General features: G+C 34.2%; 1 protein-coding gene and 1 pseudogene across 3 annotated transcripts; one reads left to right on the forward strand and one right to left on the reverse strand.

The window, feature by feature from the left end:
- Positions 1 to 8792: 8792 nt before the first annotated feature.
- LOC127736540 (uncharacterized) lies at positions 8793 to 17405 on the forward strand. Of its 3 annotated transcripts, none has more exons than XM_052247110.1 (3): positions 8793 to 8893; positions 16033 to 16247; positions 17215 to 17405. In XM_052247110.1, exons 1-3 carry the CDS (start codon positions 8807 to 8809, stop codon positions 17381 to 17383), a joined length of 471 nt encoding a protein of 156 aa, XP_052103070.1. In that variant the 5' UTR covers positions 8793 to 8806; the 3' UTR covers positions 17384 to 17405. The 3 variants fall into 3 exon arrangements, with proteins under 3 accessions (XP_052103070.1, XP_052103069.1, XP_052103071.1); XM_052247109.1 differs by lacking the exon at positions 8793 to 8893 and adding an exon at positions 12025 to 12125; XM_052247111.1 differs by lacking the exon at positions 8793 to 8893 and adding an exon at positions 15258 to 15357.
- A 2535-nt stretch (positions 17406 to 19940) lies between these two features.
- On the reverse strand, positions 19941 to 23308 carry LOC127736528 (uncharacterized; annotated as a pseudogene).
- Positions 23309 to 53061: the final 29753 nt, after the last annotated feature.

The following is a 53061-nucleotide window of genomic DNA, read 5'->3' on the forward strand; positions in this document are numbered from 1 at the left end:
ATAACATCAGTTGATATATCCGAAAGATGGAATTTCAATTCATGATATTGCAAACCTGGAGCTATAATAACGGCTGATGCTGGGATGTCGAAGAAAGGAAAGAAAAAAAGATTCTCCTCCTCCTCCCTCTCCCGTTATCTCATAATAAAGTTGTGTACAGTTGATGCCAATTCTGGAGTTGCAATAACTAGTGATTCTGGGATGTCGAAAAAGTCTATTTCATTGGTTTACTAAAAGTCCACTTCCAGTGCAGTGTCTTTCTCTCGTAAAAACTCTTCTAAAATATTAATGGTAAGAGTAATAAAATATGATACAACATTAAAGAATACTCACCAAAGCATCAGCCCATTACTGCTCAAAATCTCCACTGTCGACATAACATATAGGACTAGCATTTAGATCATTCAACAACCTTTAGCTTTCCTCTTCTGACACTGGCAGTTTCTTGGCTTGAACGGCCATAACTCTATTTTGTAGCTTCTGTAATAAAAACTTTTCAATTTGATTTAAATTAACTAGTTGATATCTATGAGAGAAAAACAATAATTTTCTGCATGCAGTTATTCTACCTTTATGCAGTTGTTATCAAAACCATATTCCCTAAGGGTGACTGGGGAATAGAAATATGGTCACTTGGTCTTCTTCCGACCGGCAGTAAAACGCTTGCCAAAGTGGGGCGTCCGTTTGGCTGTGCGGGATGCATCAAGTTTGCAGCTACGTCCGGTCAGAATGGGGACGTTAAATCCGATGTCTTGTGTAAAGAGAAATGTTAACTTGTTCTCGTCCTGAACATGCATGAAATATTTGCCACTGGACGTGAAGCAACCAACAATCAATCAATCAAAATCATATGTACTATGCTCCCATTATGATTTTCCATTTGTAGAGGACCATAAAATTGGGTTCAAAACTCTTAATTTGGCATTGTAATTATAATTACCTCTCCTTTGAGCAAATACTATTTTGTAATCGGTTACATCCACATAGGAAATGATCGTCCTCCCCTATGTCTTCTACTTTGATTTGTAAACATATTATGTACCCACTGCCCGCATAGGTTACATTCAACCCATGAAGGGTTGTGCTGAGGATTTGCTTTGGATGTTTTTAAGCAACAGGACAACCCTTCAAAGGCACATTCTTCAATATTTGCAGCATATGGGCCAGCTGAGCAAACTGCTGGTACAACATGGCGTACAGTGCCATATCTGCAATATCAAAAACAAAACTTATACACATTTTAAGGAAAACCATGATACTTTTATTCAATAGAACATTTTAAGAGATTAGACATTAATAAAATTCTCCCCAAGGGTGACTGGGAAAGTGAAGTATGGTCACCATTGGTCTTCCTCCGACCGGCGGTAAAACCCTCGTCAAAGTGGGGCGTCCGCTTGGCTCTGCGGGATTTACAAATTTGCAGCCACGTCCGGTCAGAATGGGGACGTTAAATCCGATGCCTCGTTTAAAGAGAGTGCCACGCTCTTTGCACGTTAAGAACCCTTGCAACAACTCTTTGAGGGGTCCGTAGGTGACCTGTTGCAAGGCTAAATTTCTGTCCCTATCCAATATACCCTCATTTCCCGTGGCAGTCTAAATTTCTCCGACCTTAATCCCTTAATCTTTTACAGAACCTACCTATTGTATTTATTGTGAACTTGTTCTCGTCCTGAATATGCATGAAATATTTGCCACTGGACGTTAAGCAACCAACTATCAATAAATCAATTAATAAAATTGGTCAGCTACAGATGTTTTTTTATTGAATAACATAATGGGTAATTAGGCGACTTATTTGTGCATTTGCCCATATCTGTTTTTCAATATTTCATAATTTCAATCAGTCTAATGTGTAAAAATTTAAATACCCGGCACTCCCAGTTTCCTCAACAAAAAAAAGAGGCCACCGTGGAATAGCTAGTAGTGCATAAACTGGCGTGAAAGACCAAATAATCAATCAATCAATCAATCCGAATTAGAAATATGTATAATCAAACATTCCTTTGATATTTGGCATGGGCCCAAAAATCTAGGAAAGAAGGTCATAAAGATAGGTATCATAGAAACAATTTAATTCATATATTATTCATGTCTGTTTGTCCATCAACTTATTTATCTAATCTGAAACTCAGCCTTAACGAGTGAATGAATTTTGAAAAGAAACCTTGATGGAATCATTATTAATTGAATTCATGATGGATTGATGCCATTTCATTATTGATTGCGTTGGTTTTTTTTGTTTTCTACAAATACAATTCCACTTTTAGGTGGTATTAATTTTGTTATTTTGAATAACAGTTATAATAAGCTTTAAAAATACATTTTATCTTGAATGTTTACAATAATCTTTTGTTCTACAAGAATCTGCTCTTTGTTTTAATGTAACTTATTTTCAACAGGCTGGGCAGGAAAAGGAAATGAAATGTCTATTGGAATGGACTAGAGATATTGTAAATCACTTTTGGTATTCTGCAGATGTATCAAAGTCTATTCAAGAATTCATGGTATGTTATGATATGGTAGTACATGTTCTTGTCTATGGTTTTTGTTTGATCTGATTATATTTTATGATTAAATACCTCCTCGTCCAGTAAAATTCAGAAAAAGAAATCTTTTTAAAAAGCGACTAAAAATCAGTAATGAATGTTTTAAAGACATGTATCAAAAAAAGAAAATTATGTATGAATATTTTACTCCCGGCTTGAAAAAATATCATTGTCCCATAGGGGAAAATTAAATTGCATCGTGTGAGAAAAACAAAATAAGAATAATTATGTCCTATGGGAAAGATCCTGTCCGCTGCATATCTTGAGAACTGTTATGATTTGAAAGACTGTACTTGACATGTATATTAACCAACATGAACAACTTTGTAGGTCAAGGTCAAAAACAGGTTTCAAACATGAACAACTTTGTAGGTCAAAGGTCAAAAACAGGCTTCAAACATGAACAACTTTGTAGGTCAAAGGTCAAGGTCAAAAACCTAGGTTTCTAGTTTGGTACAATCATGATAATGTTGCAATTTATATGTAAGTTTAGGAATTTTAGCTAGCTTGGGATTTGCATGATGTCACATGTCATTTTTCTTGTCTCTATATTCTCATTTCCCTATTTCTTTGTAATTTGCAGTATAAAGTTGTATTTCTAATATGAATTTATCCCTCAATTGCTATTTTGAATTTACAGGGCGTGTGGTGTGGAATGATACACCATGTTGTTAATGAGCATGAATGGTCTATGTCGTACACTGACGATGGAACATATTCCTGTAAACATGGTCCGTTATGTGAAGAGAGGGAAAAGGGTTGGTTGAAAGCTGGTTCACCAGCTCATGATGCTGCCATTGGAATTGTGATGGACAAAAGATTCATTAAGAAAATTCCTTACTAATTAAACTGCAGGTATGATATAAGTTATCTACGTTCATATCCTATGTGCATTTATAACCCCACTAAAAGGGGTTGAGCTGTAACCTCTGTCTATCTGTCCCCATGATTTTTATGCCCCTGCCATAGCGGAGGGGGCATTAAGTTTTACCCTTGTCCGTCTGTACGTACGTACGTCCGTACGTCCCCAAAATTGGTTTCCGTTCTCTAACTTGAGTTTGCTTCAACCAAATGTTATGAAACTTATCCATAATGCTTATTACCACAAAACACAGATCAAGTTTGAATTTTGGTGGCGTCACTTTAACTGTTCTAGAGTTATGCCCCTTTATAAATGGAAAAATTGCAATATTTTTAGTTTTCGTTCTCTAACTTAAGTTTGCCTCAAACAATTGTTATGAAACTTACACACAATGCTTATTACCACTAAATACAGATCAAGTTTGAACTTTGGTAGCGTCACTCTAACCATTCTAGAGTTATGCCCCTTTACAAATGGAAAAATTGCAAAATTTTTAGTTTCTGTTCTCTAATTTAAGTTTGCCTCAACCAAATGTTATGAAACTTATACACAATGCTTATTACCACAAAACTCAGATCAAGTTTGAATTTTGGTGGCGTCTCGCAAACCGTTCTAGAGTAATGCCCCTTTATAAATGGAAAAAATGCAAAATTTTTAGTTTCCGTTCTCTAATTTAAGTTTGCCTCAGTTCCTCAGTTATGTCCCTTTATAACTATATGATATGCAAGCGGGGGCATCATCTGTGTCTACATGTGGACACAATCCACATTTATTTTGACTCATTTTCCACAAACTACACATTACGGCTTTTTGAAATATGGTATCAAGGTTTATATGAGCATGCTATACTGTGCAATATGTTTTCAACTTATTAACTTTCTGTTTACCTTATAATTTAAATGGGGGTATCATTAGTGAGCAGTAGCTTATAGATTCACTTGTTATTTACTTTTTTTTCAGGAGCACAGCTGAATTGGAAAATTTCCAAAACTTGATCCTTAAATATGCTTCCAAGCGCCATTCTTTTAATCCAGTTTCATACAGAGCTCGCAATCTGTTAGCAGCCCTGGATAATAATGCTCATTGCCAAAGGCAAATGATGGTCAACAAAGATGGGAGCACTAGGTAAACTATTATTTTTTTATGCCCCACCTACGATAGTTGTAGGGGCATTATGTTTTCTGGTCTGTGCGTCCGTTCGTTCGTCCGTTTGTCCGTCTGTCCTGCCTCAGGTTAAAGTTTTTGGTCAAGGTAGTTTTTGATGAAGTTGAAGTCGAATCAACCTGAAACTTAGTACACATGTTCCTCATGATAAGAACTTTCTAATTTAAATGCCAAATTAGATTTTTGACCCCAATTTCATGGTCCAGTGAACATAGAAAATGATAGTGCGAGTGGAGCATCCGTGTACTATGGACACATTCTTGTTTTTATTTGGAAAAAAATGTTTATGGAATAGTACAATACTGTCAGCCTCCATAATATGCAGACTACAATTCAAACTTTTTTGGGAAGTCCTCAAATATTTGATCTGTTAGGTCTATAAATCAATTAATAAAATTGGTCAGCTACAGATGTTTTTTTTATTGAATAACATAATGGGTAATTAGGCGACTTATTTGTGCATTTGCCCATATCTGTTTTTCAATATTTCATAATTTCAATCAGTCTAATGTGTAAAAATTTAAATACCCGGCACTCCCAGTTTCCTCAACAAAAAAAAGAGGCCACCGTGGAATAGCTAGTAGTGCATAAACTGGCGTGAAAGACCAAATAATCAATCAATCAATCAACCCGAATTAGAAATATGTATAATCAAACATTCCTTTGATATTTGGCATGGGCCCAAAAATCTAGGAAAGAAGGTCATAAAGATAGGTATCATAGAAACAATTTAATTCATATATTATTCATGTCTGTTTGTCCATCAACTTATTTATCTAATCTGAAACTCAGCCTTAACGAGTGAATGAATTTTGAAAAGAAACCTTGATGGAATCATTATTAATTGAATTCATGATGGATTGATGCCATTTCATTATTAACAGTTATAATAAGCTTTAAAAATACATTTTATCTTGAATGTTTACAATAATCTTTTGTTCTACAAGAATCTGCTCTTTGTTTTAATGTAACTTATTTTCAACAGGCTGGGCAGGAAAAGGAAATGAAATGTCTATTGGAATGGACTAGAGATATTGTAAATCACTTTTGGTATTCTGCAGATGTATCAAAGTCTATTCAAGAATTCATGGTATGTTATGATATGGTAGTACATGTTCTTGTCTATGGTTTTTGTTTGATCTGATTATATTTTATGATTAAATACCTCCTCGTCCAGTAAAATTCAGAAAAAGAAATCTTTTTAAAAAGCGACTAAAAATCAGTAATGAATGTTTTAAAGACATGTATCAAAAAAAGAAAATTATGTATGAATATTTTACTCCCGGCTTGAAAAAATATCATTGTCCCATAGGGGAAAATTAAATTGCATCGTGTGAGAAAAACAAAATAAGAATAATTATGTCCTATGGGAAAGATCCTGTCCGCTGCATATCTTGAGAACTGTTATGATTTGAAAGACTGTACTTGACATGTATATTAACCAACATGAACAACTTTGTAGGTCAAGGTCAAAAACAGGTTTCAAACATGAACAACTTTGTAGGTCAAAGGTCAAAAACAGGCTTCAAACATGAACAACTTTGTAGGTCAAAGGTCAAGGTCAAAAACCTAGGTTTCTAGTTTGGTACAATCATGATAATGTTGCAATTTATATGTAAGTTTAGGAATTTTAGCTAGCTTGGGATTTGCATGATGTCACATGTCATTTTTCTTGTCTCTATATTCTCATTTCCCTATTTCTTTGTAATTTGCAGTATAAAGTTGTATTTCTAATATGAATTTATCCCTCAATTGCTATTTTGAATTTACAGGGCGTGTGGTGTGGAATGATACACCATGTTGTTAATGAGCATGAATGGTCTATGTCGTACACTGACGATGGAACATATTCCTGTAAACATGGTCCGTTATGTGAAGAGAGGGAAAAGGGTTGGTTGAAAGCTGGTTCACCAGCTCATGATGCTGCCATTGGAATTGTGATGGACAAAAGATTCATTAAGAAAATTCCTTACTACTTAAACTGCAGGTATGATATAAGTTATCTACGTTCATATCCTAAGTGCATTTATAACCCCACTAAAAGGGGTTGAGCTGTAACCTCTGTCTATCTGTCCCCATGATTTTTATGCCCCTGCCATAGCGGAGGGGGCATTAAGTTTTACCCTTGTCCGTCTGTACGTACGTACGTCCGTACGTCCCCAAAATTGGTTTCCGTTCTCTAACTTGAGTTTGCTTCAACCAAATGTTATGAAACTTATCCATAATGCTTATTACCACAAAACACAGATCAAGTTTGAATTTTGGTGGCGTCACTTTAACTGTTCTAGAGTTATGCCCCTTTATAAATGGAAAAATTGCAATATTTTTAGTTTTCGTTCTCTAACTTAAGTTTGCCTCAAACAATTGTTATGAAACTTACACACAATGCTTATTACCACTAAATACAGATCAAGTTTGAACTTTGGTAGCGTCACTCTAACCATTCTAGAGTTATGCCCCTTTACAAATGGAAAAATTGCAAAATTTTTAGTTTCTGTTCTCTAATTTAAGTTTGCCTCAACCAAATGTTATGAAACTTATACACAATGCTTATTACCACAAAACTCAGATCAAGTTTGAATTTTGGTGGCGTCTCGCAAACCGTTCTAGAGTAATGCCCCTTTATAAATGGAAAAAATGCAAAATTTTTAGTTTCCGTTCTCTAATTTAAGTTTGCCTCAGTTCCTCAGTTATGTCCCTTTATAACTATATGATATGCAAGCGGGGGCATCATCTGTGTCTACATGTGGACACAATCCACATTTATTTTGACTCATTTTCCACAAACTACACATTACGGCTTTTTGAAATATGGTATCAAGGTTTATATGAGCATGCTATACTATGCAATATGTTTTCAACTTATTAACTTTCTGTTTACCTTATAATTTAAATGGGGGTATCATTAGTGAGCAGTAGCTTATAGATTCACTTGTTATTTACTTTTTTTTCAGGAGCACATCTGAATTGGAAAATTTCCAAAACTTGATCCTTAAATATGCTTCCAAGCGCCATTCTTTTAATCCAGTTTCATACAGAGCTCGCAATCTGTTAGCAGCCCTGGATAATAATGCTCATTGCCAAAGGCAAATGATGGTCAACAAAGATGGGAGCACTAGGTAAACTATTATTTTTTTATGCCCCACCTACGATAGTTGTAGGGGCATTATGTTTTCTGGTCTGTGCGTCCGTTCGTTCGTCCGTTTGTCCGTCTGTCCTGCCTCAGGTTAAAGTTTTTGGTCAAGGTAGTTTTTGATGAAGTTGAAGTCGAATCAACCTGAAACTTAGTACACATGTTCCTCATGATAAGAACTTTCTAATTTAAATGCCAAATTAGATTTTTGACCCCAATTTCATGGTCCAGTGAACATAGAAAATGATAGTGCGAGTGGAGCATCCGTGTACTATGGACACATTCTTGTTTTTATTTGGAAAAAAATGTTTATGGAATAGTACAATACTGTCAGCCTCCATAATATGCAGACTGCAATTCAAACTTTTTTGGGAAGTCCTCAAATATTTGATCTGTTGGGTCTATAAATCAATTAATAAAATTGGTCAGCTACAGATGTTTTTTTTATTGAATAACATAATGGGTAATTAGGCGACTTATTTGTGCATTTGCCCATATCTGTTTTTCAATATTTCATAATTTCAATCAGTCTAATGTGTAAAAATTTAAATACCCGGCACTCCCAGTTTCCTCAACAAAAAAAGAGGCCACCGTGGAATAGCTAGTAGTGCATAAACTGGCGTGAAAGACCAAATAATCAATCAATCAATCAACCCGAATTAGAAATATGTATAATCAAACATTCCTTTGATATTTGGCATGGGCCCAAAAATCTAGGAAAGAAGGTCATAAAGATAGGTATCATAGAAACAATTTAATTCATATATTATTCATGTCTGTTTGTCCATCAACTTATTTATCTAATCTGAAACTCAGCCTTAACGAGTGAATGAATTTTGAAAAGAAACCTTGATGGAATCATTATTAATTGAATTCATGATGGATTGATGCCATTTCATTATTGATTGCGTTGGTTTTTTTTGTTTTCTACAAATACAATTCCACTTTTAGGTGGTATTAATTTTGTTATTTTGAATAACAGTTATAATAAGCTTTAAAAATACATTTTATCTTGAATGTTTACAATAATCTTTTGTTCTACAAGAATCTGCTCTTTGTTTTAATGTAACTTATTTTCAACAGGCTGGGCAGGAAAAGGAAATGAAATGTCTATTGGAATGGACTAGAGATATTGTAAATCACTTTTGGTATTCTGCAGATGTATCAAAGTCTATTCAAGAATTCATGGTATGTTATGATATGGTAGTACATGTTCTTGTCTATGGTTTTTGTTTGATCTGATTATATTTTATGATTAAATACCTCCTCGTCCAGTAAAATTCAGAAAAAGAAATCTTTTTAAAAAGCGACTAAAAATCAGTAATGAATGTTTTAAAGACATGTATCAAAAAAAGAAAATTATGTATGAATATTTTACTCCCGGCTTGAAAAAATATCATTGTCCCATAGGGGAAAATTAAATTGCATCGTGTGAGAAAAACAAAATAAGAATAATTATGTCCTATGGGAAAGATCCTGTCCGCTGCATATCTTGAGAACTGTTATGATTTGAAAGACTGTACTTGACATGTATATTAACCAACATGAACAACTTTGTAGGTCAAGGTCAAAAACAGGTTTCAAACATGAACAACTTTGTAGGTCAAAGGTCAAAAACAGGCTTCAAACATGAACAACTTTGTAGGTCAAAGGTCAAGGTCAAAAACCTAGGTTTCTAGTTTGGTACAATCATGATAATGTTGCAATTTATATGTAAGTTTAGGAATTTTAGCTAGCTTGGGATTTGCATGATGTCACATGTCATTTTTCTTGTCTCTATATTCTCATTTCCCTATTTCTTTGTAATTTGCAGTATAAAGTTGTATTTCTAATATGAATTTATCCCTCAATTGCTATTTTGAATTTACAGGGCGTGTGGTGTGGAATGATACACCATGTTGTTAATGAGCATGAATGGTCTATGTCGTACACTGACGATGGAACATATTCCTGTAAACATGGTCCGTTATGTGAAGAGAGGGAAAAGGGTTGGTTGAAAGCTGGTTCACCAGCTCATGATGCTGCCATTGGAATTGTGATGGACAAAAGATTCATTAAGAAAATTCCTTACTACTTAAACTGCAGGTATGATATAAGTTATCTACGTTCATATCCTAAGTGCATTTATAACCCCACTAAAAGGGGTTGAGCTGTAACCTCTGTCTATCTGTCCCCATGATTTTTATGCCCCTGCCATAGCGGAGGGGGCATTAAGTTTTACCCTTGTCCGTCTGTACGTACGTACGTCCGTACGTCCCCAAAATTGGTTTCCGTTCTCTAACTTGAGTTTGCTTCAACCAAATGTTATGAAACTTATCCATAATGCTTATTACCACAAAACACAGATCAAGTTTGAATTTTGGTGGCGTCACTTTAACTGTTCTAGAGTTATGCCCCTTTATAAATGGAAAAATTGCAATATTTTTAGTTTTCGTTCTCTAACTTAAGTTTGCCTCAAACAATTGTTATGAAACTTACACACAATGCTTATTACCACTAAATACAGATCAAGTTTGAACTTTGGTAGCGTCACTCTAACCATTCTAGAGTTATGCCCCTTTACAAATGGAAAAATTGCAAAATTTTTAGTTTCTGTTCTCTAATTTAAGTTTGCCTCAACCAAATGTTATGAAACTTATACACAATGCTTATTACCACAAAACTCAGATCAAGTTTGAATTTTGGTGGCGTCTCGCAAACCGTTCTAGAGTAATGCCCCTTTATAAATGGAAAAAATGCAAAATTTTTAGTTTCCGTTCTCTAATTTAAGTTTGCCTCAGTTCCTCAGTTATGTCCCTTTATAACTATATGATATGCAAGCGGGGGCATCATCTGTGTCTACATGTGGACACAATCCACATTTATTTTGACTCATTTTCCACAAACTACACATTACGGCTTTTTGAAATATGGTATCAAGGTTTATATGAGCATGCTATACTATGCAATATGTTTTCAACTTATTAACTTTCTGTTTACCTTATAATTTAAATGGGGGTATCATTAGTGAGCAGTAGCTTATAGATTCACTTGTTATTTACTTTTTTTTCAGGAGCACATCTGAATTGGAAAATTTCCAAAACTTGATCCTTAAATATGCTTCCAAGCGCCATTCTTTTAATCCAGTTTCATACAGAGCTCGCAATCTGTTAGCAGCCCTGGATAATAATGCTCATTGCCAAAGGCAAATGATGGTCAACAAAGATGGGAGCACTAGGTAAACTATTATTTTTTTATGCCCCACCTACGATAGTTGTAGGGGCATTATGTTTTCTGGTCTGTGCGTCCGTTCGTTCGTCCGTTTGTCCGTCTGTCCTGCCTCAGGTTAAAGTTTTTGGTCAAGGTAGTTTTTGATGAAGTTGAAGTCGAATCAACCTGAAACTTAGTACACATGTTCCTCATGATAAGAACTTTCTAATTTAAATGCCAAATTAGATTTTTGACCCCAATTTCATGGTCCAGTGAACATAGAAAATGATAGTGCGAGTGGAGCATCCGTGTACTATGGACACATTCTTGTTTTTATTTGGAAAAAAATGTTTATGGAATAGTACAATACTGTCAGCCTCCATAATATGCAGACTGCAATTCAAACTTTTTTGGGAAGTCCTCAAATATTTGATCTGTTGGGTCTATAAATCAATTAATAAAATTGGTCAGCTACAGATGTTTTTTTTATTGAATAACATAATGGGTAATTAGGCGACTTATTTGTGCATTTGCCCATATCTGTTTTTCAATATTTCATAATTTCAATCAGTCTAATGTGTAAAAATTTAAATACCCGGCACTCCCAGTTTCCTCAACAAAAAAAAGAGGCCACCGTGGAATAGCTAGTAGTGCATAAACTGGCGTGAAAGACCAAATAATCAATCAATCAATCAACCCGAATTAGAAATATGTATAATCAAACATTCCTTTGATATTTGGCATGGGCCCAAAAATCTAGGAAAGAAGGTCATAAAGATAGGTATCATAGAAACAATTTAATTCATATATTATTCATGTCTGTTTGTCCATCAACTTATTTATCTAATCTGAAACTCAGCCTTAACGAGTGAATGAATTTTGAAAAGAAACCTTGATGGAATCATTATTAATTGAATTCATGATGGATTGATGCCATTTCATTATTGATTGCGTTGGTTTTTTTTGTTTTCTACAAATACAATTCCACTTTTAGGTGGTATTAATTTTGTTATTTTGAATAACAGTTATAATAAGCTTTAAAAATACATTTTATCTTGAATGTTTACAATAATCTTTTGTTCTACAAGAATCTGCTCTTTGTTTTAATGTAACTTATTTTCAACAGGCTGGGCAGGAAAAGGAAATGAAATGTCTATTGGAATGGACTAGAGATATTGTAAATCACTTTTGGTATTCTGCAGATGTATCAAAGTCTATTCAAGAATTCATGGTATGTTATGATATGGTAGTACATGTTCTTGTCTATGGTTTTTGTTTGATCTGATTATATTTTATGATTAAATACCTCCTCGTCCAGTAAAATTCAGAAAAAGAAATCTTTTTAAAAAGCGACTAAAAATCAGTAATGAATGTTTTAAAGACATGTATCAAAAAAAGAAAATTATGTATGAATATTTTACTCCCGGCTTGAAAAAATATCATTGTCCCATAGGGGAAAATTAAATTGCATCGTGTGAGAAAAACAAAATAAGAATAATTATGTCCTATGGGAAAGATCCTGTCCGCTGCATATCTTGAGAACTGTTATGATTTGAAAGACTGTACTTGACATGTATATTAACCAACATGAACAACTTTGTAGGTCAAGGTCAAAAACAGGTTTCAAACATGAACAACTTTGTAGGTCAAAGGTCAAAAACAGGCTTCAAACATGAACAACTTTGTAGGTCAAAGGTCAAGGTCAAAAACCTAGGTTTCTAGTTTGGTACAATCATGATAATGTTGCAATTTATATGTAAGTTTAGGAATTTTAGCTAGCTTGGGATTTGCATGATGTCACATGTCATTTTTCTTGTCTCTATATTCTCATTTCCCTATTTCTTTGTAATTTGCAGTATAAAGTTGTATTTCTAATATGAATTTATCCCTCAATTGCTATTTTGAATTTACAGGGCGTGTGGTGTGGAATGATACACCATGTTGTTAATGAGCATGAATGGTCTATGTCGTACACTGACGATGGAACATATTCCTGTAAACATGGTCCGTTATGTGAAGAGAGGGAAAAGGGTTGGTTGAAAGCTGGTTCACCAGCTCATGATGCTGCCATTGGAATTGTGATGGACAAAAGATTCATTAAGAAAATTCCTTACTACTTAAACTGCAGGTATGATATAAGTTATCTACGTTCATATCCTAAGTGCATTTATAACCCCACTAAAAGGGGTTGAGCTGTAACCTCTGTCTATCTGTCCCCATGATTTTTATGCCCCTGCCATAGCGGAGGGGGCATTAAGTTTTACCCTTGTCCGTCTGTACGTACGTACGTCCGTACGTCCCCAAAATTGGTTTCCGTTCTCTAACTTGAGTTTGCTTCAACCAAATGTTATGAAACTTATCCATAATGCTTATTACCACAAAACACAGATCAAGTTTGAATTTTGGTGGCGTCACTTTAACTGTTCTAGAGTTATGCCCCTTTATAAATGGAAAAATTGCAATATTTTTAGTTTTCGTTCTCTAACTTAAGTTTGCCTCAAACAATTGTTATGAAACTTACACACAATGCTTATTACCACTAAATACAGATCAAGTTTGAACTTTGGTAGCGTCACTCTAACCATTCTAGAGTTATGCCCCTTTACAAATGGAAAAATTGCAAAATTTTTAGTTTCTGTTCTCTAATTTAAGTTTGCCTCAACCAAATGTTATGAAACTTATACACAATGCTTATTACCACAAAACTCAGATCAAGTTTGAATTTTGGTGGCGTCTCGCAAACCGTTCTAGAGTAATGCCCCTTTATAAATGGAAAAAATGCAAAATTTTTAGTTTCCGTTCTCTAATTTAAGTTTGCCTCAGTTCCTCAGTTATGTCCCTTTATAACTATATGATATGCAAGCGGGGGCATCATCTGTGTCTACATGTGGACACAATCCACATTTATTTTGACTCATTTTCCACAAACTACACATTACGGCTTTTTGAAATATGGTATCAAGGTTTATATGAGCATGCTATACTATGCAATATGTTTTCAACTTATTAACTTTCTGTTTACCTTATAATTTAAATGGGGGTATCATTAGTGAGCAGTAGCTTATAGATTCACTTGTTATTTACTTTTTTTTCAGGAGCACATCTGAATTGGAAAATTTCCAAAACTTGATCCTTAAATATGCTTCCAAGCGCCATTCTTTTAATCCAGTTTCATACAGAGCTCGCAATCTGTTAGCAGCCCTGGATAATAATGCTCATTGCCAAAGGCAAATGATGGTCAACAAAGATGGGAGCACTAGGTAAACTATTAATTTTTTATGCCCCACCTACGATAGTTGTAGGGGCATTATGTTTTCTGGTCTGTGCGTCCGTTCGTTCGTCCGTTTGTCCGTCTGTCCTGCCTCAGGTTAAAGTTTTTGGTCAAGGTAGTTTTTGATGAAGTTGAAGTCGAATCAACCTGAAACTTAGTACACATGTTCCTCATGATAAGAACTTTCTAATTTAAATGCCAAATTAGATTTTTGACCCCAATTTCATGGTCCAGTGAACATAGAAAATGATAGTGCGAGTGGAGCATCCGTGTACTATGGACACATTCTTGTTTTTATTTGGAAAAAAATGTTTATGGAATAGTACAATACTGTCAGCCTCCATAATATGCAGACTGCAATTCAAACTTTTTTGGGAAGTCCTCAAATATTTGATCTGTTGGGTCTATAAATCAATTAATAAAATTGGTCAGCTACAGATGTTTTTTTTATTGAATAACATAATGGGTAATTAGGCGACTTATTTGTGCATTTGCCCATATCTGTTTTTCAATATTTTATAATTTCAATCAGTCTAAAGTGTAAAAATTTAAATACCCGGCACTCCAAGTTTCCTCAACAAAAAAAAGAGGCCACCGTGGAATAGCTAGTAGTGCATAAACTGGCGTGAAAGACCAAATAATCAATCAATCAATCAACCCGAATTAGAAATATGTATAATCAAACATTCCTTTGATATTTGGCATGGGCCCAAAAATCTAGGAAAGAAGGTCATAAAGATAGGTATCATAGAAACAATTTAATTCATATATTATTCATGTCTGTTTGTCCATCAACTTATTTATCTAATCTGAAACTCAGCCTTAACGAGTGAATGAATTTTGAAAAGAAACCTTGATGGAATCATTATTAATTGAATTCATGATGGATTGATGCCATTTCATTATTGATTGCGTTGGTTTTTTTTGTTTTCTACAAATACAATTCCACTTTTAGGTGGTATTAATTTTGTTATTTTGAATAACAGTTATAATAAGCTTTAAAAATACATTTTATCTTGAATGTTTACAATAATCTTTTGTTCTACAAGAATCTGCTCTTTGTTTTAATGTAACTTATTTTCAACAGGCTGGGCAGGAAAAGGAAATGAAATGTCTATTGGAATGGACTAGAGATATTGTAAATCACTTTTGGTATTCTGCAGATGTATCAAAGTCTATTCAAGAATTCATGGTATGTTATGATATGGTAGTACATGTTCTTGTCTATGGTTTTTGTTTGATCTGATTATATTTTATGATTAAATACCTCCTCGTCCAGTAAAATTCAGAAAAAGAAATCTTTTTAAAAAGCGACTAAAAATCAGTAATGAATGTTTTAAAGACATGTATCAAAAAAAGAAAATTATGTATGAATATTTTACTCCCGGCTTGAAAAAATATCATTGTCCCATAGGGGAAAATTAAATTGCATCGTGTGAGAAAAACAAAATAAGAATAATTATGTCCTATGGGAAAGATCCTGTCCGCTGCATATCTTGAGAACTGTTATGATTTGAAAGACTGTACTTGACATGTATATTAACCAACATGAACAACTTTGTAGGTCAAGGTCAAAAACAGGTTTCAAACATGAACAACTTTGTAGGTCAAAGGTCAAAAACAGGCTTCAAACATGAACAACTTTGTAGGTCAAGGTCAAAAACCTAGGTTTCTAGTTTGGTACAATCATGATAATGTTGCAATTTATATGTAAGTTTAGGAATTTTAGCTAGCTTGGGATTTGCATGATGTCACATGTCATTTTTCTTGTCTCTATATTCTCATTTCCCTATTTCTTTGTAATTTGCAGTATAAAGTTGTATTTCTAATATGAATTTATCCCTCAATTGCTATTTTGAATTTACAGGGCGTGTGGTGTGGAATGATACACCATGTTGTTAATGAGCATGAATGGTCTATGTCGTACACTGACGATGGAACATATTCCTGTAAACATGGTCCGTTATGTGAAGAGAGGGAAAAGGGTTGGTTGAAAGCTGGTTCACCAGCTCATGATGCTGCCATTGGAATTGTGATGGACAAAAGATTCATTAAGAAAATTCCTTACTACTTAAACTGCAGGTATGATATAAGTTATCTACGTTCATATCCTAAGTGCATTTATAACCCCACTAAAAGGGGTTGAGCTGTAACCTCTGTCTATCTGTCCCCATGATTTTTATGCCCCTGCCATAGCGGAGGGGGCATTAAGTTTTACCCTTGTCCGTCTGTACGTACGTACGTCCGTACGTCCCCAAAATTGGTTTCCGTTCTCTAACTTGAGTTTGCTTCAACCAAATGTTATGAAACTTATCCATAATGCTTATTACCACAAAACACAGATCAAGTTTGAATTTTGGTGGCGTCACTTTAACTGTTCTAGAGTTATGCCCCTTTATAAATGGAAAAATTGCAATATTTTTAGTTTTCGTTCTCTAACTTAAGTTTGCCTCAAACAATTGTTATGAAACTTACACACAATGCTTATTACCACTAAATACAGATCAAGTTTGAACTTTGGTAGCGTCACTCTAACCATTCTAGAGTTATGCCCCTTTACAAATGGAAAAATTGCAAAATTTTTAGTTTCTGTTCTCTAATTTAAGTTTGCCTCAACCAAATGTTATGAAACTTATACACAATGCTTATTACCACAAAACTCAGTTCAAGTTTGAATTTTGGTGGCGTCTCGCAAACCGTTCTAGAGTAATGCCCCTTTATAAATGGAAAAAATGCAAAATTTTTAGTTTCCGTTCTCTAATTTAAGTTTGCCTCAGTTCCTCAGTTATGTCCCTTTATAACTATATGATATGCAAGCGGGGGCATCATCTGTGTCTACATGTGGACACAATCCACATTTATTTTGACTCATTTTCCACAAACTACACATTACGGCTTTTTGAAATATGGTATCAAGGTTTATATGAGCATGCTATACTGTGCAATATGTTTTCAACTTATTAACTTTCTGTTTACCTTATAATTTAAATGGGGGTATCATTAGTGAGCAGTAGCTTATAGATTCACTTGTTATTTACTTTTTTTTCAGGAGCACAGCTGAATTGGAAAATTTCCAAAACTTGATCCTTAAATATGCTTCCAAGCGCCATTCTTTTAATCCAGTTTCATACAGAGCTCGCAATCTGTTAGCAGCCCTGGATAATAATGTTCATTGCCAAAGGCAAATGATGGTCAACAAAGATGGGAGCACTAGGTAAACTATTATTTTTTTATGCCCCACCTACGATAGTTGTAGGGGCATTATGTTTTCTGGTCTGTGCGTCCGTTCGTTCGTCCGTTTGTCCGTCTGTCCTGCCTCAGGTTAAAGTTTTTGGTCAAGGTAGTTTTTGATGAAGTTGAAGTCGAATCAACCTGAAACTTAGTACACATGTTCCTCATGATAAGAACTTTCTAATTTAAATGCCAAATTAGATTTTTGACCCCAATTTCATGGTCCAGTGAACATAGAAAATGATAGTGCGAGTGGAGCATCCGTGTACTATGGACACATTCTTGTTTTTATTTGGAAAAAAATGTTTATGGAATAGTACAATACTGTCAGCCTCCATAATATGCAGACTGCAATTCAAACTTTTTTGGGAAGTCCTCAAATATTTGATCTGTTGGGTCTGTCTATCACTTGGTACACTATTGAATACTTGTATTAAAAAAATATTTTAGGTATCAGAGATACTACAGCAAGACTGGTATTCAGTGGTCAGTGTATGCTAAAAGGGAGGACAAAGACTATCACCATGTTCCTACCATAATAAAAACCATAGTAGAAAACCGATTACAAGATCCTGTTGGGATGAACAGAAAAGTGCTGCTAGATGTCAATGACCCAAGGAGAGTGTCAGCAGTACTTGCACCAACCTTGCCACCATCAACAGCTGATCTTGTCGCACAAAAATATCAAGATTTAACAAGGAAGACCCAGAAAAAACTCTTGATTACAGTTGGACTGATGGATTGTTGTCCGTTTAACTACTAGTTGTTTATAATATTTCATGCATAATGAATTGTTGAAGCGTCTTAGAAAGTGTTTTATGGTCAGACAAAAATAAAATCGCCCAACATTTTATTCCAGATCAGCTCTTATTGATTGTGTACCTGTATTGTACGAATTAGAATAGACCTTGTATGTTAATGATACTAATTCATTGTAATTTAGTATTAAATAAGTCAAAATGTCTCAGGTTGTTTTACACAGGACTCTCTTGTCTTTTATTAAAAGATTAGCATTTCAGAAGGTATAAGACCAGGATGCTTCATATTTTGTATATAGATGCCATATGTTATGAACTTTTTGTCTGTTATTTGACCCTGACCTCATTTTCATGGTTGAATGACTGCTTCAAAAAAAGGGAATATTTTTTTGTTGTGTAAATTTCTGTCTTATTTATATTATGTCACCTGCACATGCAGAAGCGACTGATAGGGATCACCATATGTTGTCTTGCGTCCGTGTTGGCAACAATCTTGATATTTGGCTCAAAGTTTTATCCCAGGGTGCTATACCATGTAAAGTGATATTATTGTCATTGATCATGAACTTCCTGTTAAAACTTGTCATTTCTTGGCGACATATGTTTTCAATGGAAAACTCGCAAACATTTTTTATAAGTAACTATGTTTGGAATCTGCGTACCTTGCAAGATCCTCATGCCTGTCAGACAGTTTTCTCTTGACCATAATGAATGGGTGAACAATATTTGGTTTATGCAAGGTGTATATTTTCGTCTGGTTGGTATAATCTGACCTTGACCTTATAAAATTTCTCTGATTTATTCTGTTTTTCAGATTCTATAGGGATAGTAGAACTATATTTGGTGTATTGAATACTTGTAAATTGTGTATGTCTGTCTGGCAGATGTCCGTTGACCTAGACTTAATTTTCATGGTTCATTGGTCAGTGGCAATTTTTTTAACTTGTTTGCTCTGTTTTTCAAGTATCATTTGGAAAAGGTGAAATATATTTGGTTTATGCAAGGTGTACATTTTTGGTCTGGTCAGTAATATCTGACCTTTACATTATTTGCATAGTTCATGGTTCCGATTCTATAGGGATAGTAAAACTATATTTAATTTATTGAATAATTGAAAAGTGTGTGTGTCTGTCCGGCAGGTGTCAGTTGACCTTGACCTTATTTTCATGGTTCTTTGGTCAAAGTTCAATTATATTGATGTGTGTGTTAGAGCAATGAAATCTTGTATATAGATGCACCTTTGGTAGCACTACAAGACCCAATCAAAATAATAATTGCGAGTGCCATTTCACAGTTCAGCAACTTGCATCTATGGTAGTCAATCAGCATCAAGACAAAATATGATCAAAATATGATCATTGTAACCTATATTTCATGGTTCACTGACTTAAAATTTCATAAGAAGATATGGTATGAATGCCCATGAGACAACTCTACAGTCTTCAACACAGATCGTTGGCTTACACTTAACAGCAAGCTATAAAAGTCACAAAAAAGATCAGTGTAAAACAATTCGAACAGGAAAACTTAATTTATATACAAATTGAGAAACGAAAACAATAACAAACAACAACCAATGAACAATGGTAGTTCATCAGTATCCAGACTAAAATTTAATCACTGTGACCTATATTTCATAGTACTGACTGACTATGTTGTTTTCTTTGAGAACCTTTCCCATATGTAATTATTTGGTCTATGCTTTGTGCTATTGTTGATTCAGATCATTATTCTTCAGTTTGGTGCTCAGAAAATAAAACCTTTTTTTTCATATTACTATTTTTATTTAGCCAAGTCTGCCACCAACAAATCCAACATACTGGCCAGTTCCATCGGGATACTTATCCCTAATTCTCCAAACACAACAGCTCGGTATAACCCTCCTGTTGCCGGCCCCCAAATATCCATGTATCCATAGGATATACTGCCTGTAGGCAGCATGGCGATGACACCTGTTGTAATTGTCATCTTCAGGCTGTGCCAGAAAATCATTCCGGTACCGGATTGCCAGCTCCAAAACAAGTTCATCCAGAACACATTGCTGGAAATCCTAGAAATAAAGAATATTATTTATTATTAACTGTAGTTTTTAAAAAATACATATATTGTATCATAAATATTATACAATTCAGTGTCAAATAAGAAACGCCAAACCAACTACAATGAAGGCTTTACAGCAGAAGAAAAGAAAACAGGAAAAAAAAATTGTAAATCATATAATGCAGACAGATTCTGCAACAAGAACAGTATGACGACAGAGATGACGCAAACAAAAAGAAAATAGCATGAGCAACACAGACCCTAACAAGACATAGGTAACACCAAGGTGCAACAGAAAAGGAAGCAAGCTATATCTTTCTCTAATAATTCTATTTAAATCTTTTTAAAAAGGACATTTGTCTAAAGCAAATTGTAGGTATGTTACTGTAATCTTACCGGTAACCTTGAATGGCAATTCAATGGCTGTCTTTTGCAACACAGCCTTTACTGCTGTGTTGGCATCTCTCTACAATTAGAGCAGGAGCACCATGATGGCTGGTCTGGTTTTGGTGGTTCTGGTTCAGCTGGTCCAGCTGGCTGCCCATTGCCAACATTTGAATTGTCCAGGATGTTCAGAAGGAAACTGGGCTGTGCCTTTGATATGCGTTTTATTAGATCCCGCATGTCATCAACAGACAGCGAATTGACTCTATTCTGAAATAAAAAAAAAAAAACGATTAAAATTGAAAGTAGTACAGTCCAATGTAGCAAAAACATGCCAAAGCACAAATTATCGCTTGAACATGATGATGCAAGTAAGAAACCAAATTGTTAATGCAATAAAAACAATTGCTAAATGTAAATGTGTTTTGTTCCATTATTTGGTGTAAATAAGAAGAAACTAAGAGTATTGTTAAAAATTTCCATAATACACTTAGAAAATCACAACAAATATAATAATTATAGATCGTATGTTTCTGATCGCTTTGAAAATAACTTTGATATGACTTCTTTTTCTTACAATATACATAAGAAGATGTGCCAATGCACATCTCAAATTCAATTATCATAAGTAGGAGCTGAGAAACATACAGGACATTGGTAAGGCGGGCACAATAATTCAAAGATAATAATTTGGTATTATTTTCTGTTGCTAATCAATACCTCAAGTTCAGCTATTCTGCTTTCTCTGTTGACTTCTTGAAGCTGGGCTCTGTTTCTTTGTCCTCTTCCTCTGCCTCTTCTGCTGCCTCTCGCCTGACCTCTGCCTCGTCCGCGTCCACTGCCCCTTCCACGACCTCTCACCTGTTTTTGCTCCATAGGCTGACCAGGGTTGTTTCCATTGTCAGAGCTAAGGTCAGATGTTGGCGACCTGCTCCTTTCACTCGATGCATCTGAAAACTGTAAATAAGCTATTTATTCCATATGTACCTTATATATAAGGACAAACAATATCTGGTCAAGACAAAATTCAAGCCCCCCTTATTGGTTTTTTCGTAAATAAATATTTTGATTCTGAATTTTGAGAAAATGAATAATTTGACCAGCAAGAGGAGAAAAAAAATATTCTGACGGGATATTTACCATAAGGCATAAAAAATAATATTAAATTTAAAACAAAAATTTGTTGTGCCACTTTCCAAAAATAAATAAGTTTCTGACCAGAAAAAAAATCATGCCCCCCCCCCCCTTTTGCAAGTTAAATGGTCCTTCCCCAACTACTTTTAATGGGGATAATTTGTTTTTTAACACTAAACCGTTTCTTTTGCTTTGGGATTTTTGTCTATATTTCCAAAGCTAAAGAGCATAAAACTTTTAGAAAAATATGCTGAGCTGCCTTACCTAAAAAATATGTATAAGAAAAGAAAAAAGAAAAGAATAAAAAACATTAAAACATGTTACAGAAAAAGTTTCTATTGCTTTGCGATTTTTTTCTAAATAATTTCTAAATAAGCTAAAGAGCATAAAACTTGTAGAAAAATATGCTGAGCTGTCTAGCCAAACTCACATCTTCTTCAGAAAAAGATATGAAATAAAACTATTTACAACTAGAATTGCCATGATACATTGCATACATATGTTGCTTTACATTTTCCCTTTATATTTTTGACTATATTATGACCATTCTCATACAAAATATATATTGTGACCTTTTCCTATAATTATATATTTGACCATCTGAACATTTTCTTTTTAAAACATAGATAATGTGACTTTTTCCGATATAAGAGAGCTACCATTTGATATTAGGATCAAATTTGAAAAAAACAGGACAGGAGTTTTGAGTCAAAAAGGCAGAACAGGAGTTTTGATTAAAAAAATGCAGGATGTGGAACTGGGCCCCAAAAAAACAGGATAAACTTATAAAAAAAGGCAGGACCAAATATAGTGAAAAATAAAAATGCAGGACAGAGATTACAGCTAAAAAAATGCAGGAATTTTTTTCCAGAATATCTACCACAAAAACTTCGACCCCCCCTCCCCCCTCCCCAAATTGAATTGATTTTTCCTTCTATTAAACCTGGAGGTGGATATAATACAGCCCATGAAACATTAATGGCTTGTGTCAAACTTGAGTGTCGACTTGGGAGGGTTCAGTGGCCCTGATTAGTTGGAAAATACATTGCATTCCTGTCGCTTCTCGCAACGACCTTCAAGCCAGCAGTGACTGACACTACAAGGAGACCCATTCCATCATTCTAATTTTTTCAGCATAAGAGGGACCCATGCCCTCTTGCTTTAGGGTCCGCCACTGGCGTTTTTTCAAAAAGGCAATCTGAAATCTGTTTGTTTGCGTTCGTGTTGAAATTTTGTTTATCTGACACTTTTTGGCAACTCCTTTAACTATACATTCAAATATGATAAATTATAGATATTTTTTACATGTGACACCGTAGATCCGACGAGGAATTTAGATAAATTAATAGATTCTTTGTTCTGTTTTGTTTTCCCCAATTGGGGCCCCTAGCAATGATTCTTTACGGTTTTAACGTTTTCAGTCCAATTTTTGAATATATATCGAGGAAGTTAGAATGAAATTTATTTCAACTGATATTTTTTTAGAAAAACAGGTGAAAGAATTTCTTTGCAAGGCAATTTAACGCTAGAAATTTAACTTCTTTCTGAACCAGTATAACGTGGACTTACCTCAGCATCCATCGTTGACGTCATCATTGTGTACGCTGGTGAAGATCGGCAATCATCGGAACGGAGCATCCGAAATTTAATTAACCTCCATTGTTATGAAAAAACTCGTAGCAGATGGAATTGTTTTCTGGTTTGCATGCCATATGATCGCGATTTTCGTACTGAAACAGCCACGAATGGTTTAGATTTTAGGGAATGTAAACATAACAAGCTTATTTTTGAAGACATTTTTTTCACCCAAAACTCGTTTCATATTACTTTAAATCTGTCACATTCTTTATTGATAATTTTACTATATTTTACAATAAATTTCTACCACCTTTCATAGATAGTTGTATAAGATGTTACTTCAAACCGGCCACTGCTTTATTACAGGAAATTTGACTATTTTTGATAATTCTATCACATGTTACCTTAAATAGGAATCTTTATCTAGATAATTGTATTAGATATTCTCTAAAAAATAGAACATTATTGATAATTCTACTTCATTTTACAAGATTCTACCTCTTTTTATAGATATTTGTATTAGATGCAACTTTAAATCGACCACTATTTATAGATAATAATAATTGTATTAGATCTTACCTCAAACCGACCACTTTGTATCTACACATTTATTATAATTTAAATTAAATTGGCCACCTTTTCTATATAATTGTATTAGATGTTACCTTAAATCAGCCTCTTTCTTTATTGATAATTCTATTACATTTTACAAAATTCTACCATTTTTTTTAAGATAATTGTATAAGACATACCATAAAATCAGTCACTTTTTATACAGATTTGTATTTGTATAAGTTGTAACCTTAAATCAGTCACTTTCTTTATTGATTATTTATGAATTCGACATCTGTTAAAAGATATTTGTATAAGATATAACCTTAAATCTACCGCATCTAAAAGATAATGTATTAGAAGTAACCTTAAACCTTCCACTGCTTTATTGATAATTTTACATTAGATTTCACCATTTTTTTGATAATTGTATTTGATGTAATCTTTAATCAAACACTTTTTAATGATAATTGTTTTGTATGTAGCCTCAAATCTGCCACTTTTTATATTGATTTCTTTATTACATTTTACAAGATTCGACCACTTTTTATAGATAATTGTGTTTGATATTACCTTCAATCGAACACTTTTTTTTTTAGATAATTGTACTACATGTATCCTTGAATCGGCCATATTTTATTGATAATTATATGATTTCAATTTTTATCTCGTTATCTTGGGGTTGGATTTTATTTGTATATTAACAATTTGCTTAAGACTTGAATTTTAGTTTATTCAAGGACCTTTTGTCGTGAATATAGAAACATACTTGAAACATTCTAATTCCGGGAAAATTTGTTCGCGATCTAGAATTCTGAATGTTATGTGTGTTTAATTGAAATTATGAGAGAATTTGCGAGATTTAAAAGAACTGAGTGCAAAGTCATAAGGTACAAATCAGTATTCGATGTTAAGGGCCCCCGCCGCTTTACTGTTTACCTGTGGAGTCGTTGAGTGCTGGTGTTATTTTTTGTTATTTTTTTTTTAATGTTCAATAATTTAATAAAAACATATTGTGTATTGTTTCTAAATGAAGTGTTTGAAAATAAAGGGAGAATGTTGGGAAGAAACCTGAAACTTAACTTGCAGACAACCATAGCAAAATGTTTGATAAGAAGGAATGATTAATGTATTCCCTTACAGGTGCTTACACAAAACCACTGGATGCCAACATTCCATCCAAACAAAAATTGTTGTAGCATGCTGCTGACTTCACAACAGTTGCATAGACAAGTCTATTCCACATTTGAATGAACTACTAGAAGATGACTATGATGAGAATGACCATGAGCAGCAGGTCAAAACACTGTAAGGAAAAAGAACTTGGATATTCAAACTTTTCAACAATATTTAATTAATATCAACACAGAGTTCAGGGAAATTCACACTATGCAATCACATGAGTTGGATCAGTATCTTCAAGAAATTTTTTTTGGGATACGGACAGAAATTAAAGATAAAAACAAAAATGACATTCCAGATATTAATCGAGAATATCAACCTGGAAGTCTCGTTGGATTTCAGTCCATGATAAATAAACATTTAAGGATGAAGGATGATCAGTTCAACTTATTTTCCATAATAATGATGCTATTATTGAAATGGCTGAAATGGACAACTAGGAAAACTTTCTACATGTTAATTTTTTTTTAACCATGCTGGAATGAAAAAAGTGTCACCGGCGTGTTGGAATCGTGTGTGTTTTGCCCGAACAATGAAGAAGTATTTTCACATAAATGACATTGTGTTTTTATGAACAAATCTGAAAGTTCTATGAAATAGATCACGCCGACCTTCAATGTATGCATTATTATGTGTGCAGGTAAAAAACAATCTGCTAACTAGGAAATAAAACTGTTATTTTTCATTTTTCATTGAACGTTTTTTATTTTGGAATTTAATAATCGTATTTTATTTTAAACTTCTAGTGTGTGATGATTGTGGCAAAACCTTAAGATCAATGCCCGGGCTCTGGGTACACGGACATCACCGTTATACATGTGGGCAATGGAACCAAAACATTGAATTGTTCATTGATTCGACCTGGTATCTTGAAGCCATTCTCTTGATTAAATCTAAATCATATGGAACAACATCTTTGAAAATCAGTTCAATATGAATATTTTTTTTATTATATTTTTATAATTTCAGAAAAAAAAGTAAAAAAAGATTTTAAAAAAGAAAAAGGACCTTGATAATCATATTACAGCATAGCACCGGGAGAATGTGTTTTTCGTGTGAAAAATGCAGTCAAACATTTTCTTATCAAAAGTCCCTGAAAAGACACACTGATGTCGTGCACAGTCAAAAGAGAATCGTTTGTGAGCTATGCACTGTGTCTTTTAAATATAGAGCAAATTTCAATTGACACATGAAAACAAAACAGTAATGTGATAAATACAATAAAACTATCCAACTATATACTGGCTCTGTATTCCAGTATTGCCTCCTTTCAGGAGAGACTGAAGTGGAACTTTAGTGAAGTTGAATGAACTTGGCTACAAGAAAATCATAAAGCCGGATCAAACATGATTGCATTTAATCGTACTCATTAATTATTTTATTTCCTCAGTTTATTTATCCTTCATTATTTTGATTTGATATTGATTTAACATGTGGAACTCTAAAAGTTCATGTTGCAGTAAGAATCGTGCAAGTTCTTGATTGAGAATCGGTGGTGGAGTATAAAACGACAACGTCTAACTACACAGGCTTGAACTTAAAGTTTTGAAAAACAACATTTTGGCAGCAAACTTCACTTCTACAAGTTGGTATCAGCACTCATCAAGGAAGCCAATACTGTTTCGAGGCAAGTGCGTCTAGTAGAGAAGCCGAGTCTTGCCCGTTGCCAACGTACCAAGTAAAAGCGGTCACAGGAACGCCTTTCTTCATTCTGGGAATAGCTGCAAGATGATACCATCACAACCTTCTTCTTACTTTATGCCGTCTGGCACATGCAAGATATTCCTGTGCCAGAGCCAGACGAAAACACCGACATATTCATTGGACATCCAGTGAACTGTATTACTTGTATTGTGTTAGTACATGCGCGTCTTCATCCTAAATGTGTTCATCACTTTTATTTTTTAAATGTTGAATTTTAGTATTGTTTATATGTTAAGTATAAACTAGTGCGTTTGTTCCTGGTGAGCTTATCAAATTGAACAACTATAGTGCTGTAAGTTGTTTCTTATATTATATGTACTACGTATGATAGCTACGGCAACTATATGTTATAAAAGTGTTGTTAGTAGGACCCTTTTCATTAAATAAACATATTTATATATTTACGCAAATGATAGTGTAACTGTTGTAGTGAATGATTTAAGAGTTATATATATTGTTATGTGAGTGGCAGTGATAGTGCGTTTAAATAATATGCACATAATTACACATGGCTTTTATTTAAAAACAAATAAGGATTTCTTTTTTCTATTTATTAATTAAATAATGCCATACTCACATTCTCTTTACTTGTAGTCTTCCTGAAAATGTAAAACGAAACCACAAAGCAACACAAACCTTATAACACAAATCCATGCTAAAAGATTTTTTTTTAAAAACATAATAATTGTGCCCAATACATTTGATCCTTGAACATTTACAGGTGTTTAGAAATACTATTTATATACACAGTTATATAAGAAAATGTAGAACACAAGCTAGAACAGTCAAATTAATAAATCAAATAAATCAAATAAACATTTTGTTATATCAAATAGATAATCAGTTATATCAAATAAATAATTTGTTATATCAAATTGATAATCTGTTAGGACCTATTTCAAATTGATATGTTTTATTATATGACTATAAATTTTCTGTGATCTCATTGGCTAATAGCATGAGAAATCCTTTTCGATAAATATGGATTATATCATTTTTCATATCAGACCCTTTATCAGCCCTAGGTCATTATATCAGCCTGAGAGCCGACATCTTTCAGTGTTTTGTAATTTTCAGACCTTATGAGACACTTAAATACAGTGTCTACCACATTAAAAAGGACGTTCACTCAAGTTCAAGCTTACCCGAGTAGAGCCCGGGATTTAGAAGAATTGAGTGGGACGTTCAGAATGAACATCGACCTGTTCACCAGAGATAGATCCGGGAGAAATAAATGAACGTCGACCAGTTCAACACAGATAGATCCGGGAGAAATAGGCGTACAGAGGAAATAGACAGAAGACGGACCAATGATCTTGGTGTGCATTTATTTTATTTGCAAGATCCTGCTATTACCAGATCAATCACTGATCTGAAGATGGATTACCTGACATCAATTGGATTGAGTATTTTTCTGCTTGTACATTAATACAATAACATGTTTTATTCATGGCAACTCAATATTTTATTGCGATTTAAAACTCCAGGGTAACTTATCGACAACGGATTACGTAATTCAAACATTAAGGATGTACTAAGGCATACATTTGTATAAAAAAAGGGGGGATTTGTTTAAAATTTTCAGACTCCTTGTTTTTTTCCTTTCAATACAGGATAAAATATTTTTTCTCGTAACACCCTGTTTCTTTTTATACAAGACTTCAATAGCTCTCAAAAAATCATTTACCAAAATTTTAGCTGATTCTAGATTTCTTTTCTTTCGATTTGAAACCTAAATAATACCAATGCAAATATATATTAGGTGAAAGTCCTAGTCTATATTTCTAGCTTATTTTGTTCCAACTTATAGTATCAATTTTTAACTGTTGATTTTTTTTTTAATTTTACCTCAGAATATCCTTAAACTAGATATAGAAGATAGCACTATGGATCTGGATTTAAAACCTGAGGAGGAGTTGATAACACAAAATATGTATCCTCCTTTCTAAAATTTGTAGAAAATGATTAATATTATAAAGATGATTGCCAATGAGATATCTCTCCATCCAAATCACAATGTTTAACAATAATAGGTCAAAGTACGGCCTTCAACAGAGAGCCATGAGAATTTGAGAGCATACTAGTAACAATAACCGGGATGGGGCGTCACCCCGTCCCGACAAAAATAGACATACACACACCCTTCCCAACTTTATGGCAAAGTAGTTTCAAGGGATATTTCTAAAATTACTTACGACAACGAAGTGGGAAGAAACATTAACTCTATATCTCACTCGCAATGGTTGACTGCCGTAGCAAACCTCAAGTTCCCAATTGGAATGCGTTCTAAACAAGTCCATATTATTACTATACTATAAAGTGTTCATTGCTGAATGACTGATAAGGGTAAAACTATAGAACATGGCCTCGCCATAAAGATACATTTTAGTTATTATCAAACTAATATTGCGAAATGAAAATACATGTTGAAAAAATATTGTCAATATAATTAGGCGCATGATTTATGACTTCAGGGGTACCATTGGCAGAAAGAATCAACTGTAACAACGGTAAAAGGAGGCAAAAATCTAACCTTGCTTTAGCCTGGTCTCAAGGAGAGTTAAAAAAAATCATCGTTAGTCAATTCCCTGTATTAAGAGGACACACATATGAAATGCTGTACTCTGTGTCTGATGGTGTTTTAAAAAAATTTCCAGAGGAAATCAACACACCAGAATGTTTTCTAATATAAGGACACCAGGGACCCTATTTATCAATCTAGCTATCAATAGGTACCAGGCTTATAATTTAATTACTTATATACCTTTCTATGTTTTTAATTTGTGTATTATGAGTCTATCATTATTATCTCATTTGATTTCCTTTCATTCCAGGATGGAAGAGGGTTCGCGTTCAGACAAGGACGTGTTATCACCGAGTCCACACAGTGAATGGCTGGATACTACAGATATTGATGTGGCTAGAATGATGGTGCTTGACGAAATAGGTACAGAAAACCTTGAGATGTCTGCTGGTGTACTCCTGGGCCCTGTGGATGCAGATATTAGTGTTGGTTTATACCAAGGTGAGACAGATGAGGACCAAGTAGGAAGAAGCAGAGCGGTAATTGTCCCTTTCCAGTATACCCTCTTTTTCTACTGGCAGTCAAAATGTCCCCAACCATCATCCCGGATGGCCTCTATTAGAACAAGACCTACCTATTGTATTTAATGTTAACTTGTTCTCGTCCTGAACATGCAATATTTGCCAATGGACGTTAAGCAACAAACAATAAATCAATCTCTGATCCTAAGGTCGGTTGTACCCTTTTCACTGAAATAAAGTAAAAACTTCCAATATTCATTATAAATAATGGTTTTATCATAGAATTTCTGGTGTTTACACACCAACAATTATATGGACACTTGTTCATGCTATCAGCACTATAAAAATATATTTCTTTATCGCATCTCTTAACTGAGCTTAACTCAATGTCAAAGATGAAGAAACAACTCCGCAGGTTTGGGTTGCCTTTTGGCAGACATAGTTCAACTAGAAAGAGTTTAAGCTTGTTAAGTGGTCGTCATAAATGTGAATTCGAGTGCCAGCTAGATGTACAGGAGGATTTTCAAAATAAAATTGATAAGAAAGGTTAGGTCATCAAGGCTAAATAAACCGCAGAGAATAAATCTGTCGCACTAGTGTTCAAAAAAGAACTATTATATATATCGTAGTAAAGGAAAGTACAAAAAACATAAAATTTCAAACATTACTGCATCTGGATACCGATTAATTAATTTAAAATCATTGCAAGAGCATTTCACAGAAATTATTAGCCACACAATATTTTGCGAAACAGCAAGAACAATTGGCAGCACTATTAATTTGGAATCCCAACGTTCAAGCTTAGTCTGTGCTCTGTCAGCACGCTGAACAGGTTGTAAGAAGCAGTTTGTTTCGGAGACCAGTCCAAAATTAGAAACAGAGGGAAGCAAACATTATGACATTATTGTATGAGCTACATGGGGTTCCCTGACTAGTGTTAATGGAGTAGCACAACTCAATGAGTTAATGTCGACAATGGATAAACCATCTTTGACTCAAAAACCTGTCCAACGATTGACAATGAGATCAACCATTGGTGAGATGACGTGCTAGATGACGAACTGAAATGTGCAATCGAGGAAGAAAAACGCATAGCGATGGAAAATAATAAATTCCATAAAAGGTCGGTGTATATTATTTTTTATTTTTTTTTAACAAGCATCCCATTGTGCATGAGCTAACAAATTTGATTGCAACATGAAGTACACACCTCTTAATTTTGACTAGCCATACAAGGAAATTAAAAACAAAAACATTAAATTGTCATGAAATAAGCTGAAATACTGCTCACTGGACTGCAAAGAGGGAGTCCTGTGAAGCATCCGGCAGAACAGGATGACCATACTGACTGTCTTTTCAAGGAACCATATCACCAATGCCGGATTGCAAACTGGCAAAAGGTTGTGCTTCATGAGCCCTTGGTGTCTCATTGCTGTGTCGACAAAACATATGGTATGTAACAATTAGTTTTCTAGTACACTAGTATTGATTGTTTTGAATGCAGTTAGCAAACTGTTTATTTGCCTACCTATTTACGGATATAATATTCTATTATATACTAGTAACAGTGTGTGAAAAAGGAATATTATATATCTGATAGGGCTGATTAAACATTGTAACATGATATGCAAAGAAATGGTTCATATCCAAAATAATAATAATTAAAGTAACCAATTACAAGATCGATAATTACTAATATCCACTATTTATAAGGTATTGGCCCATTTCAATGAAAGTGACGGTGATTCTTGTTTAAAACATTTGTAAAATAAGTTACAGATATGCATTTCAATATCATCTATAGTTTTACTCATTAATTACTATTTCAACGTGAAAATTACTATTTTAGGTTGATCCTGATTCATGCTCTTCTGTATGGCTTCCCAATATCAGAATCTCAAGACTACCAAAGGAGGAGCTCTACAGCGCCAAATTTGCAACCCCTCAGGAATTTGTTTGATATTGCAGATTACATTTTGGGGTCCAACATTGGTCCAGCACTGTTGGCCTGGGCCTCATTTTATGGCCTACACCAATACCAATGGCTTAGTGCCAATACCAGGCACTTTAACATTCCAATACTATATGGAGAGCTAATGGTGGGGAAAACCTTCATTGCTATGTGTGCTGCCTAGCTTACTGGGTGTAAGGAGACTCACATAGCCTCCAGGTAAACATTTTTAAATTATTTACTTAAGTTGGGAATATAAATCAATGGGTATGCTAATGTATGTATTAAACCATTCAATTAATTTGGTCTTACACAAAAAGTTGGGATTCAAAAATCTGTTCTCTTATCAAAAACAAAGTTGTATATTTTCAAATCATATTCAGTGAAACCAATGTATAATGATATAGAAAAGATATGATGTGAGTGCCAAACAGACATATGAATTGACCATTATAGCTTTTTTATGATTCATTGATTGATTGTTGGTTGCTTAACGTCCAGTGGCAAATATGTCAAGCATATTCAGGACGAGAACAAGTTAACCATGAATACAATAGGTAGGTTCTGTAATAGGGGCTTCCGGGATTAAGGTCGGAGAAATTTAGACTGCCACGGGAAATGAGGGTATATTGGATAGGGACAGAAATTTAGCCTTGCAACAGGTCACCTACGGACCCCTCAAAGAGTTGTTGCAAGGGTTCTTAACGTGCAAAGAGCGTGCCACTCTCTTTACACGAGGCATCGGATTTAACGTCCCCATTTTGACCGGACGTGGCTGCAAATTTGTACATCCCGCACAGCCAAACGGACGCCCCACTTTAGCAAGGGTTTTACTGCCGGTCGGAGGAAGACCAATGGTGACCATACTTCTATTCCTCAGTCACCCTTTGGGGGGGGGGGGGGGGGGGGGGGGCTTTTTTATGAGATATGTAGAAATGAATATCTATTTGGTGGTATAATTCAATACTCCTTTCCTCACGGACAATGTTTGATTACCGAACGAAGGAATTGGTGAAAAAAGTAAGATTGAACAATAGTACATAAATCTTGTTGGTATTTTGTCATGCCTGTTAATTATGATATTAGAATACAACATTACCCGTGAAATTGATACAATAATACCATTATTTCTGAAGAAAAATAATGATATCAGAACTCCCATAATATGTGAAGTACTTCATTTAATTTCTTGTTTTGACAGGTGTACCTTAGCTTTTGTGAATTCTTGGTTGACTAAGTCAACACTTCCATTTATATGGGATGATCCAACAACAGCAGAAGATGTCAGTCAAGTAGCAGTGGACATTTACAATGGGTGTGTACGTTGCAAGTGAAAAATTGCTAAAAATTTTGTTTAGATATCAATTTCATTCACAATTCATATCATTTGGGGAAATTAATATTAAGGTTGGATCTGGTCAAAAGACTCCGTTATATACACAATCACATTACCGCTGTTAGATACAGCGCAAAACATTTCAGCGCTTTGACAGATGACTGCTGAACCTCTCACGGATTATCCCACATATGCCAACAGGAAACAAAAACTTGCCAGAAGTGAAAAAAAATACAAAGATTGAACTCCTTACACAATATAAAGATCTATTCAATTTCGATTGGGGGAGTGGCAGGACCCTTGCCGAAATTGCAGAAAGACTGACTGGACAATCTGTGAGAATATTACCAGATGAAGTGAATGTGTAATTAAAAATAATTTTCAATTAATAAATATTATATGGAGATTGTAGATTATGAAATGCGATTTGTTTGAATGATATCATGCACGACCTAAATCCAGAAGCGTGTTTTGTATATACAAGACTCGTCAGTGACACTCAAATCAAAATAATTGTCAAGCCAATTAAAGTAAAAATTAAAAATACATTGAGGACCCATAATGATATAGAAAACAATTCAAATTAATGATGACTTTCTTTGTATGATATTTCAGAGAGAAACCAGGACCATCCAAAACAGCAAATTAAAAATTAAAGACGTTACTTGAAAGGTAATGATAGAATAATTTTAAAATTAAACGAAATGTCAGCATCCTTTTTTTTTAGGTATGTTTTATGTATGGCCTGTATCATTTTTATGAATGGGAAATGCACTGTAAAGATGCTATCGTATATACGAAATTATTAAATATGACACTGATGGTTTTTTTTATTATTAGATGTACCATTGGAAGAGGAAACAGAAGGAAGAGGGGAACAGTTGGGAAAAGAGGTCGAGGTAAAAAGAGATAGCTTGAGAGGTACAAACACTGCCAACATAAATTAAAATATATATTGCATAACTTCATTAGAAAGCTTTCATTTGAAAAACAACTGAAGATAAAGAGAAAACTTGAATACCACACAAAAATAAAATGATGGATTTTCACTCCTGATGAAATAAATTTTCACAACACTGGTTGATATTGCTAGGGGATTGATAAAGGAACTTCATGAGTGAAAAATAACTTTTTTTGTAGGTTTGGTAGATAATGAAAAACTTGGCTGAAAAATATTCTCTCTAGATTTGTCATACGGTTGGGTGCAGACCAAGCATTGCATAAAGTAAACGCAAGTTAACGCCGCGTGCACATATTTCGTTAGTTAACTTCAAAATTCGCGTTTACTATAATTACGATAACGCGGTCAAAATGGAAATATCTAATGTCTACCCGAGTAAACGGGCGTTTACTCTGTGTCCGCTTAGTCAGTAGTAAACGGGCGTTTATGTGTTTCAAAAAAGAACAATTCAGAAACACTTAATTTTTTTTCGAAATATTAATTTTATTAAATTTCAAAAAATTAGTTCCAATAATTTTACTGATTAGCAGATTTTCTATATTTTCTTTTCAAAAGTTACATGTGCAAATATCGAGACGGATAGAAAGGTTAACAACACATCGGAAAAGTATTTTTATATGATCATTGTTTACGTTGCCTCGTTCCCCATTTTAAACTGTCTTTTCGAATTCCTAACTATACATTTAGCTCGATGCATTTAATACATTATTTTTAATCGTAGTTCACCTTGTTTGCCTTGGATTTACATGATTAAGCTTCTGTTTAGCCAAATGTTCAAACGAAAATTGTACAGTGTATTGCAAGGGATATCAATAAACTGTTGTATAAATATGTACATTTGTACCATCTCTTCAAATTAGACAGACTTATCCATAACGATTATAAATGATATTTAGGACGTATGAAAAATATACTCGATCTGAACATGAATGAAATAGTGCCACTTGACGTTATGCTACAAACAAAATCAACCAACTTACATAATATATTAACAGTATACTATTGAATGTATATTGATTGCAAAGGGGAAATGCCAATACGCAGATGGTTCTGTCAAGACAGAGGATGTGCTACAGATCATCACAGGCTGTAGCATTGTACCACCTGGTGGATTTGATACCAACTTTACTATTCATTTTACAAATGCTAAATGCTATCCAAGTGTGTCGACTTGTCCTTTGATCTCACCTTGCCATCACACTTAAGGGATTAAAACAAAATTTAAAGAGGTTATGATTGAGGCTATTATATCTGTACCTGGATTTGGGTTGATTTAATTTGTACAAAGTAATGAAGATACGAATGAAGTAGCCATCACATCAACTTAAAACTTAGTATTAATTTGCATTAAAACTTTACAATAATAAATTCTAAAATATGGTTGTGAATCCAAATTCATGGTTCACCGAGAATATAAATAGTTAACGGTGTTTATTATGAAGACTAAGTAACATTAACTTGAAACTTTGTATACATGTTCAGTCTGATACAAACGTTTTAAATATGGGTGCTTATGAGACAACTCTCCATCCAAAACAGTATGGTGTTAATAGAGGCGTCCGGGATTAAGGTCGGAGAAATTTAGACTGCCACGGGAAATGAGGGTATATTGCCTTAGGACAGAAATTTAGCCTTGCAACAGGTCACCTACGGACCCCTCAAAGAGTTGTTGCAAGGGTTCTTACCGTGCAAAGAGCGTGGCACTTTCTGTACACGAGGCATCGGATTTAACGTCCCCAATCTAACCGAACGTGGCTGCAAATTTGTACATCCCGCACAGCCAAACAGACGCCCCACTTTAGCAAGGGTTTTACTGCCGGTCGGAGGAAGACCAATGGTGACCATACATCTATTCCTCAGTCATCCTTGGGGGTGTTAAAATAAGAAATCATAGGAGTCGTGAAACTTGTATGTTGGCCTAGTTGGTTAAAAAAACCATTGAGACGTCTCAAGCCAGTCATATTGGGTCATTTCCTGAATTTGTTGTTTTCGCAAAACACATAACATTTAGCAAGAAAAAAATAGCTGATGGGCAAAACTATAATTGACATAAATTTGAAATCATTTAAGAAAACAAATTCAAACATTTCCTCATTGCGGCTAACATTGAAACCCTACTGAAAAGAGCGATAATGTTTACCAAACCGTCAACCTGCAAGTCAGGAATTGAACCTTATATGCAAAGTGATAACAGTATTTACTAGATTGATTGATTGATAGATTATTGGTTGCTTAACGTACAGTCGCAAATAATATTTCATGCAAGTTCAGGACGAGAACAAGTTAACAATAAATACAATAGGCAGGACTTGTAATAGAGGCCATATGGGATGATGGTTGGGGAAATTTGGACTGCTACTGGAAATTTTGGGTATATTGGATAGGGACAGACATTTTGCCTAGTAAAGGGCCACCTACGGACATCTTAATAGTTGTTGCAAGTGTTCTAAACGTGCAATGAGCGTGGCACTCTCTTTACATGAGACATCAGATTTAACGTCCCCATTCTGATCGGACGTGGCTCCAAACTTGATATATTCCACATTTTCAAACGGACGACCCACTTTGACAAGCGTTTTACTGACGGTGAGAAGAAAACCATGTGACCATATTTCTATTCCCCAGTTACCCTTAGGGGTTGCTATATACGAGTATAGACGGTCTTTACGCAAGATTGGTACACAAGTTTATTGTGTTTCAGTTCTTACAGCAACACTTTATGTACAGTATTAATATCACACAAAACAGAGAGAAAAAACCAGAACGTTTAAATTTAACATTTGGAAATATAAGGATTCTAATTTAGTATTGTTTTATTTTTAGGAGTAAGCCAAAGCAAATGACGATGGTGTGGAGAAAACTGCAATGGAAGAAAGGCAGAGAAGTAGTTATTCAAGCAAAACCCCGAGTTTCCATTGATCAAAGAAATGTTCTGTAATGAGTTCTTCATCTACGTCACCCGTGATTTCTCCTTTAACTTCTCCAGTAACTACTGCAAATTGTCAAGTAACTTCTGTTGAATCACCAGTAAGTAAGCACAGCTACCACAGACAAACACAACAATTCTATTCTATGATGGAGACGTTTGTTCAGCAATAATGTGATTTTTCAACTTTACCAGGCAGGAATCGATGAACAGGAGATAATGGGCCGAACGGGGCACAGAAAATGTGTATTTTTTTTGTTCAGTTCAATCTTGAAATTTATATGTAGACATATTTTTTGTTCTCGGTCTGGCGGAGAAAACCTGCAGAGATATAAAGATTTGTACTATATTATATGAAACCTTATTAATTGACATTCGTATGTGTGCTTTTTGGGGGCGTAATCTAATAGACGGAGCTGACCGATGCAATATTGGTTTTAGTGTTATTGGTTATTTCCTGACTGTTTTGTCATTAGTGATGTGACCTTTCATGCAATTTTATTTGGTTGCTTTACTTAATACATACATTTTGGTACATGCTTGTCGTCTTCATGTTATTTTCCATAATAAGATCAAAACAAAACAGAAGATTCATGTTACAATGTCATTTGAATTTGCAAAGTTGTGTTGACCGTTCATGTACTATACTTTCAGCAGCACAAACGACAAAATTATTTCGTAATTACGATGTGTCACGTGGCATTAGGCTGCAAAAATAATATAAATTTGATTACTTGACGCCATCCGCTTTTCTCTCGACATCAGATACGATTACTCTCAAATAAATATCAATGCGAGTTCGTTTATTTGAGAAGAAAAATGTCGTTTTCCTTGTTTAATAAATTTCTAATCTGAAAGGGATATCGGGAAGAGAGCAGCATTGAGGTACCTTATTTCTTATAATGCTCTCTCAATACGAGACGGATTGTCCCGTTACTCAATCTTGAACTCTCATTTGAACTACTAAAGCGAAGCCAAATTTTATTTCCTTATTAAATCGTGACATGAAACGTGTATCGAGGTGATTTTTTCTTTAATTCCAGTGAATTTTATAATTAGTATGCGATTCAAGATTATGGGTCATTTACACTCACCTAACATGTGAACTTCACAAGAAGATAATCATTGAAAATACTTAAATAACGTAAACATTTCACAAGGCTTACGATATGGCATTAGGCAACACAGACGTTCGAAAGTTATCTTTCATATCCATTCAAAAACAATACCTTGGTGGGATAAAACAATATTAATACAGAAAATACTGGAGAAAAAAAATTGGTCACTATTTGTCTCTGACCGGCTGTAAAACCCTCGCAATAGTGAGGATGTGCGGCATTACTCGGCAATGTCCGGTCAGATTAGGGACGTTAACTCCTATGCCCACGTGTTTAGAAAGACAGTGCCACGCCTTTTGCACTTAAAGAACCCTTGCTTAAGAAAGATAGCTTTTTGTTAGTGTAAATATCTGTCTATATCCTAAAAGTTTAATAATCCCGAGGAAAATTCAATATGGGAAGTTCACCATTGAAAGACGAAGCCTCTCACTTGTATGGCAGTCGCACAAAATTCCTTTATATTGACAATGTGTGAGTAAAACATAAAGAACTGAGTTTTACTGTGCGTATTGTCGTGCGTTTGCTTTTTCTACATTGGCTAGAGGTATCGGGGAGGGTTGAGATCTCAAAAACATGTTTATTATAACAATATTAAAGTACACTATAAGATGATCAACAGTGTCAATATTTAGTATCCAAACTTCAAGACCGCTGTGTATGAATGGTAAGGTTAATATGAAATGAACCCTTATTTTCCCGTGGCAGACTAAATTTCATCGTCCTTTATGCTGGACGGCCTCTTAATTCAGAACCTACCTATTTAATTTACAGTTAAATTTATCTCGTCCTGAACATGCATGAAATATATGTAACCAATACAATTATTCAACAGAAGATTATCAACATATCTTGCTGTACATTGAAACAATGTAATTCTATATTCTATAACAAACAAAAAGTAAGAAAAAAAACCTCGACCTAAACCTGTTTTAAACTTGGAAAACTATAAACAATTCGTCCTATCTAATCAGCTAAGGATATTAAACTGATCATGATATTATTTCATAATTAAGATCTGTGAAATTACTTGTGGTTTTGATTCATATGTTTCAAAACACTTTTAAAAGAATGATATTTACTTGAATATTTCAGGATATTATTTTCAATTATAATCTGTGAAATTGTTTGCCATTATAATACATTTATTTGGTTTATTATTTACTTATTTATCTTATATTCAAGTACACTATTATTAGTCCATAGTATTTGCAAGATTAAGTTTATTTGATAAACTATTCAATGTTTTAACTTCCCAGATAGAACAAAGAGGTACATGAATTAGTTGACAAATATGTACGACCAGGTAATTGTTTATTTTTAGAGGTTCTCATGGTGAACAAAATGTTGTGCAATTCGAAGGAAACGTCCAAACGTCTCAAAGATGATGCGTAAAACAAACACCAATTAATCAATCAAACTGAAAGTATTTTACTTCTCAATTGGGTGAACAAGAGATGATATCACTGGCTCTCTTTTAGGTGTCAATTTAAAACGTAGTTCTGATGCCGGTGTTAAGGCCATTCATTTCATACCATTTTGCGCTGGGAGTTTTTTCATCGTTCGGTTCACTAATATAATTTCTTATGACATGCGTTAATCTCTGTCTCGATCGTCCATTTTCATGTCATGTGATACTAAATATCGTCACGTGATTTATACAATAATGCGATTTAACCACCTAGTACAAACGAGTTTATTTCTTCGTTGAACCGAAAAGGCCGAGTAGTTCCGATTGGAGACGTTTTCAAGATTGCTTTCGTCAAGCGTAAAACTGTCTTAGGGAGGGGGAAAAGACCAGTTATAGAACGATAGACAGATAATATATAATCATCATACTGGCATAACTGAATTTTTTACAGTTAAAAGATAGAGGGCGAAGTATCAACGAACAAGTCAGCTCGAGTCTGAAAAGACGCAACATCAAGTGGTTCCTGAATGTCATGAAAACCTACCACAAAATCAACAGGTGCATGTTAGGCCACAGCTGTTGGTAAAAAAAGAGTGCTCTTCATCTTCATACCTTTGACAGCATCCTAGGAAGATTTTAAGCAAATCTCTTATGTCTAAGTTTGTTTCAAGTTGATGATTGTGATACATACCGTATGAAAGCTAACATTGAAGAAAAAAGGAAAAATACTTGTGAAATAGAACAAATCTTAAATTAAAGAACAATATAAAAACACAATTTTAGGAACACTGTTGGTCAATGAACTATAAAATATACTGTTAAAAGGATGAGGCAACAAAACATTAAAGCTGACTTACTAATTTGAGTAGATAAGGAGCATAAGAAGAGAAATGTAATTAGTTGGATTAAATTGGTTGAACATATACAAACATCAGTAAATTTCTTTGACAATAAACCGGATTCAGTTAAAATTATACTTTTGTCATTGGAATCCAATGTGTTGATATCATTTACATCGTCAGAACACTCGCCTATAGTGCAATATGTGCAAAACTTGCAAACCATTTCGTGTGTCTGCTGTTAAAAGATACTTTCAGTTTCAAGTTTAACACAAAAGACTTGTTCTTGTTCTAGCCGAATTATACACTCATGATAACAAATTTCTACATGATCAAGGGTAATTCTTTGTCGCATTTGAACTAATAGTAACACATATTTTATTTTTGACATATAAATGCTATTAGTTGGGAACTGTGTCCTCTGTTAATTTTAAGGGATTTCATCGGTGCAATTTGACGAAACACAAAGTTGGATTTTAAAGTGTTCTACTGAAAATGAAGTGCATGGTTACCATGGCAATGAAAATATATAACAATTGTGTTTCTACATGGCTAAGCATTCATAACAATTGTGTTTCTACATGGCTAAGCATTCATTCTATATTTGAATGTGATAAGAAGCAGAATGGGCAGACGGAATACAGAAATTATATAGTCTAGTATAACTGTATATAAAAAAATATGTTCGTTTGAAGGAAGAAAATTTCGAACAAGATCTAATCCTATGCATACATTTTGCAGGTATATTGAGAGTGTACACTTCTTCCCGTTGAATACTGTCCTTTATATGATGGACAATTTTTCATATTAAATATTGCCATTTCTTTAAAGGATACTATTTCACATATATGGACAACATATCGTGGGTAAATATCGTCCGGATATTAATAATAACATTAAGACCAAAGACCCAATTAGCTGTAAGCGGACAATACTTAAGGATGTACTAAGGTGAGGTTTTGGAATTTGTGTCAGATGTTCGGACTCCTTGGTGTTTTTCCATACCAAACAATGTAAAATATTTTGCCCCATAACACCTATTTTTTTTTAATATAAGACTTTATAGCTCATTAAAGGTCATTTGACAAAATATAATCAGATTCTTGATTTTCTTTCTTTTGATTTTAGACCCAAATAATACCAATGCAAATATAAGGTAAAAGTCCGAGTCAGCCTTTTCCCGCCATATTTTATAAATCTATTCTCGAAAAGGAGCTCCATGACCTATCAATATTTTTAGCTTATTTTGATCCTCTTTAATACTCTTCCAGCTTATAGTTGCAATTTTATTTAATTTCACCTAAGATCACCTAAGTACATCCTTAATCCTACACACAAACGACAAAATTATTTTGCAATAATTATATGTCACGTTGTGATGAAATTTTTCTTCCTATATAATGTCTTCCTTGGAAATTTTATTATGTGATATTTTTTTCCATATGGAAATATTTTAATGTAACATTTTATCCATTACCATAATAAAAATACCATGGTAATGAAAAAAGTATTACATAAAAGTATTTCCGTAATATGGAAAAATTATCAGATAATAAACTTTACCAGAAATAATATTATGATTGAATCCCCCAGGGTGACTGGGGAATAGAAATATGATCACTACAGGTCTTCTTCAGACCGGCAGATTTTAGGTGTTGATCAGGTCCACCTTATGATAATAACTGATTTGACAAATGAGCTAGTGTCCTCATTTCGGCTTACTTCTTCTTTCCTCTATATCTTCCTCCAATAGTTGGAGTACACCAACCTTACTGAATTAAGGTTGGTTAATCCTTATAAAAATTATTAAGTGAATACCTAACTATTTAAAAATAACATTATGTACAGTTAAATCCCTGCAAAGATACTAATAATAACTTCTATGTACATTAAAAATGGGTCACAGTTTAAAAGTTATTAATAACATTTTTAAAAATAAAAAAGCTTTGAATATTATCAATCATTCTATCAATGAATAGAAACGATTTTGCCGACAATCTTTTTTTTATTTCATCATTTTGATCTGTTTTTTTAGGTCTTGGGCTTATGTGATCAGGTCCACTTTATTATATTCACTAATTTGACAAACGAGCTGGTGTCCTCATTTCGACTTGTACCAAGAAACAGTGCCTGATATTCAGTCAGCTGACGATATATATTTACGCCTTTAAATCTAAATGTTGAGTCGTTATTTTTCTGTAAGCTGCTTTTTGAGCCTTTAAGCTATTCTCATCAATGACATGAATTCTAGAAATTGATAATTTTTCAATGCTAAAATTTTGTTAATCTACATCTACAAAGCCTATAACATTTGGTGCATTTTGCAGGTGTGATAAAAAATGAAAACAACACGTTATGAATTTCATGCTTCCGAGGCGCAAGCCAATGTTAAGATTTTTATTTGGATCATACAAACAGACCATCAGGACAACATCCACATTTTGTTGATAGAAACCAGTTTTTAGAACATTTAATACCTGTGAACTGTTAAGCATGACATTTTTTAATCATTTCCTGCACGCTACACACAAACGACAAAATCATTTTGCAATAATTATATGTTACGTTGTGATGAAATTTTTCTTCCTATATAATATGTCTTCCTTGGAAATTTTATTATGTGATATTTTTTCCATATGGAAATATTGTAATGTAACCTTTTATCCATTACCATAATAAAAATACCATGGTAATAGAAAAATTATTACATAAAAGTATTTCCGTAATATGGAAAAATTATCAGATAATAAATTTTCCCAGAAATAATATTATGATTGAATCCCCAAGGGTGACTGGGGAATAGAAATATGGTCACTACAGGGCTTCTTCCGACCGGCAGTAAAACCCTTGCCAAAGTGGGGCGTCCGTTTGGCTGTGCGGGATGTATCAAGTACGCAGCCACGTCCGGTCAGAATTTGGACGTTAAATCCGATGCCCCGTGTAGAGAGACTGTCACGCTTTCTGCACGTTAAGAACCCTTGTAACAACTCTTTGAGGGGTCCGTAGGTGGCCTGTTGCAAGGCTTAATTTCTGTCCCAATCTAATATTCCCTCATTTTCCTGTGGCAGTCCAAATTTTCCCGACCTGTAACTCATTTGACCCCTCTTACCGGACCTACCTATTGTATTTATTGTTAACTTGTTCTCGTCCTGAACATGCATGAATTATTTGCCACTGGACGTTAAGCAACAAATAATCAATCAATATTATGATTGATTATAATAAAATGTACACCAGCTGAACCACAAAGAAAAATGATTTATTATCTATTTACATTTTTGATTTTCTTTATCGTAAAGATGTTCGTTTAATACATAAGATCACTTTTTCATAACAGGAACATACTCATAAATACTATTCCTTCTGTTTTTGAGGGTGCATTGTCTGTTTTTAATCGGGTAGCCTCTTCGGTTTCAAAGTTAACTTCATCTAGAGGTGGCGATGTAAAATTTAACATTTCATTGAAATCAATATCAAAATCAATGGCCTCATCTTGATGTACTATAACAGTTGATTGGGTTAAGAATATGTCATTGTCATTCAGTATATCACTGTTGTTGGAAGTTATATTATAACTACTGATAATTATAGTTTATCCAATGGAAATAATATTATGACCAGCGGAAATTATAATACTCTTCATACATAATTGTTCATTTTCATCCTAATACTTTGTTTATTCTTCCTTTACTGTTCATGGACATCTCAATCTTTAATTTCTTATCTGTTTAGTTTATAATCTATGCTATACATTAAAATATTCTTACCTTTAATTGCATAAGTTCCATCGTTAATGTATTCTAATATTTTATTATATTCTACACCATTCATTCTAACACACTGCACCCACAAAATCTCAGGTAAATCAAGTGTCTAAATATTTAGAGGTTAAAAGTAGCTCAGGTAAGTCATGTGACATTGGTCATGGAAAATAAATTATGATACATACTCCATGATATTATTTCTGGGCTATAAGGAATAAATATTACAAGGTCATGGAAAATATCTTATGATACATACTCCATAATATTATTTCTGGACTATACGGAAAAAATATTACAAAGGTGGAATAATTATTATATAATAATATTTCTGTGTAAATTTTATTTTTATAATATTTCTTCTGTAGGGAATACATATTATACGGTAGAAATATACAATCACAACGTGATATTAGCTGCACAAACATTTATTGGATTTGATAACATGACGTTATCCGCTTTCCTCCCGACATATATTACAATTTCTTTCTTTCCAATTAATCAACAGAAGACAAAGTGAGACTTGATTCTGAAAGAAAATGGCATTTCCCCTAAGTAACAAATATCTACTCGTAGAGATTTAACAGGTCATAGTCGGGGTCGGAATCCTTAGTCTTCTCGTATTGAAACGATTTGGTCCGATTACTTACTATGGAACAATCATTTAAGCAACTAAAGCAAAGCGAAAGTTTCTTTCATATAAAATACCGTGGCGTCAAATCAACCACTTTTAAAGCTAAAACAACTTTTAAATCTTGAATCAAAGGTTTTGACAGTAGTTGATGACTGTAAACAAATAACATCTACAGGGAGAAGTTGTGACACAAAATGTTCCTCTTTTAATTGATTGTATGGACACCAAAATCAATAGTTCCATTTGGTTCTTTACAGTCATGTCTGCATATTTCTTTATTTCCATTTAGGTGTTGATCAGGTCCACCTTATGATAATAACTGATTTGACAAATGAGCTAGTGTCCTCATTTCGGCTTACATCAATCATTCCATCAATGAATAAAAACGATTTTGCCGACAATCTTTTTTTATTTCATCATTTTGATCTGTTTTTTGAGGTCTTGGGCTTATGTGATCAGATCCACTTTATTATATTCACTAATTTGGCATACGAGCTGGTGTCCTCATTTCGACTTGTACCAAGAAACAGTGCCTGATATTCAGTCAGCTGACGATATATATTTACGCCTTTATATCTAAATGTTGGGTCGTTATTTTTCTGTAAGCTGCTTTTTGAGCCTTTAAGCTATTCTCATCAATGACATCCCCCAAGGGTGACTGGGGAATAGAAGTATGGTCACCATTGGTATTCCTCCGACCGGCAGTAAAACCCGTGCTAAAGTGGGGCGTCCGTTTGGCTGTGCGGGATGTACAAATTTGCAGCCACGTCCGGTCAGAATGGGGACGTTAAATCCGATGCCTCGTGTAAAGAGAGTGCCACGCTCTTTGCACGTTAAGAACCCTTCCAACAACTCGTTGAGGGGTCCGTAGGTGACCTGTTGCAAGGCTAAATTTCTGTCCCTATCCAATATACCCTCATTTCCCGTAGCAGTCTAAATTTCTCCGACCTTAATCCCGGAAGCCCCTATTACAGAACCTACCTATTGTATTTATTGTTAACTTGTTCTCGTTCTGAATTTGCATGAAATATTTGCCACTGGACGTTAAGCAACCAACAATCAATCAATCAATCATCAATGACATGAATTCTAGAAATTGATAATTTTTCAATGCTAAAAGTTTGTAAATCTACATCTACAAAGCCTATAACATTTGGTGCATTTTGCAGGTGTGATAAAAATGAAAACAACACGTTATGAATTTCATGCTTCCGAAGCGCAAGCCAATGTTAAGATTTTTATTTGGATCATACAAACAGACCATCAGGACAACATCCACATTTTGTTGATAGAAGCCAGTTTTAACACCTTAAATACCTGTGAACTGTTAAGCATGACATTTTTAAATCATTTCCTGCACGGTCTTCATTTTCAATGCCACAAGCTGTGTCGATGTTGTAAATGGATGAAGGTCCCAAACATGAAATGAGAAATAATTATACTGTTTTCTGTATTTGGAGTTGATGTGTGTGCTGTTTCAGTCAATACTGTGGGCCGAATTTGCGGTAGGTGCTGTTATGCGAAACCATCCACTGGATTTTAATTGGAGTTGTTTAATCTGATGCTCTGTACCAGGTATCATGTAGGCATTTGTGTTAAAGTTGGATCCATTACTGCTATCATTGGTAAAGAAATACCAAGTTAAGTCTTTTAGCATCACTTTGTGTTCCTCGTCAAGACCGTAATTGTCATATGTTATGATTAATCAGATCAACTATCTTCCTAGATTTATACTTTGACTGATTGACAACCATTCTCTCCTCCGCGAATGTTGACAACATTAATCATTGTATCAACGAATAGAAACGATTTTGCCGACAATCTTTTTTTATTTCATCATTTTGATCTGTTTGTTAAGGTCTTGGGCTTGATATGTGATCAGATCCTATTTATGATATTCACTAGTTTGACAAACGAGTTGGTGTCCTCATTCCGACTTGTATCGAGAATCAGTGCCTGATATTCAGTCAGCTGACGATATATATTTACACCTTTAAATCTTAATGTTGGGTCGTTATATTTCTGTAAGCTGCTTTTTGAGCCTTTAAGCTATTCTCATCAATGACATGAATTCTAGAAATTGATAAATTTTCAATGCTAAAATTTTGTAAATCTACATCTAAAAAGCCTATAACATTTGGTGCATTTTACAGGTGTGATAAAAAATGAAAACAACACGTTATGAATTTCATGCGTCCGAAGCGCAAGCCAATATTATTAATATTTTGATTTTGGATCATACAAAAAGACCATCAGCACTACATCCACATTTTGTTGACCGAAGACAACTTTTAGCACTTTTAATACCCGTGAACTGTTAAGCATGACATTTTTGTAATAATTTCCTGCACGGTCTTCATTTTCAATGCCACAAGCTGTGTCGATGTTGTAAATGAATGAAGGTCCCAAACATGAAATGAGAAAAAATTGTACTGTTTTCTGTATTTGGAGTTGATGTGTGTGCTGTTTCAGTCAATACTGTGGGCCGGATTTGCGACAGGTGCTGTTATGCGAAACTATCCACTGGATTTCAATTGGAGTTGTTTAATCTGATGCTCTGTACCAGGTATCATGTAGGCATTTGTGTTAAAGTTGGATCCATTACTGCTATCATTGGTAAAGAAATACCAGATTAAGTCTTTTAGCATCACTTTGTGTTCCTCGTCAAGATCGTAATTGTCATATGCTATGATTAATCAGATCAACTATCTTCCTAGATTTATACTTTGACTGATTGACAACCATTCTCTCCTCCGCGAATGTTGACAACACTAATCATTGTATCAACGAATAGAAACGATTTTGCCGACAATCTTTTTTTATTTCATCATTTTGATCTGTTTGTTAAGGTCTTGGGCTTGATATGTGTTCAGATCCTATTTATGATATTCACTAGTTTGACTCCCCAAGGGTGACTGGGGAATAGAAGTATGGTCACCATTGGTCTTCCTCCGACCGGCAGTAAAACCCATGCTAAAGTGGGGCGTCCGTTTGGCTGTGCGGGATGTACAAATTTGCAGCCACGTCCGGTCAGAATGGGGACATTAAATCCGATGCCTCGTGTAAAGAGAGTGCCACGCTCTTTGCACGTTAAGAACCTTTGCAACAACTCTTTGAGGGGTCCGTAGGTGACCTGTTGCAAGGCTAAATTTCTGTCCCTATTCAATATATCCTCATTTCCCGCGACCTTAATCCCGGAAGCCCCTATTACAGAACCTACCTATTGTATTTATTGTTAATTTGTTCTCGTCCTGAATATGCATGAAACATTTGCCACTGGACGTTAAGCAACCAACAATCAATCAATCACTAGTTTGACAAACGAGTTGGTGTCCTCATTCCGACTTGTATCGAGAATCAGTGCCTGATATTCAGTCAGCTGACGATATATATTTACGCCTTTAAATCTAAATGTTGGGTCGTTATTTTTCTGTAAACTGCTTTTTGAGCCTTTAAGCTATTCTCATCAACGACATGAATTCTAGAAATTGATAATTTTTCAATGCTAAAATTTTGTAAATCTACATCTAAAAAGCCTATAACATTTGGTGCATTTGGCAGGTGTGATAAAAAATGAAAACAACACGTTATGAATTTCATGCGTCCGAAGCGCAAGCCAATATTAATAATATTTTGATTTTGAATCATACAAACAGACCATCAGGACAACATCCACATTTTGTTGACCGAAGCCAATTTTTAGAACTTTTAATACCCGTGAACTGTTAAGCATGCCATTTTTGTAATAATTTCCTGCACGGTCTTCATTTTCAATGCCACAAGCTGTGTCAATGTTGTAAATGGATGAAGGTCCTAAACATGATATGAAGAAAACTTGTACAGTTTTCTTTATGAGGAGTCTATGTGTGTAGTTGTTTCAGTCCAAAAACGTCTAATTTATTATGCTCCCAAACAGTTTTTTATTTGTATCTAGGAAAAGGATTTCATCTTTCATTTTTTAATGTTTAAATGACATATTAACCAGACCAGACAGAAATGTCATTTTATGTTCTATTTTATTTCTTCATGAAGATCAACGAATACATGTTCTTTTTTAATATTTTAATGACGTACTTACCAGACGAAAAGACAGCAATGACACTTATTTTTTTTTAAAGTTTTTATTTCGCCAAGTAGGTAAAGGAATGCCGGTCTTAATATTTTAGTGATATACTAACCAGACCAGAAGATGATAACGACAACATGTCGTCATGTAAACGGAACTATTCAAGAAGTATTAAAATCCCGTCTTTCTACTGCGTCCACGTTCTGTGATGACGAAGTTAATTTTATAATATCCCCGACACTCCTCATCCAGTAGGGCATACATTTGCTTAACATCAAGGTCCGGAAACGTGATCATCTGTTTCAACATTTGATGTGTACACAGCTCTTTTTCTCCTCACTAAAGCGTTTTGTCAAGTATAGCTCTGATTTGGATGGTTGATGGCAAATCAAAATGCATGTTTTCTGTTTAGCTATTCGGTCTTCAAGCATTACAAAACAAATATTTAAAACCCCTTCATTCTATAAATGTTTAAAGTAATGCGAAAATTTTAAATTCTCAATAAAGAAATTATGTTTATAAGGTTGCAGAGATATACTGGTATCTACGGAAAGACGTGTGTTGATTTTGTCTATAAGCAGGAACATTGTTTTACTTATAAAGTTAATGTTTTATTTAATTTTTTTAATTGTCAATGTTGACCATACTCCGCCTACTATTTTATATGCATTACAATAGTATACCCAGACTATCATTAAGATGTTACTCTCGTACTACAGCAACAGTACTGGTTAGTTGCATTGAACAAGGGGGATAACTGGTATAACCAATCCTTGTCGCCGATATCTTGAAACTATGCAGACACATGCAGTATTGCTCATCATTGATTGTAGATTCAAACTGATACATGTAAGTTAATGGTATATTTAATTTTTAAAATTGTTTATGTCGACCATCGGCCGCATTTAATATAAATGTTACTAATATAGGATACCCAGATACTATCATTAAGACGTAACTGTAGTGCGACACCAACAGTACCGGTATGGGTTACGTCAGAAGAAGGACTACTGGTATAACCAATCTCTGTCATCGATATCACATTAACATTCAGGTAAATGTAGAAGTGAGCACAATTGATATTGGCGTACATTAACATTGAAATCATGCAAAGTTCTTCCTTCTCAACCACAAACTTCCCTGTACTTTTATACGTTGACAGATTATTGATTCCAACACTGAAGTTGACGTCATCAAACTTTATTATACCTTGCTACGTTCCACTGAATGAACGTCGAGCTGTCATTGGCACTGAAAAAAAATATATTTGAATGGTTTATAAATTTTATTTCAAATCATACAACAAATTATCAAAAAATATTAATGTACAATTTATTTGACGTGTTTTTTTCCTGAAAAAAAAACTATTAAACTCATCTACAACAATAATTATGCGTACCAACGGATTACTGGTGTTTCTTTTGTCTTTCAAGTAATTGCATTTTGTGAAAATCGTTCAATTTGGTTGTCAATACCAGTATAGGATGAACAGTAAAATATAATATTAGCCTATAGAACATAACATTTAAGTATGTATATTAAATTATATTATTGTTTGATAACTACTACAGTATCTACACATCTGACATTTATACACATCACTTTCATTCAGTTCGCATACAGAAGGTGTTTGGAGGTCAGCCATGTCGTTGAAAATTAAAAGGCTAAAAAATTATTTGAGAAATCACCCCTTTTCTTTAACAATGACCTGGTTTTTTTTTACCTGAGCATAGTGACAAACTCCTTGAATACGGATAAGTGTAAGTAAAACCGTCACATTCATTTCTTGAGTATCGGCCTAGTTCTTGCCAAAATGCCATAGCTGAAGTTTAGACATCCAAGCTGTCAACAATAATTATGTATGGATAGCAATCACTAATAAAAAAAAACTACTGTTGCAAATATTCATTTTATTGTACTTTCAGAAGTTTAAAATCACTCAGAACTCTATGCATACTCTTTTTGTCTGTATATCCCCGGACGATGGAACATTGTAAACACAAGGCCCCGTATGTTTACCTCAGATGGTTATACAAGACTAACTAATTCTGTTGATTTAAAAAAAACGTTTTTTCAAGTCTACAAAAATTGCATCCAATAGTGCCTGTCATTTCCTTTAGTATATACTAAGCCTCTCGGTGTCAATTTTGTACCAGTTTTTGTCAAATATTTTGGCTTGCTCTGAAGTAGCATACCCTTCTCATATTCATGTTCTTCCTCATTTTTGGAGTGTTATTAAATTTTGCTTTAGCTTTTTGTTTCCTATTTCTCATATTTTTAGCTATTTTAGCTATAACTCTGTCCTACTTTTTAGTGACGTCTACGTTCCGTACTCCCTGTCCTTCTTTCCTGCTGGTCGTCTTCCTCTTCTTTACAATGGCTCTTGATGGCTATCCCCCGGCATTTCTTTTGTTTGGCATCTTTTAGTTTTTAAATAATTAAAACTATTTTCTGCAGCACCTGCTTTGTTGTGGACAGCAAATTAACAAGTGCCCGATACGGGAATTCCAAAATTCAAATTCCACGTGAGAGCGCCATATATGACAACGAGCTACAGGCTGCAACACCCACACACCCACACAAATATTTGATTGAATTAAACCAGATTATTGAACATATAAAATATTGATAATCTCTATTAATGTATATTTGTGCATTTTTAGTGAAATCTACATTTTCGTCAGAGGCATTGCACTGCTTTATTTGCATAGCTTGACACAAATGATTGAATTTCACTTTTTCTCAAGTTTATTCTTTAATTTTAAAAAAAGTAAAGTCTTGAAAAAGTAACAGCATTTTAAAGGTTGGAGATTGGAAGTAAAAAAATCTTTGTATTGTGCTACCTTAAGATTACATCTAAAACATTATCTAAAATAAGTGGTCGCATCTTGTAACTAACGAATAATCAATAAAAAAGTGACCGATTTCAGGTAACAACTAATACAAATATCTATAAAAAGTGGTTCATTTGAGATTAAACTATGAAAAATGTTAAAATCTTGTAAAATGTAGAATGATCCATAAAGAAAGTAACCGATTTACGTTACATCGACAACAGCAGATGGGGAAAGGATGGAGTATTTCTGCCATTAAGAGCTCCTTCAGACAGCAAGGATGCCATTTAGAGATTGTAGTAAGACAATTATATTCTAAATGGCTTAACAAACATGACAGAAGGACAGTAGGGGGTATTCGAAAACCAACTGATACATTTTTTTTCTTGTCAGACAACTAGAAACAATTTTGCATCAATTAATAGGGCAACCTTATAGTGTCAGCTCTCTTGTCATAACAGCCTCGCAAATAGTCACAGCCTCTCAAATAGCCAATCATGGAATTACTCATGGTTACACATTATACAGACATTAACTTGAAAAGAGCAAGTTGTGATACCGTGTCATATATCACAGAAGACTTCGTCAATTTTTTTCTGACGCTTGGGAGGACACACTAGCATTTTAAGATTGACAATCATGTATGGGCAAACAAAACTTTAATGGAACGGTATAGTCATTTTACAAGGTTTCATCGATACCGGGATTGAGACAAAATTGGTTCAGTCAACAGATAGCAGACGAGTGGTCAATGAAGAAAGGTCAGAGGAAAAGAAACTGGCTGACAGGACAACTTCTGGTAAAACAACAACGCCAGAAGTAAATCAATATCAAAGAATAATTGGTCGAAATCGACAGTCAGAAGCACTCGCTATCGGCATTCGTGAAGCGTCTAAACAACTTGATGACATACTACAGGAAACAGACGTCAAAAGTCAACAAACAATGACAAAACTATTTGAAGCGGCACAGCAATTAATTGAGGAGTACAATAGAACACTCCGGAGCTATAGACTCTCTGGCTAGGAAGGCAACTGCGGCTTAGCCAAAAGACAAGCTTTAATAAAGATTTAAGCGTAAAAATAAAGCAGGATTTTATATATTCCCTGAAAAGAAATCTTACAGTTACTAGTTTTTAGTACTTCATACAACCACAGTACAGTTGCTGTTTATAAGTGAACTTTCTCAATTGATAGATTTCTGCGTATCGATTATTTCGTTGTAGTGTAGGATAAATTATTGAAATGATAAATATTCGTTATGGAAGTATGGTATTATATTCTCTTTGTGGTGTCTTAATGCGCATATGTAGTATAAATTTATCATTACTTATTGTTACGTTCTCGGCAGTTATGTTCTTGATCAGCATGGATAGCAGTCGCTTTAGAAAATATTATAGATTTTTTAAGAGAAAGGTTACTTTTAAAACCAAAAGAAATAAGAGAACTCGGAGT

This window comes from Mytilus californianus, unplaced genomic scaffold, assembly GCF_021869535.1.
Source record: "Mytilus californianus isolate M0D057914Y unplaced genomic scaffold, xbMytCali1.0.p SCAF_32, whole genome shotgun sequence".
Classification (NCBI taxonomy): domain Eukaryota; kingdom Metazoa; phylum Mollusca; class Bivalvia; order Mytilida; family Mytilidae; genus Mytilus; species Mytilus californianus.

Bases quoted from the DNA above. Each gene is read 5' to 3' on its own strand.
- LOC127736540 (XM_052247110.1), top strand. From the start codon at position 8,807: ATGAAATGTCTATTGGAATGGACTAGAGATATTGTAAATCACTTTTGG. The intron at 8,894-16,032 runs GTATGTTATGAT...TTGAATTTACAG, and splicing joins AGTCTATTCAAGAATTCATG to GGCGTGTGGTGTGGAATGAT. The intron at 16,248-17,214 runs GTATGATATAAG...CTTTTTTTTCAG, and splicing joins CCTTACTACTTAAACTGCAG to GAGCACAGCTGAATTGGAAA.